Genomic DNA, 72,089 nt, shown 5'->3' on the forward strand with positions numbered 1-72,089 from the left:
TTGCGTAAACATCTGTCACTGATATAGTAAAATAAATGTTTGTCTCTCTCAGTTAAATGATCAGATAGCTGTGTAATTTGTGTGTTAGAGAAATATGGTACCGATGTGTAAAGTTGTATAAGCAAATACCATATTAGCTAGGGTTCCTTGTGGTTGCCACACACATGGTACACAAAGTAGGCATGTACCCCCCTGAGGATAAATGTAATTATGCCCTCAGGTGTTACAAATTACAGCAATGGAATGAAATGTATCACGGAAAACTTTCTTTGTAATTAAAAAAATCTTTAAAAATAAATGTTTCAAGTACAAAATTAATCACTGAAATGTGTGTCCTGCAGCGCTAAATGTGCGTCTTGTTGCAACATAATCTGTGTGGAAGTGTCGTAGTTATCGTCCTCCGAAAGCTAAGTTCTGCAGAAGCCAATGTACTTACCTCATGATAAACAAAAGTGAAATGCTTTGCGTATAGATATCATACTTATTACGCTTATTGCCGTGATGAAGAAAGTACTGTGCTGTAACGTATTGTTGTGCTACAGAAAAGGCTGTCTCCTTGTAGCTATACCATAAAAGTTACTACTAAAACATGTTTTACTTTCCAGAATAATACAGAAAACTGTGCAGATATAAAACAGATACACCGCAAAAGCAACATTGTAAATTGTCACTCATTAGTAGCGTCGTGATAAAAATCGTGTAGCTGTCACATAAACTAACCACTGTGTCGTCTGGTATCTCACAGAAAGTACTTTAAACCCAGAATGTATTTTCAAGTAAACCAAAATGTTGCATTAAAATCTCATTAGCAGTACCAGTATGTGTCCTAAGTATGTAACCCTGATAGTCGTTACGTAATCGTGCAACTAACAAGCAAGAATGTACAAATACAACACTGTGTCGTCTGTTCACTATAACAATGCATTCGTAATTTCTGTTTTAAAAATGTTCCCTAGGTTCTAGACTGGATATTTAACTTCAAACATTGTTGCATGTTAACAGTTTCTAAATCTGACAAAGCATATTAGTAATGTGAAGCGAAAAATTTTATGACAAAGACTAAGTTAAAAAGCAGATTATCTTTCAATAAATGGTTTTACATGTGAAATGTGGTGTAAACCTTTACTCTTCATAGTACTCAGAGTTTGAACTTGAATGCAATTGTCAGGCGGTATACGTCGGTAAAGAATACTGGAGTTTTTCTCAAGGTTAGCGTCTATGTTATTTTTCTCTGAGCCGCCTGCTGTGCGAGTCATTGTCTGTCTCTTTGTTGGCGCGCGTCGTTATTGGGATTAGGAGACCTAACTTCTACAAATTCACCGTGACGAGAGGGCCCTGCTCTGTTTGAATCCCGCCAGTTCTGATGCAATTCAGGTCTGTCGTTACGATCATATCGTCTGTCGTCATGTCGGTAGATTCCATAGTTTCTTTCTTGTCGGTCACATGGTGGAGAATTTCTCCCTGAATCGTAACTGCGCGCTGGACCGTTGCGTCTAAAGTTATTCTGTCTCCCTTGATAATAATTGTTTTGGTTCCCATATTGTCTGTTTCTCTGATTGTCTCTGTGATAGTCATTACCACGGAGAGGTGATCTTTCCCTGTAATTATTACTACTCTGCCAACGGTTGTCATACGGGTGGTGTCTGTTTTGGTCACGATATGTGTTGTGAGAATAGCCTTGTCGTGTCCAGTTATTATTTCTTTCATCGTGGAATTGTGACAGATGTGACCTGTAATTGTTGTGCTCCTGTTTCCGCGTTCCCCGATTGTCAGTGTCAATTTCCAATTCTTGTAACAGACCCTGAAATGCTTCAATGTCATCTTTGCAACGTCCTGCTAAAATAATATGTCGTAAATGTTCAGGCAATTTGAGTAAGCAAATGCGGATGAGTTCTGAGGGGCTGTATGGGTTTGAAAGATATTGATTCTTATGCAACATGTCTTCAAAATATTTGACAAGACTGGAAAATTCAGATTGTTCAAAGTGTTTCATCATCATGATGCTATGTTTTACACGGTCTTGTGTAGCTTGAGACCAATACGCTGAGAGGAAGGCATGGTAAAATTCTCCTTCACTGTGGCAATCGTGAATTACCGATCGCATTCTTACAGCTGGTTCATTCTCCAAGTAGCCACACATAAATTCTAATCTGTGTTCCAATGACCAGTTGGGAGGGAAACAATGAGAGAATTGATGGAGCCACGCTTGTGGATGAATGTCGTTGGCAGAATTCTTAAACGTTTTGAATTTACGTGTAGTAATGAACAGCTTATAGTCAAAATCATCATGTCGGCAAGTCGCATGTCGGTCATTGTAACTTCGTTTCGGCGGTTCCATCTCGAAATTCGGTGCACATTGCCAGTTTCTTTCATAACTTCCGAAATGCCCTGTGTTATTATTTTGCGTCTTTTCCGTATTTCTAAGTCCCTCTTCCCGTGTTGGGGCGCGAGTGTCCTCTGAAATACGTAATTCTTGTATTACCTGTGTCAGCTGATCTTGTACTTCCCGGATTTCTCTTTGGTGTTGCGTATCAATTTGATTCAGATTTTGTTTCAGTTTCCTAATTTGTTCGCTCTGTTCTGTGTCATTAAAGACTACCGGTTTTGCGTCATTCAGATTATCATCTACCTTCGTAGATAAATTATTTAGCTGTTCCGAAAGTTCAACTACTTTCTCTGATAATGAACACATTTCCTCAGTGTGTTTTTCTGAACCAAGCTTCAGAGTGTCCATTTGTGTTGAAATCGAATCTACTGTGTCCTTTAAGTTTTCCTGAGTTTTTGCAAGTTGCGTAACCGAATCGGTAGATGCAACTGAGTCAATTTTAGCCCACAAGGTCTCATGATTTTCATGAACAATGGTTTGCAGTTCTTTTATGGCTGCTTCGTGATTCTGTAATGCATTTTCATGCCGCGAAAAAATAGGTTGAAAATGCTCACAAATTTGTGTTTTTACGTCATTACACACTTTCTGACATTTCGATTCAATGTTATGTAACTCAGCAGTTAAATCTTCACGCGTTTGTTCAAGAGTTTGTTCCAATGAGTCTAACTTTTGAAGCTGTTGCTGTGTTTGTCTCTGATTTTGTTCCAGTGTGTCTAACTTTTGAAGCTTTTGCTGTGTTTGTCTCTGATTTTGTTCCATTTGTTGCATTAATTGCAATAATAATGCATTAGTGTCTGGAATCTGTTTCTCTACGCTTTTCGGCAGTGCATTTGCACCGGCAACATTCACATTTTGACAAGCAGAAAATGTGTCTTGACTTATTTGAGAAAACGGTGATGACCCAAAACCTGAATCTACAGTATTTGCGAAATTGTGTCCTGTCATTTCGGATTCCTGAGGCGAGCTGTTGCCGACCGATCGATCGATAATGCTTCCCTCTTCACTAATTGTTTCACTGTCCATGCCATTGTTTGCCGCCCGCTCCATTTCCCTATTCACAATTACCAAATTACTACTTTGAACATCAGTTAATTCACTACTCGGTGGCGCTAACACACTGCTTTCGTCTTCACTGTCATTTCTCAGTTTACTTTGGAGCCTAGTATTACGTTTTTCACACGCCATTATTGTCACAATATTTCACACGACAACACAGAAAAACACAATTTGAAGATCAAAAATAAGAGAACACATTAACATAGCACTGAAAATAATATCTAGTTAATTGCAGCTGCGAAATACTTGGTGCAAATCTACATGCATGCCACAACTGTTTTACTATACAACAATGAAAAACTACAACTACAAAGGAAATTCTCTCTATAATTACGCGCTAGCAATAAACAAAATCTACACTAAATACACAAACTACAAGAAAAAATCAGAAGATTCCAGTGAGGTATCCTAGGCTAAGGGTCGACATATGAAACGTCCCCTTTCAACAATTTTACAGGACTGTGCTTAACCTGACACACAATATTTTTAGCGCAACGCAATCTGACTTTCAAAATTCCCTACTAAAGAATGGCCCTGACAAACATTAAACTATACCTTTCACAAATCACTTACCTCACAAAAATCTTCGCTGCTCAAGCTACTGCAATACAGCGAACGCCACTACTGCCAGCTAAATAAAAGATTCAAACTACTGAAGGCACTAACTACTGATAGGGGTAGTTAGCAAATGAAAGATATTAATAGAGAGCAAACAATGTATTTACCTTAATATCATCACAAGTCATAATATATATATCAGTTCATGACAAATTACAAAACTCCGCCATCTCTCTCCCCACATCCACCACTGCTGGCGGCTCACCTCCAACTGCGCAACGCTACGCGCTGTTCACAGCCAGCTGCCTAACACTACAATGGCGAGAATTACAACAATGCAAAGCAGCCACAGACTGCACACAGCACAGCCAGTGATTTTCATATTGAGCGCTACGTAACGTTGCCAATAAGAAAACATAAACAGCCTACTTACAACTTTCTGATAATAGAGCTTCAACTGCAAGCCATTCAGAAATTGTCGATTAAAATTTTGATCACTTGTGATGATTTAGGATGATGTTCCTTAGCTGGCAAAGATGATATGGAGTCCAAGCCTAAGCAACTGATAAAGGTACCTTCCTTAATTACCGTGTTTATGTTTATGTGAGACTGTAAGGGGCGATCGAAAAGTTTCCGTTCAAGGACGTTGCTGCAGCGTATATGCAAGGTAGCGTGACTACGATGCGGTTATGTAAGCACCGACATGAGGGCAAGGCATTAGCGTGGCATTCGTGTCATTTCGAGGTGCGTGCGGTAAAGTGCGGAAACGCGAAACGCGGCGACGGCATTACAAAATGCATCCAAACAAGGCCAACATACTGGCATTCTGCTGAAGGACCAACACCGGCAGACATCCATCGGAGAATGCATCAGAGGGTGCAGCTGCCTCATGATAGCGCACGTCCTCACATAGTAAATGTCTTAACACATAAATTACGCCAAATTAAGTCGGTGACACTCCAGCATCCGCCCTATGTTCCTGATCTCTCCCCACGCGATTATCATCCATTCGATCCCCTGAAAAAGGCCTTGAAGGGTCGAAGATTCTTGTTGGACGGGGATGTGCAGCGGGCATTTACGGAATTTTTCACGCAGCAGGACACAGTATTTTACGAAACGTATTTCTTAAACATGATGAGTCGGTGAGTAATTGCCCCAACTCTCACGGCGCTTTTGCCTGATGGACATACCGATTTCACAGCCTTCTAAAGGAAACTTTTCGATCTCCACTTTTATTATGATGTAAAGTCATTGACTTGCCTACAAAAAGAATACACGGTTGCAGCTCTCACAGTACTTATTGCTTTCCAACAATGGTTGTATCTGTGCAGAACCGCTAGTTGTCAGTAATCCTAGCACCACAACGTGTCATTCAGACCAAAGTACTGGGAAGATGGTTTGTTCGCAAATTTGTCTAAAAAATCCCTGTCATGCCTTAGACGTATAAAACTGAAAAATTAATGAACTAAAACAATTAATTTCAAATTAACCAAATAATGAATTTCCTAAAGAAAGCCAGTTGTATTTCCAAGGGTTATACATAACCTAAACAAAAATAATTTACAACACAGTTAATTGTAAAAAGGAAATTTTTCCGTATGTGTAAGGGTTGAACTACGTGCTATCGATGATTAAATTACAGGGGTTGGACAACAACATCGAAACACTGCGAGAAATGCGTCCTTGAACATAAATGCAGCCATACCTGCAGGTTGTGCTGTTGTGTTTGATCACGAACGACACCTGTGCAATGTCCTGAAGACATTGAAAATGTTAGAAGAGTTCAGAACAGAGTTCTGTCTTGTTGTGAGGGCAATATGTCAGAGTTAAGTGGATTCAAACATAGGCAGATTGTTGGTGATCATATAGTGGGTGTTTCTGTAACCAAGTAACCAAGGGCGTTGAACAAGAACGTAACTAGGGTTTTGTCAAAGGGGGGGGGGGGGGGGGGGAGAGTGGAGGAGGGAGTGAGATTTTTAAAGAGGACTGTCTTCATTTATTCTGAAAATTTCCATAAAGACCGATAACCATTACATTCGGCAATGATCTCTGTGTTTTCCCCAAGCAGAGATACAGCGAGGTGGCTAAAGTCATGGGATGGCGATATGTACGTATACAGATGGCAGTGGTATCTCTCACACAAGGCAGTGTAGTGGCCGAGCTGACATTTGTACTCGGGTGACTCACGTGAAAAGATTTCTGACGTGCTTATGGCCGCACGAAGGGAATTAACACTTTGAACACGGAGTGGTTGTTGGAGCTAGACGCTTGTAACATTCCATTTAGAAAATCGTTAGGGAAATCAATATTCCAAGACCAACAGTGTCAAGCGTGTGCGAAAATACCAAAGTTCAAGCATTACTTCTCACTATGGATAACGCAGGGTCCGATGGCTTCATTTAACGACCGGGAGCAGTGGTGTTAACGTACACTTGTCAGTGCTAACAGACAAGCAGCACTGTGCGAACTAACCGCAGAAATCAATGTGGGACGTACAATGAACATGTCCATTAGGACAACGAGGCGAAATTTGACGTTAATGGGATATAGAGCAGCAGACGACCGACGCGAATGCCTTTTGTAACATCGCGACATCACCTGCAGCACCTTTCCTGGGCTCGTGACCGTATCTGTTGGAACGGAAAATCGTGGCCTGGTCAGATGCGTCCTGATTTCAGTTGGTAAGCGCTGATGGTAAGGTTCAAGTGTGGCGCAGACTCCAAGAAGTTGTGGACCCGAGTTGTCAACAATGCGCTTTGGAAGCTGGTGATGGCTCCATGATGGTGTGGGTAGTGTTCACATGGAATGGAGTGGGTTCTCTGTTCCAACTGAACCTATCACTGACTGCAAATGTTTAAGTTCGGCTACTATAGGTCCACTTGCTGTGGTTCGTGGACGTCATGCTCACAAACAACGTTAGAATGTTATGGATGACAATGCTCCATGTTACCGACCCACAGTTCTTCGCTGTCGGTTTTAAGAACATTCTGGACAGTTCGAGCGAATGATTTCGCTACCCGTCAAACATTTATGTTCGTTCTCAAAGTCTTGCAGTGGCGACACTTTCGCAATTAGGGACGGCTATAACGACAGCGTGGCTCAGGATTTTTGCGGGGGCTACCAACGCCTTATTCGTTCTATGCCTGACGAGTTGCTGTACTACGTCGGGCAAAAGGCCCGACAATATATTAGGAGATATCCTTTGACTTTTGTCATCTCAGTCACTTAGGAGTGCTGTATTTTGGGAAACCACTAATAAGCATTCTTGCTCCAATTTTCCTTCACCCTGCAACGTCATTTTTACATTCTTCTTTCAGTCCGTATGTGAGCCGAGGAAGTGATCAGGGACGAGTGCTAACTTTCTGGGGCACCGTGATTATTACCTACATGGGTTTTGAAGTAAGATCTCAGTTCGACAGAGAAGCTAGAATAAGTTTTGGTGGCGAAAATGCAAAGGATGTAATTATTGAACCTTAGACGTTCCCAAATTTCCTCATTTAAATATGCATCTGTTACTCCTTGCAATGTAACAAACATCATGGTCTGCATTGATGAATGTCCAAGTAGACGAAATCTTGAGCCTAGCTCCCGACAATGTATACTTTTATAATTTATTAATCATACGACTTATAACCCTGGGGGTCTCTGAAGAGAAGTTGGGCTCACGTTCGATTTAGTGCTTTTCATTTAAGCAGAGGGGTTGCATCTTTAAGGGAATTGGAACCTGTCGGGAAAGAATAGTATTCGGAAAGATTTGGCTGTGGTCTATAATAAGGTACCAACCCCAGCATTTGCCTAAATTGAAAATGGGAAACCACAGAAAACCATTTTCAAGGTTTCCAGATATGGATTCAAACATCCTCGCCTCCCGAGTTCAGAGATTGCTACCTCGGCAGCTTAACATGCAGAACTACCTGAAATCGGTGGAGAACTTAAAAAAATGCCAGTTGCTGTACACTGTTTTAAAATAAATAAAATGCATCGGAATAAAAGTTGTAAATCTGATATTGCATGTTTCTCCTTTAATTTTAAATGGTTATTCATTTACAGTGCGTGAGTGCATGCCTATTTTAAGATTTAATCGTGTATGGAATTGCTGGCATCAGTTATTACAAAGGCGTAAATAGATTTCGGCCGAAAAGAGGGAGTGAGGGGCGCACGGGGAAGTCGGATGGAACGAGTTCGTGCATCCAGTTGAAAAATTCTCTTAGAAACGAACCAGTTATGGAATGTGCCGTCAGCAAATGCCTCTTCCGCTCCCCACAAACCTCTCCCCATCGTTTCGTTATGTACCGGAATTGGTTTTCATAAACGAGTACCTCCCTGGTGACGAGATAGGGTGACATTTTACCATTTGGGCTACTAAAGATACAATTTTAAACTGCTATAGACTGGTATTTAGGCTTTTGTGGGAGTGCGCGCGTACTTTTATCTTACCGAAACGCCAGTGGACGAATCAGAATCGGTTTTGTTCTTCTTTCTCGTTACAAACCTATCCTTCATTAGGAACTACGCAACAACACACAGCATATATATATATATATATACGGTACACTTACAGTAAGTACAATCTGTCAGAACTGAACCAATTAACGAAAAAACAGTGCTCAAGCAAGACCAACAATTGGTCTTGGTTAAAATAGGTCTGGCCGATAGCTGATAGTTATGCGGATGTATAGATTGTTTAAATCTGATGCTGTCCTTGCTGACTGTAGATAGCGTGTAACCCTTTTCCGTTACTGAAAATTAACCGTCCTCCCTCTAACTACATTCTTTCGCTGAAATGTTTGGTGTTTCAATTGGCGCCATATGAATTACACGAGTGGTATTCAGAAAGTAAGGTCCGATTTGGTGCAAAATGGAAACCACAGTGAAAGTTCAATGGAACTTTGCACAGAAATGGACCGTGTCTCTGGACACGAACAAGTCACCTCTCTTCTCAGCTCTGGGGGCACAGTGTGCACGTAGCGATGAATATAACAATAGTGTCTCCCACCAAGTATGTGCATCTGGTGAGAGATCCCGCCCACATAACATAAATGTCACGCGTTTCTTTCTTCAAGACAATTTTCAGCCGCGTTCTGCAGGGGCAATGAAGACGCTCCTGCAGTGTTTTGGATGGGAAGTGTCTGATCACCCACAATACAGCCCTTAATTGGCTCCCTCCGATGTTCATCTCTGCTCGCATGAACCATTGGCTACGAAGACCACATTTTAGCACAAACAGCGACAGACAAGCACAGGCGGTTGCTCTCAGCGACGAGGGTACTGGAAAGTTTGTACAACGCCTGGACAGATGTCTAAGTCTGAGCGGCGACTAACTAGAGAGGTAGCTAGTAGATGTGGCTAACTGTTGAGAATAAAAAAAAGTTTTTGATTTTCACTGTGATTTCTATTTCGCAATAGACCGGACCTTAGTTTCCAAACAGCCCTCGTATACAGGGTGGTCCATTGATCGTGCCCGGGCCAAATATCTCACGAAATATGCGTTAAACGAAAAAACTACAAAGAATGAAATTTGTCTAGCTAGAAGGGGGAAACCAGATGGCGCTATGGTTGGCCCGCTAGATATAGGTCAAACGGATATCAACTGCGTTTTTTTTTAAATAGAAACCCCCATTTTTATTAGATATTCGTGTAGTACGTAAAGAAATATGAATGTTTTAGTTGGACCACTTTTTTCGCTTTGTGATAGACGGCACTGAAATAGTCACAAACATATGGCTTACAATTTTAAACGAACAGTTGGTAACGGGCAGGTTTTTTAAATTAAAATACAGAACGTAGGTATGGTTGCACATTTTATTTTGGTTGTTCCAACGTGATACATGTACCTTTGTGAACTTATCATTTCTCAGAACGCATGCTGTGATTACCTGTAAATACCATTTTAATGCAATAAATGCTGAAAATGATGTCCGTCAACCTCAATGCATTTGGCAATACGTGTAACGACATTCCTCTCAACAGCGAGTAGTTCGCCTTCCGTAATGTTCGCACATGCATTGACAATGCGCTGACGCATCGTTGGATCACGATAGCAAATATCCTTCAACTTTCCCCACAGAAATAAATCCACGGACGTCAGATCCGGTGAATGTGCGGACCTTGGCATGGTGCTTCGATGACCAATCCACTTGTCATGAAATATGCTATTCAATACCGCTTCAACCGCACGCGAGCTATGTGCCGGACATCCATCATGTTGGAAGCACATCGCCATTCTGTCATGCAGTGAAACATCTTGTAGTAACATCGATAGAACATTACGCACGAAATCAGCATACATTGCACCATTTAGATTGCCATCGATAAAATGGGTACCAATTAACCTTCCTCCCTTAATGCCGCACCATACATTAACCCGCCAAAGTCGCTGATGTTCCACTTGTCGTAGCCACGTGGATTTTCCGTTGCCCAATAGTGCGTATTATGCTGGTTTACGTTATCTCTGTTAGTGAATGTCGCTTCGTCGCTAAATATAACACGTGCAAAAAATCTGTCATCGTCCCGTAATTTCTCTTGTGCCCAGTGGCAGAACTGTACACGACATTCAGAGTCGTCGCCATGAAATTCCTGGTGCATATAAATATGGTACGGGTGCAATCGATGTTGATGTAAGATTCTCAACACTGAAGTTTTTGAGATTCCCGATTCTCGCGCAGTTTGTCTGCTACTGATGTGCAGATTAGCCTCGACATCAGCTAAAACACCTACTTGGGCATCATCATTTGTTGCAGGTAGTGGCTGAAGTTTCACATGTGGCTGAACACACCCTATTTCCTTAAATAACGTAACCATTCGGCGAACGGTCCGAACACTTGGATGATGTCGTCCAGGGTACCGAGCAGCATACATAGCACACGCCCGTTGGGCATTTTGATCACAATAGCCATACATCAACACGATATCGACCTTTTCCGCAATTGGTAAACGGTCCATTTCAACACGGGTAATGTATCACGAAGCAAATATCGTCCACACTGGCGGAATGTTACATGATACCACGTACTTACACGTTTGTGGCTATTACAGCGCCATCTATCACAAAGCGAAAAAAGTGGTGCAACTAAAACATTCATATTTCTTTACGTACTACACGAATATGTAATAAAAAATGGGGGTTCCTATTAAAAAAAAAACGCAGTTGATATCCGTTTGACCCATGGCAGCGCCATCTAGCGGGCCAGCCATAGCGCCATCTGGTTTCCCCCTTCAAGTTAGACGAGTTTCGTTCTTTGTAGTTTTTTCGTTTGATGCTTATTTCGTGAATATTGGGCCCGGTCACTATCAATGGACCACCCTGTATACTGCGAACAGGGAAAGGGGAAAAACATCATCTGCTAAGTAACAATGCGGAGGACAATGTGTGTTCAGTGTTTGTAACGCAAAATAGGAGGACTACAGCTGCAAAAGTCATTGCAGAACTGAAAGTCGCATTTGCGAACGCTGTCAGCATCAAACCAAAATGAAGGGCCCTCCGTAAGCAGGAAATTGCAGGGCGAGCTGGAATTTCGTAACCACTTACAAGTGATATAAGTGCCCGTTAGAAGAAAACGCGGTGCCGAATCCATGAAACTAGGGCTACGGAACAATGGAAGGAAGTCATTTGGTCTGATGAGTCTCGTTTCAGACTTTTTGCAAGTTCTGGCTGTCCCACATCTCAAGAGTGAAACATGGCGGAAGTTAGGTGACGATTTGTGCGTTGCGTATCATGTAGCCGTGGTCTAGGAGTAGAGTCTTTGATTCATAATCAAAACGTCTCCAGTCCCCGGTTCGATCCCCGCCACTGCCTAAATTTTGATAAATAATCAGCATTGGCTGCCGAAGACTTCCGGCATAAGAAGTCAGCCCCATTCTGCCAACGGCCTTGTCAAAGAGGGCGGAGGAGCGGATAGAGGTTCAGGGCACTCTCTTGTCCTAGGGGTGGGAAATTGCCCCTAAAGGCGGAAGAATCAGCAATGAACAACGACATGAGGATGCAGAAGGCAATGGAAACCACTGCATTAAAGACACGTAACGTGTATCCACAGGACATGTGGCCTGTAATTGAAGAAGTGTCATGATGATCTCTCCATTGGCAAAAGATTCCGGAATAGTCCCCCATTCGGATCTCCGGGAGGGGACTCCCAAGGGGGAGGTTACCATGAGAAAAAGATTGAATAATCAACGAAAGGATAACGTTCTACGAGTCGGAGCGTGGAATGTCAGAAGCTTGAACGTGGTAGGGAAACTAGAAAATCTGAAAAGGGAAATGCAAAGGCTCAATCTAGATATAGTAGGGGTCAGTGAAGTGAAGTGGAAGGAAGACAAGGATTTCTGGTCAAATGAGTATCGGATAATATCAACAGCAGCAGAAAACGGTGTAACAGGTGTAGGATTCGTTATGAATAGGAAGGTAGGGCAGAGGGTGTGTTACTGTGAACAGTTCAGTGACCGGGTTGTTATAATCAGAATCGACAGCAGACCAACACCTACAACGATAGTTCAGGCATACATGCCGACGTCGCAAGCTGAAGATGAACTGATAGAGAAAGTGTATGAGGATATTGAAAGGGTAATGCAGTATGTAAAGGGGGACGAAAATCTAATAGTCATGGGCGACTGGAATGCAGTTGTAGGGGAAGGAGTAGAAGAAAAGGTTATAGGACAATATGGGCTTGGTACAAGGAATGAAAGATGAGAAAGACTAATTGAGTTCTGTAACAAGTTTCAGCTAGTAATAGCGAATACCCTGTTCAAGAATCACAAGAGGAGGAGGTAGACTTGGAAAAGGCCGGGAGATACGGGAAGATATCAATTAGATTACATCATGGTCAGACAGAGATTCCGAAATCAGATACTGGATTGTAAGGCGTACCCAGGAGCAGATGTAGACTCAGATCACAATATAGTAGCGATGAAGAGTAGGCTGAAGTTCAAGACATTAATCAGGAAGAATCAATACGCAGAGAAGTGCGATACGGAAGTACTAAGGAATGACGAGATACGTTTGAAGTTCTCTAACGCTATAGATACAGCAATAAGGAATAGCGCAGTAGGCAGTACAGTTGAAGAGGAATGGACATCTCTAAAAAGGGCCATCACAGAAGTTGGGAAGGAAAACATAGGCACAAAGAAGGTAGCAGCGAAGGAACCATGGGTAACAGAAGAAATACTTCAGTTGATTGATGAAAGGAGGAAGTGCATACGTGTTCCGGGAAAATCAGGAATACAGAAATACAAGTCGCTGAGGAATGAAATAAATAGGAAGTGCAGGGAAGCTAAGACGAAATGGCTGCAGGAAAAATGTGAAGACATCGAGAAAGGTATGATTGTCGCAAGGACAAACTCAGCATACAGGAAAGTCAAAACAACCTTTGGTGACATTAAAAGCAACGGTGGTAACATTAAGAGTGCAACGGGAATTCCATTGTTAAATGCAGAGGAGAGAGCAGATAGGTGGAAAGAATACATTGAAAGCCTGTATGAGGGTGAAGATTTGTCTGATGTGATAGAAGAAGAAACAGGAGTCGATTTAGAAGAGATAGGGGATCCAGTATTAGAATCGGAATTTAAAGAAGCTTCGGAGGACTTACGGTCAAATAAGGCAAAAGGGATAGATAACATTCCATCAGAATTTCTAAAATCATTGGGGGAAGTGGCAACAAAACGACTATTCACGTTGGTGTGTAGAATATATGAGTCTGGCGATATACCATCTGACTTTCGGAAAAGCATAATCCGCACAATTCCGAAGACGGCAAGAGCTGACAAGTGCGAGAATTATCGCACAATCAGCTTAACAGCTCATGCATCGAAGCTGCTTACAAGTATAATATACAGATGAATGGAAAAAAAAATTGAGATTGCGCTAGGTGAAGATCAGTTTGGCTTTAGGAAAAGTAAAGAGACGAGAGAGGCAATTCCGACGTTACGGCTAATAATGGAAGCAAGGCTAAAGAAAAATCAAGACACTTTCATAGGATTTGTCGACCTGGAAAAAGCGTTCGACAATATAAAATGGTACAAGCTGTTCGAGATTCTGAAAAAAATAGGGGTAAGCTATAGGGAGAGACGGGTCATATACAATATGTACAACAACCAAGAGGGAATAATAAGAGTGGACGATCAAGAACGAAGTGCTCGTACTAAGAAGGGTGTAAGACAAGGCTGTAGCCTTTCGCCCCTACTCTTCAATCTGTACATCGAGGAAGCAATGATGGAAATAAAAGAAAGGTTCAGGAGTGGAATTAAAATACAAGGTGAAAGGATATCAATGATACGGTTCGCTGATGACATTGCTATCCTGAGTGAAAGTGGAGAAGAATTAAATGATCTGCTGAACGGAATGAACAGTCTAATAAGTACACAGTATGGTTTGAGAGTAAATCGGAGAAAGACTAAGGTAATGAGAAGTAGTAGGAATGAGAACAGCGAGAAACTTAACATCAGGATTGATGGTCACGAAGTCAATGAAGTTAAGGAATTCTGCTACCTAGGCAGTAAAATAACCAATGACGGACGGAGCAAGGAGGACATCAAAAGCAGACTCGCTGTGGCAAAAAAGGCATTTCTGGCCAAGAGTAGTCTACTAATATCAAATACCGGTCTTAATTTGAGGAAGAAATTTCTGAGGATGTACGTCTGGAGTACAGCATTGTATGGTAGTGAAACATGGACTGTGGGATAACCGGAACAGAAGAGAATCGAAGCATTTGAGATGTGGTGCTATAGACGAATGTTGAAAATTAGGTGGACTGATGAGGTAAGGAATGAGGAGGTTCTACGCAGAATCGGAGAGGAAAGGAATATGTGGAAAACACTGATAAGGAGAAGGGACAGGATGATAGGACATCTGCTAAGACATGAGGGAATTACTTCCATGGTACTAGAGGGTGCTGTAGAGGGCAAAAACTGTAGAGGAAGACAGAGATTGGAATACGTCAAGCAAATAATTGAGGACGTAAGTTGCAAGTGCTACTCTGAGGTGAAGAGGTTAGCACAGGAAAGGAATTCGTGGCGGGCCGCATCAAACCAGTCAGTAGACTGATGACAAAAACAAAAAAAAAAGAAATATCATGGCCCCCACCATTGCTCTGTAAGGCCACATTACTGTCCAGGATTATGTGACAGTTTTGGCTGCTGAGGTCCATCCCTGCTTTGGAAAAGAGGGTGCATGATCGCTATCCACCGTCATCATATTTGCCTGAACTTATCACTAGTCATCAGGAAGAATGCTATAAGATTCGGCCTGTATTTATCCATTCGGAGACAGCTTGTAATGGTACTTGAATTACGTAACCACTATGCCACCTCACCTCAACCTCTCGATACCAGCAATATTCTACTGTGTTTCTGTAAAATAGTTAACATATTTCTGTGACAACATTCAGAGTTGATTTCATTAATGCAGAGGTACTTCGATACATCAATATGTATATATTGCAATGATAATATTCTTATGTGTATTTTTTTTTGTCACTATGATTTTTGACGTACTTGTAACTCTGATTTTTGAGCGTGTAAGCGGTTATTAGAGAGAGTCAAGCTTTGGTCGTCATGTTAAAAAAAGGTGCAAATTATAGTCAGTTTATGAAACGTGAACTTTAACAGTGAGGGAGATATTTTCAAGTATGTTTTATATTGTGAAGTGATGTTTTGGAACGAGTTACGTGATATTGCAACAAAAGTAATAAAAAAGAAGTGTAGCTTAAATTCGGACTGCTGATTACTTTTTTACATCACCATTGTCCTAACTTGCAAAAGTTTAATCTTCAAGATTGGTTTATGAAACACATCTATAAAACTTGTGAATATCGCAGAATAACACCTAGGCCTCTTTGCATCCGAGCTTGGAATCATCACTACCTAGATTTTCGACGATTGAGCCATGAGTTCACAACGAGACCAGCGTGGGAAACACGAAAAGATGAGCGCCTAGTTTATCCCTTACTTCAAGAAATGACTTTATTAACTGTGCTCTAATGACACCAGCCACATAATATAACTTTGTTGTTACCCGAAAATGCAATATTTAGCAGTGTGAGCAACACTACGATCATAATTAATTTTTGACCTTTGTTGTGGTAGGGTTGTTAGAAGTTGGAATCGGTTTTGCATGCCAACGGTTTTCCTACATCTTGGCATGGTTATGCCTTGTGTTTTTGACGTTTCCATATTTTTGAACCCATGTATGCTCCGTGAAAAATTGAACCAGACCATCTCCTCTTCCATTCCTTCCCACCAGTCCGTTGTCTCCCACTATTTTACTTCTCTTCCTTCTCTTGCTATAGGATTCCTGTCTCCGCCACAGATAAATTTTCTTCTTTCCTGTCTGAGTAAAAACCATGGTGGCTTAATAAACAAATTTCTTACTTCGTGATGATCGGCTAATCTAAAGTTGTAGTGCATAGTGTTTTCGTTCATCAGCAGCCCTTGGTGGGTCTTAAGCACCTCTTTTTCTCAAATATTTACGAGATACCAGGTACCACCTGCACAAAAGTTACGTTCTACATCTACATCTATGTACATACTCGCCACGCCGCTGTAGGGTAAGCAGAGGAAGGTGCCCTCTACCATTAACAGTAATTTCCTTTCCTGTTCCGCTCATAAAAAGAGCGATAGAGCATATATGCCTCAGTTTGAGCGCAGGTTTCTCGTGTCTTAGATTTTTGAACGGCGTGGTTGTGGAGATAACGCAACGATTAGTATGATTAATCAATTATTCAAAAACAGTCTTAATCGCATTTATTATTATTATATCGCCAACCGGTTTCAACCCGACGTAAGGGTCATCTTTTCTGCGTTTAAACCATTGATCGACTGCTGGTGGTGTCACTCCTGTCTACATAACGGCAGGAAACTATGGATAGTTTGGATAGGATAGGATTGTTCGACTGCTGGTGGTGTCACTCCTCTCTACATAACGGCAGGAAACTATGGATAGTTTGGATAGGATAGGATTGGTCGACTGCTGGTGGTGTCACTCCTCTCTACATAACGGCAGGAAACTATGGATAGTTTGGATAGGATAGGATTGGTCGACTGCTGGTGGTGTCACTCCTGTCTACATAACGGCAGGAAACTATGGATAGTTTCGATAGGATAGGATTGGTCGACTGCTGGTGGTGTCACTCCTGTCTACATAACGGCAGGAAACTATGGATAGTTTGGATAGGATAGGATTGGTCGACTGCTGGTGGTGTCACTCCTGTCTACATAACGGCAGGAAACTATGGATAGTTTGGATACGATAGGATTGGTCGATTGCTGGTGGTGTCACTCCTGTCTACATAACGGCAGGAAACTATGAATAGGTTGGATAGGATAGGATTGGTCGACTGCTGGTGGTGTCACTCCTGTCTACATAACGGCAGGAAACTATGGATAGTTTGGATAGGATAGGATTGGTCGACTGCTGGTGGTGTCACTCCTGTCTACATAACGGCAGGAAACTATGGATAGTTTGGATAGGATAGGATTGGTCGACTGCTGGTGGTGTCACTCCTCTCTATATAACGGCAGGAAACTATGGATAGTTTGGATAGGATAGGATTGGTCGACTGCTGGTGGTGTCACTCCTGTCTACATAACGGCAGATAACTATGGATAGTTTGGATAGGATAGGATTGGTCGACTGCTGGTGGTGTCACTCCTCTCTACATAACGGCAGGAAACTATGGATAGTTTGGATAGGATAGGATTGGTCGACTGCTGGTGGTGTCACTCCTCTCTACATAACGGCAGGAAACTATGGATAGTTTGGATAGGATAGGATTGGTCGACTGCTGGTGGTGTCACTCCTGTCTGCATAACGGCAGGAAACTATGGATAGTTTGGATAGGATAGGATTGGTCGACTGCTGGTGGTGTCACACCTGTCTACATAACGGCAGGAAACTATGGATAGTTTCCTGCCGTTATGTAGACAGGAGTGACACCACTAGCAGTCGACCAATGGTGTAAACACCCAGAAGATTACCCCTACGTCGGGTTGAAACCGGTAGGCGGTATAATAATAATAAATGCGATTAAGACTGTTTTTGAATAATTGATTCTCGTATCTTATCTTCGTGGTCCTTAAGCGCAGTATAAGTTGGCGGCAGCAGAATCGTTCTACAGTCAGCTTCAAATGCGCGGTTCTTTAAATTTTCTTAAGTGTTCTTCGAAAAGTACGTCCCCTTCCGTCCAGGGAGTTACTGAAGCAACTCTGTAATACGTTCGCGTTGTCCGAACGTACCAATAACAAATCTAGCTGCCAGCCTCCGAATTGCTTCCATGTCTTACTTTAATCCGCCCTGGTGCGGATCCCTAAAATTCATGCAGTACACAAGAATAGATCGCACTAGCGTTCTATATGCTGTCTCCTTCACGGATGAACCACGAATTCACATAATTCTCCCAGTGTACAGGAGTTCGCGTTCCCTACCACAAACCTCACATGTTCGTTCCACGTCATAAAACTCTGCAACGTTTCGCACAGATATTTAAACGACGTAACTCTGTGAGGCGGGACACTGCGAATTCTGTATCCCAACATTAAGGGTTTGTTTTTCCTACCCAACAGCATTAAGCTAGATTTTTCTACATTAAGAACTAGATGCAGTTCATCACACCAACTAGGACTCAACGATGACACTCTCCCATTCAATTAAAATTACCAAATAAGCAGCAACCAGTCGCAAAATCATGTATTCTTTATTTAATTTTGCAAATCGATTTCAACTGATTAACGGCCATCATCGGTGCTTCCAACGTATATGTTCCCTGAGTAGTATCACTGTCTTAAGCACAGGTCAAACTTTACAATGTTACTACTCAGGGAACATATATGTTGAAAGCACCGATGATGACCGAAAATCAGTTGAAATCGATTTGCAAAAGTAAGTAAAGAAAACATGATTTGGCGACTGGTTGCTACTTATTTGGTAATTTTATGGTTTACGGTCGCTGCACAACTTGGGAACCATATGGAGCCCACCATTCAGAACTTTCCAGTTCATCACAGCAACATCAGCCAACAATCGCAGTTTGCTGCCCGACATGTCCGCCAGATTAATTACGTATACAGAATCAAGCGGTCCTACCACACTTCCCTGGAGCACTCCTGACGGTATCCTTGTCTCTGATGAACACTAGTCGTTGAGGACAACCTATTGGATTCTAGCCATTTGCTCCGTTAACAGTCAGCAGAGCGGCAACGAGTCAAATACTTTTCGGGAATCTAGAAGTGCGGAATCTACCTTTGCCCTTCATCCATAGTTCGCAGTATATTATATGAGAAAAGAGCAAGCTGTTTCGCACGAGCGATGCTTTCTAAAACCTTACTAATTCGTGGACTGGTCGGTCTCAGGGAAATTTATTATATTCGAAGTGAGAATATGTTTAAGAAATCTGAAGCAAATCACTGTTAAGGATATTGATCTGTGCCTTGTTTCTAATTTATACGAAATTTATATGGCAAAATATATATGATAGACGTGTATGGCAGAGTGCCACTCACGGGAGTGAACGTCGAGGAGTCAGTTGGAGGTGGTCGTAAAAATGCCGTGTGGCTGGGGCCTCCCGTCGGGTAGACCGTTCGCCTGGTGCAGGTGTGTCGGTGGGGAATCTCCGACCCAGCCGGGAATCGAACCCGGGCCGTTATGTATGACATTCCGTCGCGCTGCCCACTCAGCTACCAGGGGCGGACGGATCTTGTCGTGAACATTATGAATGCTTTGAAAGAAGAAGAGCACCAAAGTGCCAGAACGCACAATACACAGCTACGTGAAGTATAGGCAGAGGTAAAAAATATGATTATCGCCTAGCTGTGTAGGAGACTTCCCGCTTACTTAGAATGGTTGTTGCCAGGACCACAGCTATGCTGTACCTTCTACTACTCACGCAGGGGTGTTTAAAATCTTGTAGAGGATATTCAGAAGGAAACGCCTATATTTGTAATCGTCCTTTTAACTGTGAAACATAAAGATTTGTTTACATAATCAAAATTAGTCCTATGTGATAGTGATACAAGGGTGGAAGATGTCCATTCTCCGTCCTGTGGTTACTGCGAATGTTTATGGCGAAGACACAACTGTTGTGTTAGGCTGTGTGTGATTTACGCCATACCTGTTTCCGTAATTAATTGCGCGTTTGTAGTTCTTTCGGAAGCTCAAACTTCGCATATCCCTCTGAGCTGTTATTCCAATTAAGTAACAAAGCATCCCACCCACCCACGTCCCAGCTCAGCCGAGTGGCAGCGGGGGACGTTTGCGCAGACCCCGGCACTCAGTGGACTGGATCCCCGTGTTGGAACCGGAGAGTAATTTTCGGCTACAGCCCGCAGCGGTGCCCTCTTAACCTATTTATAACGGATTTTCGGCGAGCGAGAGAAAATTCGCAGAGCTTCGGTGCGCTTACCATTTAAATCCTGCTGGTCCGGAGGAGGTCGGACTCAGAGGAGAAGGGAGAGGGGAGGGGGTTGGTGGGGAGCGTGGGGGAGGATAAAATCGGCGAGGGCTCGGCTTGGAAGGGAAGAAGAGAAAGGGCGGTTGGCGGTCGCTGCTGCTGCTCGCAGGACGGCAAATCTCTTACGCAGCTAATTCCAGCACATTAGCCGCTAATCCTGCTTCCGTTATTTATACAATTTGGAGACCGAAATTTCCATATTCCTGGCGCCAGCACTGAGGATCACCCCTCCGAGACTATTACTCCGCAAACTCAGCAGCACTGCCCGAGGTCTACCAAAACGCCCCCCCCCCCCCCCCCTCCCCCCGCCCACCCACCATCTAGAGATTCTCGTCACTCCATATTTAAGACCACTGTTCCCTCCAAAGTCGCGGAAAATGAAATATAAGAGAGAAACAGGGACCGGGAAGAAACCAGAAAACTTTATTTTCATGTATAACCATCTTAATGTACATGGACACGTTCCTTATGCTTTTGATAAGTACAGTTACCGTAAATTTCTTCTCGCAACTCTTTGCACACTCTGAATAGTGTAACCACTTAACGATGTCTACAGCCGATGTGTGCATAATCTGCAGGAAAACGATTGAAGTTCTTACTAATATTGACTTCGTAATTTGCATTTTAAATCGTGGATAACCATGTTTAAACAATATTGCAATATCTCCATCCATACACATACTCCTTAAGTCACCGCACGGTGAGTGGCGGAGGGTACCCTGTGCCATTACTATTCATTTCCTTGCCTGTTTCACTTGGAAACAGAGTGAGAGAAAAGCAACTATCTACGTGGCACCGAAACAACCCTAATTTCTCTTATCTTTGTGGTCTTTAGGCGAAATGTATGGGGGCGGTAGTAGAATGCCGCTTCTCTAAATTTTCTCTGTAGTGTTCCTCGGAAAGAATGTGGCTCTCCCTCCAGGGATTCCCATTTGAGATTCCGAACTATCTCCGCAATATTTGCAAGTTGTTCGAACCTACCAGTAACAAATCTAGCAGAGTGCCTCTGAACTGGTTAGATGTCTTCCTTCAATCCGAGAAGGTGTGAATCCTAAACACTTGAGCATTACTAGCGTCCTATACGCGGTCTCCTTTGTAGATGAATCTCCCCAAAAACCGGTTAACCATTCACTTTCCCTACCTTCCCTTACATGCTCCTTTCATTTCATATCGCTTTGCAACATTAACGCTCGGGTATTTAAACGACGTGACTGTGTCAAATGGTTCAATTGGCTCTGAGCACTATGGGATTTAACATCTGAGGTCATCAGTCCCCTAGACTTAGAACTACTTCAACCTAACTAACCTAAGGACATCACACACATCCATTCCCGAAGCAGGATTCGAACCTGCGACAGTAGCGGTGGCGCGATTGCAGACTGAAGGGCCTAGAACCGCTCGGCCACACCGGTCGACGTGACTGTGTCAAACGGGACACTACTAATAGTGTATTTGAACATTAGGGGTTTGTTTTTCCTACACAGCTGCTCTAACTTTCGTTTATATCTTTCTACATTTATTTCTGGCTTCTAGCCACCTGAACAATTAGAAATTTTGTCTGTCATCTCGTATCATCCTACAGTCATTAAACGACGTTACCTTCCCGCATACCACAGCGTCATTAAGGAAGAGCCGCCGAACGCAGCTCGTCCTGTCCGCCACACTGTTGCTAAAGGTGAAGAAGGGTATTCCATTTTAGGTCAGATCAGGAATTGTGCTAGACAGTGTGGCTCTACGAAAGAGATTTGACGTTGTAAGACGTGTATATTTCTATTGTCTATTGCCAAACCACAATTTATGAAATATGTTTGTATTTTATTAATAGGATTAAGTAGGAATAATTAATATTTGTCATGTTGGAAATAATTGTGGTAGCAGGGAATGTCTGCACCAAAGTATTGTTGGCGGGAGAGACCGCACATTGATATAATTTTAAAAAGGGCGGGAGAGACCGCGTATGGATACATTTTATGAAAGGAGCGGGAAAGACCGCGCATTGATACATTTTGTAATGGTAGCAGGGATTGTTTGCACCAGAAAGCATCGCTGGAAGGAGAGACCGCACTTTAGCGTTCGTAGGAACTCAGTAGCAAGCGAGAAGTGAAGCGAGTCGGTAGCAGGTCTGAAGCGAGAGGTTGAGAGGGGCGGTGTGCCTGCCAGCCACCAGCTATGATTTACAAGAGATTATAAACGGATGTACAGAGACATCAGCTAACTATTATCATAAGAGGAACTAATATTATTGAATTATTTTTTTGAGAAACTCAAGACTACTGAAGGTATGTTTGCGCAATGCTAGTTGTAAGATTATTGTAAAAAGTAAGTCCCATTTTAACGTTTGTAAAATCATTCCATTCAGAATATAATTAATTTTTGCGAGCAATTTTGGATTATTGATTATAATCCATCCAAAAAACCATCAACGTAAAACTTCGCAAAATTTTATTGTTGTCAAGAAAAAGTTTAACTATGAATTACGTAACGTCAGTCAAATTAATTAACGAATAACATCAGCTTTGCTATTAAAGAATAACGACAGCTTTGGTTATAAATACAGGCACTTATTATGACAGTCCACCAGCAGCTAATAAAGTATAGTAAAACAGAGTAAGTATATTCATGTCACAGTTCGGTGGCGATCGAGTAACAGTAAAAAAGGTAAGGAACAGTTTTGGGTTATTACAGGTAACGACTGAGGGCCACGACGACGACACATTCTATGTTTCGTCGAAATAATCAGAAAATCACTTTTAATAAGCAGCAGTTAAATTTGTATGCGAAGATTGAGAAAGAGAATAAATTTCAAAGGGAAGATATCATTTGTTATTATTAAGCAAGAGATAGAAATCCTAAGGAAACATTTCATAGGTTATTGTAAAAGGGAAGGTTGCGTAAGAAAAGAGGTATAGAGGAGACGGGAAGGTTGCAACTTTGACAAATAGGAGCATTAGAATTTGGAAAATGATCTTGTAAGTTCAGTTGTCTTGATCGCAGTGGGTGGGTTTACAACAGTTTGCCGCTTTCGACTTTTATCAATTATCATCGTGAAGTACAAAATACGAACTCATTGCTAAATGTAAAAATGAAAAATTGCGAGTAAGACATAAATGAAAACGTACCCAGGATCTTACCACAGCAGTGACATGTAGTACAGCGATCTAACGTCCATATTGATCACTTGACATCAACTGCAAAGCCTGTTCATGTGTTATACTTATGAAATAATAACTGTTATGTTCGTAGAGGGCGAAAGAGCCTGATTGATTTACATGCGTGAAAAGTAAAATTTAAAACTATCTTATCCTGTTTACAGCCAGATCATTATTATTCACGTTTCTCAAATATAATCAACCATAATTTTGATTTTTTTATAGATGCTCGTTGTCACAACTGTGATGCCATCCGCACACAGGACGATTTAGCTAACGTTGACGCGGAGCTGTACAACTTTAGTGATTTCATTTCCTGTTATTTCCCGTTGAGAAATCATTGTCATACGTGAAACACAAAGTAATTTTCGCAATATTTTGGCAACTCGCTACGGGAGGTTGAACCAGTAGGAGGTAAGAACACTTTCTACGTCACAAACAGAATTTGCGAGACACCATACTGTATTTATCGTTTTTTGTTGAAGTTTATTTGGTGAATTTTGTATTTTAATTTACAGCTGTTTCTAAGCACAAGCACACATAGTACCTCTGAAAAGCACTTCGTAATTGGTACGATTTGTTGTAATTAAATGATGGAAAACGCCACATAGGTGGTTAAAGAATTTCCGTATAGAGTTATTTGCAGGTTATAACTCGCATGTTTTGAATGTACACCGTTTTGAGCCAAGGGAACATTGAAAATTCATCAAAAATGTGTCAATCTTGTTAGGATTTGTTATAATCGAATGTCAGTTAATCACACATCGGCGACTAAAGCCTACAGAAGATCCTAACATAAAATGCAAGGTCGTGCAGCGTACAAGGTTGTGGGATTTTCCTGTTAATATAGATAATTTCCGTTACATTCGATGCCATGTAAATATAAGTGCACTCTCAAGACTGAGTTTGCTCGCTTTTATGAAGTTTGATAAACTGATGTCCTTACTTCCAGGAAGCTAGGCCGGCCGGAAGCTAGGTACGGTCGCAGGTTCGAATCCTGCCTCGGGCATGGATGTGTGTGATGTCCTTAGGCTTAAGTAGTTCTAAGTTCTAGGGGACTGATGACCTCAGAAGTTAAGTCCCATAGTGCTCGGAGCCATTTGAATTTTTGAACCCGGAAGCTAAGCTTCCCTTTCCATGTTCTGACATGTTCATGTCTATTGAAGTTTTTATTTGTGTATACTACAGACAGTACAACGTGACTAGCATATGTATAAGGAGGAAACGTTCGTTTTAATAGAGCTAACGTAAGAATGTCACGCGCGACCATTTTCGTAAACAAAATGCGTGGCTCGGGTGCCAGACGCAGCAGACATCTGTCGCTGGACAGCGCTACAGTGGCAAATCACGATAACTAGCACGGCCCATTTCATGCGGGTCGTGTGATCGTGAGACTGAATTTCACTTCTGCGTCCACATTACCGTTAGCTGCCTCGTCCCCTGTCAGGAAGGCTTTCCTTAGTTTGTACACTGAAGAGGAATGAGGGAAGAGAAGGAATGCGCCGAAGTGGGAAGAATTTATCACACACAGACAATTACCTGACATGGTTCGCTGACGTCATAGCTGTAGTCAAAGAAACTCAACAGGTAGCGAGTCTGAGACATCACTACTTCACTGTTGTCTTGGAGCTAACGTAACGTCAGGTGAAGCACCTATAACGGTCGCGACAAAAAGCAACGCACTCTTTTCGCCATGCGATGCGTGAGACAGATGGTTCAAATGGCTCTAAGCACTATGGGACTTAACATCTGAGGTCAGCAGTCCCCTAGACCTAGAACTACTTAAACCAAACTAACCTAAGGACATCACACACATCCATACGCCACGGCAGGATTCGAACCAGCGACCGTAGCAGCCGTGTGGTTCCGGACTGAAGCGCCTAGAGCCGGCCGAAGTGGCCGTGCGGTTAAAGGCGCTGCAGTCTGGAACCGCAAGACCGCTACGGTCGCAGATTCGAATCCTGCCTCGGGCATGGATGTTTGTGATGTCCTTAGGTTAGTTAGGTTTAACTAGTTCTAAGTTCTAGGGGACTAATGAACTCAGCAGTTGAGTCCCATAGTGCTCAGAGCCATTTGAACCATTTTTTTTTTTTTTTTTTTTTGAAGCGCCTGGAACCGCTCTACCACAGCGGCAAGCGCGAGACAAATCACATGACGTATTGCTCCGCGACTTCCTCTGAAAGGCGCGTTGCATAATCTGTATGCTCTGCTACACTATTTTATCACACTAAATAACAGTTCCCACCACTGCTTTGTCCTGCGAGACAGGGCTACAACAGTCACCTGTTCTATTCCACTAATCAGTAAGCTATGGCAACCCAACTACTTTCAAGAGACTCCCGTATCCGACAACTGGATTGGAAATGAGAATCTCCCTCATTCACAAGACAGAATAATAATCTAAATTTATAGAGTTAAAGACGCAAGCAAAAATACCACGAGTTTCCACCAGAACAAATGGAATTCTGTCTCTCCTACAAAAACTTGCAAAGCCCATCTCGTTGTTATCCAACACTACCCATAGAGCGCACGTAGAATAAGTAGAGGCACTGTCGGCAAGTGTCGGGTGAGCGGTAGTGGTGGGGGTTGCAGTCAAGTGTTCAGCTCGCTGTCGGAAAAATGCCGAGCACTGGAGAAGTGACGTTCTAAACTGAAGCCAACACAGAGTATTTGTAAATATTAAGTGGAGCCCCTCCACACCCACACTTGCATGGTATCCATCCAAAAAGCGTGTCACCTCTACATTGGTTAGTATCTGAAAAGAATTCCCCTGAAAACTCAAAGAAAGTATCGATTTATTTTTGTCTGACTTGTCAACCATCTGGAACTTCCAGAGAAAATCTACATTTCTCTTGTTGTCATGTTAAAGTCTGCGTCTTTGCGGAATGCATCTGATTTTACACGCTGGGTTTACACAATGTCACCCAATTAAAAAGTTGTGCAAATGCAATTGTGATATAATTCTGAAACAGTAATTTGTCAAGTCTATAAACTGAGGACAAGTAAGGTTAATAGATTATGAAAGAGCTCATCTTTTGTACAAAAATAAATGTGTAGTAATTTGACTTATTCCAAAACTAACAGAATTTCTCATTTCACCGACCTTCTTTCATCAAAAAAAATCTGTAGTTAGTGAAATAACACATAATAGCCATATGGAACAATACTCTCCTCTTTGTGTGTTGTCATTTGCCAAAATCTTGTTTTATGTAATATGAGGAATATTATGCATATTTCACATTCTGGCTTTATCGCTGGCACACTCGATCACAAATGTGTGTGTTACATAAGATAAATTTTCTAGAGATTAGTGACACTCAAGTGTAAAGAAAAATTCAGTGAGGTAGCTAAATTTCATATGCAGCAACATATTATGTGATATGCACCAAACACAAAATCGTAGCTACCCTATTTCTCATTCCAAACTTTTTCGAACTTCGGCAAGTCTCTTGCTTAAATACAAATATCACAATAACTATGACCATTAACGAAATGATTAAGCTGACATAAATCAATAAGCAACGCAAAAATAATTTTTTGACAGAATGGTTTCTGTAAAATCATTCGAGAAAAACTGCAGGACATGCGTCTCAATCTTGTCACCGCTGTTCATCGCCAACTGTATATAAGTTGGTGAACAACATCTGCGTCCTCTTCTGAACAAGCGAATGAAATTGCCCAGCACTTCGGACAAAAATTGGCCAATGTGCGCTGGTCACCGTATTCTGCACAAACTCTACCCTGCAAATGTCTCCATATTCGAACATGAGACTGCTGTCCATCTAGTAAATGATACCTAATTAAACTGCTCCCTTTCTTGCCATTGCAAGAAAACTATCGATCACTGAGTATCATTCACTCTTGATTTCCTACATGCAACAGTTTTCAAGCCTCAGCACGACCATGTAGGATCCTATCCATGCTCCATGCTCCGTGAAATTATTTTTAACCTGCAGACATTTTGGACAACCAGCCTCCAGAGCAGAATGTAGGCTCTTCAATTGACCATTTCCTACTAACATTCGTAGTACTTCTAATGTTCAGCTTCCTGCCAACCCTACGAGAAGCTTTTTTTCCAAACATTGTTAGGAAATACAGACAATCCTGTTGGCAGTCAGCTGCGTTCGAAAACATCAGGGTTTGGCTAGACCGCCACTATCTGGCTGGATAAGGGAAGGCTCCCTAAGTGTGAGTGCATAAGACATATTCTCCATGATGTGAGGCGCAGAAATGGATAGGCGGAAAGAGACACAGATGGAGAACAGAATCCAACAAACTATAACGGAGCTTTATCGGTTATTATTAAAGTTACCAGATAAAACGCAAATTCTTTAATTCAGTCTCTTCTGCCATAAAAACCCAATCCTGTGCTAGGTCTTGATAAACAATTGGTAATCTTCACTACGGTTACTAAAACTTCTCGGTAACTTCTCTTTAATAAACTTTTAGATTCGAAAAACACAGCTTCCTCAGTATCCTCTCCTTGAGCAGCACAGTCGTCGTCGTCGTCGTCGGCTGATACTCGTATCCGAGTTTTCATTTCTCTCCTGAGATTTCCTTTGTCACGGTGTACAAAGCTGTAGTCATTTCCACTCTGCTATATGGTTGCGAAACCTGGACGTTATATTGCTGTGATCTGAAGAAACTAGAACGCTTCAACCAACACAAGCTAAGATATATAATGAACCTGAAATGGGATGACTTCATATCCAACACGGCTGTTCTTGAGAAAGCAAAAATGTTAGGCATGGAAGCTCTTGAAACTTTCTGGCAGATTAAAACTGTGTACCGGACCGAGACTCGAACTCGGGACCTTTGCCTTTCACGGGAACTCTGCAGGTGAATGAGCTGGAGAAGCATTGTCATCAGCATACTGCAGCTCTGTCACACGAGTGGTACTGGTGAACCTTTTTGAATGGAGTCTGGACCGGTTGAATAATCCTCCATCGAACCTGTACTTCAGTTCTATTCCTGCATTGTTTACTGATGTCTCGTAAAGCATAGCTGCCAGATACAATGCAAATAATGTTGGTACTAGAACGCATCCTTGTTTAATCCCACTTGTTATTGGGATTTCACCAGTTGTTTCATTCTGGCAGAGGACCTGTTCAGTCACATAATCGTGGAGAGCTTCAATCAAGTCAACAAAATGTTCAGGGCAGCCGAAGCGTTTTAAGACCATCCACATGGCTTCTCTGGGAACTGTATCAAAGGCCTTTTCTAGATCGTAGAAAACAAGTACTAAAGGATTATGCTGTTCTCTGCACTTCTCATGTAGTTGTCGTGCACAGAAAATCATATCAATTGTCTCTCTTGAAGGTCGAAACCCACATTGAGACTCAGGTAGTAGAGTCTCTGAAAGTGTCTGGAGGCGATTTAAAAGGATTATTGCAAAAATTTTGCCAGTGACAGACAGTAGAGATATTCCCCGGTAGTTACCACAGACGCCTCTGTCGCCCTTCTTGAAGATGGAGACAATTGTGGAGTTCTTCAAGTCAGCTGGTACCGTGCGGGCTTCCCACATTAATAGAATGAGTGAGAAGAGTCTAGTTTTTAGAGGAAAGCCGCCACCCGCAATAAGCTCCATCGGGATGCTGTCAGGTCCAGCAGCCTTCCCAGGTTTCACACTCTTGAGTGTCTTGCAAAATTCTTGAAAAGTTGGAGGATCAGCCATCCAGGGTTGTGGAGGGTGCTGTGGGACATTTTTGAGAAAATCTCCAGCGGCAGTAGAAGGGCGGTTTAACAGTAAGCTGAAGTGCTCTTTCCAACGATTTAAGATGTCCTGACTTTCAGTAAGAATGGTGGAGTTGTCAACAGCTTTCATTGTTCCTGATGAGGAGCGGATAGGTCCATACAGCTCTTTAATACCAGCGTAGAAGCCACGCAGGTTCCTTGCATCGGAAAGATTTTGGAGTTCTGCGGCTTTCTGTTGCCACCATTTGTTCTTGATTGCTCGTATTTCACTTTGACATTTCTGCTTGAGTTCTTGAAGGTGTGCTTTCTTTTCTGCGCAGGACGGATCTCGAGCAAGGGATGGGTAAGCATCCCGCTTTGCATTGATGATGGCTTGGATTTCTCCATGGTTATCATCAAACCAGTCACTTCTTTTCCGTGCACTAAAACCAACTACATTCTCAGCAGTTTCTTTGATGATGTTCTTTAATGTGGTTCATTCTTGTTTGACATCATCTGTGGTTGCTGGAGCTTTGTTAAGTTGTTCAGACAGTATATCTTGGAAGTGTGAGCGAACGTTTTTGTTGTTCAGGCTGCTTATGTTGAATTTTCTGCGTGGTGGGTTTGAAAAGTGGGATCGTGGCTTGCGATATTTTGGTACTCTCAAACGGCTGACTAAAAGTCTATGGTCAGTCCAGCACTCATCGATGTTTAGTGCTGCTTTTGTGATGAGAATGTCTTTCTTGTCACGCTGTCGAGTAATAACGCAGTCTATAAGATGCCAATGTTTGGAGCGTGGGTGCATCCATGTGGTCTTATAGCGGTTAGGCAAGCGGAATTGGGCACTGGAGATGAAACGCTCGTGCTTAGCACATAGACCAAGAAGTAACAACCCATTTGCATTGCAGTTTCCGACCCCTTGTTTACTCATGACGTCTCTCGAAAAACGGTTGTCCCATCCCACTCTGGCATTGAAATCACCAAGTAAAATTAATTTATCTTTAATGGGTATCTTAGGGAGAGTACTGTTCAGTTGGTGGTAGAACTGATTCTTTGTGTCTTCATCACTGTCTAAAGTAGGAGCATATGCGGAGACGAAGGTGATGAAACTGTCTGAACCAATGGGTACTCTAAGAGTCATCAGTCTTTCATTAATTGAGACAGGTGTAAGCCGAAGATCTTTCACCATTTTCGTTTTCACGGCAAATCCTGCACCATGGATGCGTGGTTCTTCTGCATCCTTTCCCATCCAGAAGATGGTGTACCCTGAACGTAGCTCACTAATGTGAACCTCACCTGAGAGTCTTGTCTCACTCAAGGCAGCTATGTCTATATCTAGCCGGGCTAGTTCTTGGGTGATAAGAGCGGTTCTTCTCTCTGGCCTGTAATTGTTCACGTCCAGGAGGGTCCTGACATTCCGTGTCCCTATTGTCATAATCATTCCATTCTTCTTTTGTTTACGTCCGCAGTATAAGGAGTGACCTACTGGGTGCGGATTCCCAGCCCGGTTCAAGTGTGACTTCCGATGTTTAGCCCACATTTTCTAGGGCCTTTCCCTTTCAGGGTGGGCAGCGGTCATCCTAAATAGGCCTGCCCAGTCGCAGATGCAGGACCGGATTCCCGAGTTGTCACACGGGTTCTCAGGAAGACGACCATCACACACCCGCCGCCAATGTGCAGGTCCAGACTAGTAGCTTCCAGACTCACTCGGAGCCTGCTACCATCCTCCTTATCCCATCGCCATTGGTCTTTAGAGAAAATGACAGGAGAAATTGCCATTTGCGTGAATTTGTTTAAGTTGGATTACAGCTTGCGAGGAAGTGATCCACACACTATGATTCCGGAACAATTCATCACGGCACATATGTATGTGACATGTGACTTCAGGTACCAGAACTGCAACGAACTGCCGCGAGCTCAATGATGGCTGAGCGGCGCCTTTACAGCCAGTTCGTCTGGCATGACCTCTTCCGCCTCCACGATCGTTGAGAACCTGGGATATAAGATTCTTCTTCCGCTCGCTTCGTCGTTGGGTTGAAGGGTAGGTAATAGATACTAGAGAGGAAAGTGAAAGACACCCTTGGGCCTCGGAAACCTAATATCGTTGTGGTCGAAGAAACCAAGAGTTGGCCAAGGGAGGCCGGATAGGAAAGGAAACAAGAGAAGCCTGACACAAGTAAGTGGAAGTAATGCCAGGCTTCGCTAAGGGCCCGTGTGGTTGCCACCCACATACTCCTAAGACGGGAGCCCACTGCGGTATGAGCAAAAAAAAAAGTATTGTGGGCAATAACACATTTATTCTATGAGCAGCATAGAATAAATGTTTTATTGCCCACAATAGTTTTTTTGCTTTCTAAAATCGGGACTCTTATATCTGCAACGTTCTCTTCGATTGTAATGTGGTCGAATTCGATTAGTTGAGCCAAGCCCTTTGAGCTCTCTCTGTGGCACCACGGTAGCATGTTTACATCTTTGAGAGTTTCCAGTTGCAGAAACTAGCTATGAACGGACGCAGGTCGAATAAGCCATGCGGTTGTCTGGTGTTTTCTGAAGTCAACGTGAGCTGTTTCGGTGTGCTGAAATGCTGGAGATTCTGTTTGAGATATTTATAATTGCTTTCGTTGGTGGTTAAAAGGTGATGTGTAGTTCATATAAATTGTGCATTTTAAAAATTCGCACATTCATTTTGCAATTACTCCGCAATCAGAACTAGTAGTGAATTACGTTGTACAATGGCTTCTTTGCGTGTGGTGAGAAAAATGCTCACAGACTGCTCGCGTTTCATGAATGGGAGCTGACTAATACGATTGAGTAATTTCCTTCTGCATTAGAAATGGTTTATCGTCTTGCCGGAAGACATATCCCGGGAACATTTAATTTCGTGACCTTGTTCTAAAATATCAGTTCATGTTACAATACACTCGCAACTCATATAGTGTCTGCGATTGTTTTGAGCACAATATAGAAGTTAGTTCTAACATTTCTCTGAATCATTCCTCTCAACTTAGGTCATTCATTTACAACCGAAGTGAAATGTGTCCTTGCTGATGTCTTGTAGAGGCCTGTTGGTACAGTATTCGTCACATCAATGATCGTAGTACTAAGATTTAAACTCCGTCCTTTCCATGACTCAAATTGCAGGTGCCTAAAGGTGGTCATTAGATGCCATTCGGAAATGCTGATGACTGTAGAAGAACATGCATTTCGCATTTCTATAATAATGATACACTTCCTGGAAATTGTTATAGTGATGGACTGCCTACTTTCAGCAGTACGTGAAAATTTTGGACAGGTTTTTAGTGCAATACCTATTGCTGAGTGTTCAAACACATAGCTGTTGAGTATTCATATTCAGATAAAAAATTATTTATAACACATCAAAACTTTAGAACTGAGCTTTCATTACTACTCATGCCAGTAACTCATTGTCGCACCTGAGCATTTATTACTACTCATGCCAGTAACTCATTGTCGCAACACGCTACACTGCTTCCGCAATGATTTATCATGTACACACCAGCAATCATAGGACAATATTAGCTGCAATTGTAATCCCTTCGAACATGAACAAATATGTATTTGTATAGCGTACTAATCGATTTTCGACTGCGAGAAAACCGCAAACGCTCGGAGAACTCCGTCACAGTTCCATTCTGTAATCTTAACTGTCCTCTTTCGTTTTACAATGTACATTGCTTTTATCCTACTATAGTCCTCTCTGCTGCTGTAGTCTTCAGTCTGAAGACTGGTTTGGTGCAGCTGTCGCTGATGTACAAGCGTCTTTATCTCCGAATAGTTGCTGCAACCTACATCCTTTTGAATCTGTTTGCTGTATTCATCTGTTGGTCTCCCTCTCCAGTTTTAACCCTCTAAGCTTCCCTCCAATATTTGTGATCCGTTGATGTCTCAGAAACTATCATATCCACCAATTCCTTCTTTCTATCAAATCATGCCACAAATTTCTTTTTTCTCCAATTCTATTCAAGTTCCTCATTAGGTGCATGGTCTGCCCATCTAATCTTCAGGATTCTCTGCAGCACCACATTTAAAAAGCTTTTATTCTGTTCTTGTCTGAAATGTTTATGTCCATGTTTCACTTCTATACAAGCCTGCATTCCAAATAAATACCTTCATAAAATATTTCCTGACAAATATGCATTCGAAATTAACAAATTTCTCTTCTTCAGAAACGCTTTACTTGCCATTACCATTTACATTTTATGTTCTCTCTAGTTCGGCCATCATCAGTTACTTTGCTGCTCAACTAACAAAACTCATCTACTTTTAATGTATCTTTCCTAATTCAATTCCGCCAGCCTCACCTGATTTGACTAAATTCCGTTACCCTCGTTTTGTTTTCGTTAATATTCATCTTATATATTTCTTTCAAGACACTGTCCATTCCGTTCAATTGCTCTTCCAAGTTCTTTGCTGCCTCTGACAGAATTACAATGTCATCAGCAAAGCTGAATTTTTTTATTTCTTGTCCCTGAACTGTCAACGCTTCTCCAAATTTTTGTTTGGTTTCCTTGACTGCTTGCACAGATTAAATAATATCAGGGATGGCCTACATCCCACACTCCCTTCTAAGCCCCTGCTTCTCTTTCTTGTCAACTGCTGTCTGGTTTCTGTACAAGCTGTATATAACCTATCGCTCCCTGTGCTACTTCAGCTACGTTCAGAATTTCAAAAAGTGTATTCCAGTTGATGTTGTCAAAAGCCTTCTACAAATCTTCAAAAGCTATAAACTTATGTTTTCCTTTCTTTAACCTATCTTCTCTAGAAGTTCTAATGTCAGTATTGTCTCCCATGTTCCTATATTTCTCCGGTTGTCTTTGAATAGTTTTCCATAATAATTCCTGTTAGTATTTTGCAAGCGTGACTTATTAAACTGATAGTTGGGAAACATTCACATGTGATTTGTTTGGAACTGGAATTACTACAGTCTTCTTTAAGTCTGAGGGTATTTTGCCTGTGTCATACATCTTGCGCGCCAGGTGGAATACTTTTGTTATGGCTGGCTCTCCCAAGAATAACAGTAGTTATCAGGGAACGTGGTTCACTACAGAGGCCTCGTTTTGACTCTTTCAGTACTCTGTCAAATTCTTGTTGCAGTATCGTATATATTGTCTCATCTTCACCTACGTCCTCTTTCCTTCCAATAACAGTGCTTTCAAATTCATTTAACTAGTACAGCCCCTCTACATACTCCTTCTGTAAGTCAGTTTCCCCTTCTTTGCTTAGTACCGGTTTTCCATTTGACCTCTTGATATTCATACAGCTGCATTTGTTTTTTCTTTATTTTCCCTAGTGGCTGCATCTATGTTTTCTCTAGTTATGTATGTTTCTACAGCTTTGCATTTGTTCTCTATTCATTTCTGCTTAATCTTTATGCACTTACTGTCAGTCTCATTCTTTAGACGTCTCTGTTCCCTTACGGCGGCTTTGTTTGCTGAATTTTTATATTAACTCCTATTCTCAATGAAATTCAATATCTCCTGAGTTAATCAAGATTATCTACTGGGGAGGGGATGCCTTTTTTCCTATGTGAATATCTGCTGCCTTCACTATTTCATCTCTCAAAGCTACCCCTTTGTTATTCCTTTCCCCTGTTTCAGTCAAAAGATGCCTAACGCATCGTCTAAACTCTCAACAACCATCGTTTGCTGCAAGTTATCCAGGTCCATCTCCTTAATTTCCTATCTTTCCGCAATTTATTCAGTTTGCCTTCAGTTCGCAACCAATAAATTATGGTCAGAGTCCACATCTGACCCTTCAAATAAAGTTAGAAATCTGGTTTCTAAAACTCTGTCGTACCACCAATTAATCAGAATTCTTCCATTGTCCCCATGCATCTCTCACGTACGCAGCCTTCTTACATGATTCTTAAACCTAGCATTGGCGATGGTTACATTATGTTGAGCTTAAATTCTATCAGTTGGCCTCCTCTTTCATTCCTTTTCTGCAGTCCACATTCACCTGCTATTTTTCGTTCTCTTCCTGTACCTACTGTAGGTACGAGTTTTGTAAATTTTCTAACCTACCTTCCCCATTAATTGATCTAAGTTCGACGCTACGATTCGTAGATTGCCTGTTTTGCCTCCCTTGTTGACAACATCCTCCTAAGTAGTTTTTCATCGGGCTCACGAATGTTTTGTCTCCCTTGTTGACAACATCCTCCTAAGTAGGTTTTCATCAGGCTTACGAATGGGGCACTATTTTACTTCCGAAATATTCTACACTATTATCATTTCAATTTGCAGTAGAGCTGCATGTCCTCAGGATAAATAATGGCTGTAATTTCGCCGTAGCTTTAGCCTTTCGCAGTTCCAGTACAGCAAGGCCATGTTGGCAAATGTTGCAAAGCCAGATCACTGTCATCCAAGCAAAGGGTTCCTCTGATGGAACACTTTGAGAATCTTGGTACTTTGATGGAGCCCCTTGTTCATTTTGAGACTTAATAAAATTTTTAAAAAATGGGAAAAACTTGTCTTATTTAGTGACTACTCCAGTTTTAAATAATAACTAACACGTAAATCATAACATTTTTTATCAAATTAAAAAGAATTCCAATAGTTTTTCGAATAGTTTTTCACGGAGGACTTATTCACTTCCCGCTGAACACCAGACTATTTGCCCTGCAACTACTGAAAAACTGTAGCTTTTAATACATTCATTCACAATAAAGTAATACATCATACAGTTTTCATAGTAAAACAGTTTACAGAAAAAGCTTTACCTAATGAAATACATTCATAAATAAATTACACTGATATCAACAGACGTCAATAAAGTATTAAAAAAAGTTTATTCCTGAAACAAGAAAATAAATTAATAAGTGAATATCAACTAATTAGCACAGATATTCGGTGCTAAACCAAAAATCTCCTCACAGTCTTAGAGCTAATGACAGAAACACCAACAGATTATATCACATGAGTCATAACTGCAAAATGCGTTAAATTACAACAAAATACGTGGATGAAAGTTACATACAGAGGAACCAAACGACTGACAGGAAGCCGACCTTTCAGGAAGATCAATTTAGTTTCCAGGAAAATGTAAATGCATAAAAATACTGACAGTGTTCAGGTTGAAGAAAGGGAAATCCACAATTATAGCATAACTTTTTTGACAATGTTGACTAGATTAGACTCTTTGAATTGCTGATTATAGATAGAAAGCAGGGAACAAAATACTTGGGGACTTTGAAGCCATTTTGACTATTTTTCGACCGTGACTGTCTCAGAAAATATGTAAAGGTTTTTAACTACCGCTACCGGTCACAAAATTTGTTAACTAATGTATTATCTATTGACTGTGCGACATGTTTCGAAGATATACCTCATCATCAGACTATATGGCATTACAAAAACAATTTCACAATAGGATCATGGAGATGTTTAAGAGACACAGTCATTAATAAATCTTCCACACATCCCAACTCACATAAACAAGCTGCATTCAGATCCTTCTTAAACAGAGAACAGAAATTCCCACTTAATGCTGCCGACTACGAGACAGAAATGAACACTATCAAATATATTGCTCATAATAACGGCTATCACTAACGTGAAATAGACACACTTTCACAATGTACAACTAAAAATGATACAAAACAGTTTGAGACAGCTTCCTCACACAACCATCCGAAAACCCAAGTATATGAAGTTACCATATTTAGCTGTCATATCAGACAAAACAGCCAAGCTGTTTAAAAAAGCAGATATCAGGATCACCTTTGCCACCAATAAAACTAAAAAAAAACGATATATGACAGACATCTCACATTCTACAGAGAAACTGAACAAATCAGGAATCTATAAAATTATATACAGTTATTGCAATAAATATTATATTGGCAAAACGAGAATAAATTTTAAACCTGCTTTAAAGAACACATTGACTGTTTCAGACTTGGCAAATCAAATAAATCAGCTATAGTGAAATATATAAATGAAACAGGTCACTTGTTACAAGAGACAACGATCTCAGAGTACTACATAATTTAGAAAAGAGCTGGGAAATGGACATCTTGGAAGAAATGGAAATATACACCCATGGCCACACGGGGAATAACGAGGTACTGAATGAAATGACAGACTTTAAAAATTCGCATTTCTTTTCCAATTTCACTACAGTACGCTTAGAATAAGAAGTACATAAAATCAAAGTCATTTGACTCTCCCTCAGCAATAGCTTAAAAACGTGTAAAATAAATAGTTTTTATATCATCATTTGCACAATAATATTGTAATAATTGCTCAGTTTTTAATGTATTTCGTCAACCTACATGTGTAACACGATAACAAGACGTGCAGAAGACATTGTAAACATCTGACACCACATAGATCGACAGATCGATAGTCAAATCGAAACCAGCTGTATTTTGACTGCCATCTTGCCCACTGCACTACAGATTTGTTTTTGTGATGGTGTTTCCAAGTTACTGGAACCTTTGTGAAAATTTGTGAACAGTGATCAAGAAAACCAAGAGAACCACGGAAATGGAAACACCTCATCTCATCACAACGAGACTGCCACGCCATAAGAACAAAGCAAGTAATTGTTACAAAACGTTTTCATGCAAACATCAGTCCAGCTTACACAGTGACATCGCCTCTGAACAGGTTTTCTCTTCTTCCGCAGGCTAACCACAGCATTTATGAAAAGGCTGTTTAACATCTCAATGATCCTGTTGTGAAATTTTTCTTTGTAATGCCATGTATCCTGATAACGAAGTATACCCTCGAAAGATGTCGAACAATAAATAAATAATACATTAGTTAACAAATTTTGTGACTGGTAGCGGTTGTTAAAAACCTTTACATAGTTGTGGAATTGCCCATCTTCAACCTAGATACGTCATGTGGTCAGTATTTCTACAAGCGATCATTTGTTTTTCTGGAAACTAAATTGAACTTACTCAAAGGCCGGTTTCTTGTCAGTCGTTAGGTCGTCCTGTTGTAACTTACTATGTATTGTATATGTAACTGTCATCCGCACAATTTTTTATCCACAAGAGCTATGGAATGAGGTAGCCGCTGGTGAAGTATCAGTGCAGCAGCAGTGCAGTAGCGAGTCGCATATTTAGCTTTCATATTGGTTTTGTAGTTTGATTCTTAATTTCTTTCCAAGTGTTTGTGCGCTTGCATATTTAATTACATAAAATCCTTGCGTATTCTCGTAGTTGAGAGGAGTAATATTGCTTATTGATAGCCGTAGAGTATAAATTCCCGGAGTCGTTAGCTATTAGCAGTAGCATGGATAGGGTGTGTGCGTGCTGTGTGCGGGCGCAGGAGGAGCTGACCGCGGTCCGCGAGCAGCTGAGCGTGCTGTTGGCCACGGTCAGCTACCATCAGGCTGCTGCCTCGAGGTGCAGCGAGGCGGACGGTCCGGCGCGTCGCCTGAGACACCCCAGGTGTCGCTCGCTGCGTCCGCTGACTCAGCCGCCGAGGCACCTTCTAGTGTACCCGGTGCGTTGGGGCCGCCCTCACCTCAGGATGAGTGGCGGACTGCAACGCGTTCCCGTCACTAGAGGCGGAGGGTCAATGTGGAGGCTGTCCGGCTGGCCTCGCCCGTTCATCCTGTCAGTGGGCAGGTGGCCGCTCCTTCAGCAGGGCCCGAGCAGGTACACAGGAGCAATGGCTTTCTGGTTATTGGGAGCTCCAACGTTAGGCGGGTGATGGAGCCCCTTAGGGAAATAGCGTACAGGGCTGGAAAGAAATCCAACGTGTACTGGGTTTGTCTGCCGGGGTGCCCTCATCCAAGATGTGGAGGCGGCCTTGCCTGCGGCTATCGAGCGTACGGGGTGCAGTCGTCTGCAAGTAGTTGCTCACGCTGGCACCAATGATCCCTGTCGCTTGGGTTCTAAGGCGATCCTCAGTTCGTACAGGCGGCTGGCGGATTTGGTGAAGACCGCTGGCCTAGCACGCGGGGTGCAAGCAGAGCTCTCTATTTGCAGCATCGTTCCCAGAGTGGATCGGGGTCCTTTGGTTTGGAGCCGAGTGGAGGGTCTCAACCAGAGGCTTCGTCGACTCTGTGACGGTCTTGGCTGCAGATTTCTAGACTTGCGCTATTGGGTGGGGAATTGTAGGACGCCCCTAGATAGGTCAGGGGTGCACTACACAAAGGAAGCGGCTACTCGGGTAGCAGAGTACTTGTGGCGTGCACATGGGGTTTTTTAGGCTAGGCAGTAGTGCGAGGTGTCCTGATGAACACTCACCAGTCGACGTGCAGGCAGGGAAATCAGGACGCGCTCAGTGTAAAGACACTTCAGCTATCGAGATATTAGCAGTAAATTTTCAGAGTGTTCGGAATAAAGTTCCTGAATTTACTGCCCTCCAGGAAGCGTGAGACGCGCAAATTATTCTCGGGACTGAGACTTGGCTGAATCATGAGATAGGAAGTTCTGAGATATTTAGTGAGGGTTGGAACGTATATCGGAAAGACAGATTAGACACCGTAGGAGGTGGTGTCTTCATTGCAGTTGACAAAAATATTGTGTCTACTGAGGTCGAAGTAGAGTGTGATTGTGAAGTTATCTGGACACGTTTAACGGGGGTAGGGGAAATAAAGTTAATTGTGGGATGTTATTACCGGCCACCAGGTTCCACAGTGACAGTTCTAGAATCATTCAAAGGGAGTCTACATTCTGTATCGCAGAAGTACACGGATCATGCTATATTAGTCGGAGCGACTTCAACCTACCTAGTATAGACTGTGATTTCTATGGATTCATTACAGGTGGTACAGACAAGCCGTCGTGTCAGTTACTTTTGAACACATTATCCGAAAACTGTCTTGAGCAGCTAAATCGACAGCCACGCGTAATGGAAATATTTTAGACTTGTTAGCCACGAACAGACCAGACCTCATCGACGATGTCAGTGTTGAGACAGGGATTAGTGATCATGATGTTGTCATTACGACTATCATTACGAAAGTTAAAAAGTCGGTCAAGAGGGCTAGGAGAGTATTCTTACTAGAAAGAGCAGATAAGCAGTTGTTAGCATCCCACTTAGTAAATGAATCGACTTCATTTACTTCCGGTAAGATGGACGTGGAAGAATTATGGGGAAATTTCAAACACATTGTAAATCACGCATTGGACAAGTATGTGCCGAAAAAGTGGGTTACGGACGGAGAATGCTCAGGAAGCAAAGGCAGTTGCACTCGCGGTACAAGAAAGATCGGGAGAATAAGGACAGGCAAAAGTTCGTAGAGAGTCGTGCTGCTGTAAAAAGAGCGATGCGCGAAGCATTCAATCACTACCACCGTCATACCTTAGCAAAAGCTGAAACCCCAAGGAAATTCTGGTCTTACATAAAATCGGTAAGCGGGTCGAAGGCTTCCATCCAGTCACTCACTGGTCAGTCTGGTCTGGTAACGGAAGACAGCAAAACGAAAGCTGAAATTTTAAATTTAGCATTTGAGCAATCTTTCACGTAGGAGGATCGTACAAACATACCGCCGTTTGAGTCTCGTACAGATTCTCGTATGGAGGACATAGTGACGGACATCGCTGGGGTTGTGAAGCAGCTGAATGGGTTGAAAATAAATAAATCGCCAGGTCCTGTTGGGATTACAATTCGGTTTTACAGAGAGTACTCTACTGCATTGGCTCCTTATTTAGCTAGCATTTATCGTGAATCTCTTGCCTAACGTAAAATCCCCAGAGACTGGAAAAAAGCGCAGGTGACGCCTGTATATAAGAAGGGTGGAAGGGCGGATCCTCAAAATTACAGACCAATATCCTTAACATCGGTTTGTTGCAGGATTCTCGAATATATTCTCAGTTCGAATATAATGAATTTCCTTGAGATAGAGAAGATGCTGTCCATGCATCAGCACGGCTTTAGAAAGCATCGCTCCTGCGAAACGCAACTTGCCCTTTTTTCACATGATATCTCTCGAACCATGGATGAAGGGTATCAGACGGATGCCATATTCCTTGACTTCCGGAAAGTGTTTGACTCGGTGCTCCACTGCAGACTCCTAACTGAGGTTCGAGCATATGGGATTGTTTCCCAAGTATGTGAGTGGCTCGAAGACTTCTTAAGTAATAGAACCCAGTACGTTGTCCTCGATGGTGAGTGTTCATCGGAGGTGAGAGTATTATCTGGAGTGCCCCAGGGAAGTGTGGTAGGTCCACTGTTGCTTTCTATATACATAAATGATCTTCTGGATAAGGTGGATAGCAATGTGCGGCTGTTTGCTGATGATGCTGTGGTGTATGGGAAGGTGTCGTCGTTGAGTGACTGTAGGCGGATACAAGATGACTTGGACAGGATTTGTGATTGGTGTAAAGAATGGCAGCTAACTCCAAATATAGATAAATGTAACTTAAAGCAGATGAATAGGAAAAAGAATCCTGTAATGTTTGAATACTCCATTAGTAGTGTAGCGCTTGACACAGTCACGTCGATTAAATATTTGGGCGTAACATTGCAGAGCGATATGAAGTGGGACAAGCATGTAATGGCGGTTGTGTGGAAGGCGGATAGTCGTCTTCGGTTCATTGGTAGAATTTTGGGAAGATGTGGTTCATCTGTGAAGGAGACCGCTTATAAAACACTAATACGATCTATTCTTGAGTACTGCTCGAGCGTTTGGGACCCCTATCAGGTCGGATTGAGGGAGGACATAGAAGCAATTCAGAGGCGGGCTGCTAGATTTGTTACTGGTAGGTTTGATCATCACGCGAGTGTTACGGAAATGCTTCAGGAACTCGGGTGGGAGTCTCTAGAGGAAAGGAGGCGTTCTTTTCGTGAATCGCTACTGAGGAAATTTAGAGAACCAGCATTTGAGGCTGACTGCAGTACAATTTTACTGCCGCCAACTTACATTTCGCGGAAAGACCACAAAGATAAGATAAGAGAGATTAGGGCTCGTACAGAGGCATATAGGCAGTCATTTTTCCCTCGTTCTGTTTGGGAGTGGAACAGGGAGAGAAGATGCTAGTTGTGGGAAGAGATACCCTCCGCCACGCACCGTATGGTGGATTGCGGAGTATGTATGTAGATGTAGAATTAAAACATATACTGATGTTAGGAATTGAGATACTGAAAGTAGTAGACGAATTTTGCTATTTGCGCAGCAAAATGTCTGTGAATAAACGAAGCAGTGGGATATAAAAAGTAGACTAGCAATAGCAAGAAAAGCGTTTCTGAAAGATGGAAAATTGTTAGTGCCGAGTGTAAATTTAGATATTAGAAAGTCTTTTCTAAAAGAATTTGTCTGAAGTGTTCATTGGCATTAGTCAGGACGGATATCAAGAAAATAGTTTTTGAGCAGTGGTGGTACAAAAGAATTCAGAAAGTTAGACTGCTAGATCGAATAAGGAAGAGATACTGCAACAAATTGGGGAGCAAAGTCCTTTATTATGCAATCTGTCTGAAAGAAAGGGTATATTGATTTAAGACGTACTGAGGCATCAAGAAGTAATTGACTTAAGTTATGGTGTAAGGTAAAAATTGTTCGAGAGCGAGGGTCAACTACACTAATCAGTTTCATTAAATTTTGAATATGCAGCCGTTCATCTACAGAGTGAGCTGAACGGCTGACACTCCATCAGTCGCTTCGTCTTTTTAAACTCGCAGATTGCGCCACCTCTCATGCAACCACGTACACAACCATCCTGAAGATGGCTGAATGATATACAACTGAAAAATTAGAAAAAACGAAAATTATACAGCCGCTCATTCGAAATTTAGTGGAGCAATCTTTGAGCCGCGCAGATATGAAGTTGTAAACTAAGTTCGTTCAAATAGATGTAACTTGTGGTAGTTATGAACCGATGAATAGGCTTGTGCAGGGTAGATTAACGTGGAGAGATGCAAAAAATAAGGCTTCGGACTGGAGACCACATCAGCTGCTAGGTGCAGGCTCACAAGTAATACAGGGCGACCCACTCATTGTTTATGGGTACATACGTGTGTAAGAGATTCTGGGTTTTGTGTCATAGCACATTAGCACCCAACATGTCCACCGATCGTTGAATATCTGGTTTAATTGTTCCCACCCTATGAGGGTGTCGTCCTGTTGATGGATGTTTGCGTTCAGTATCCCATCTTCCTGTACTTGACCACATACTGCTCGATCGTTTCAAGGTAACTGACGGTACGGAAAGTATCTTCGGCAAGAAAAGAATGGGTCGAATGCTTTCTCTTGGGTCATTCCACACAACCCATTCGCTTTACGGCTGGCTCTTTCGAGCTCCCGTGAGACATGTGAATTATCGGTTCCGTAAATGAGGCAGTTATGCGTGTTGACCACTCACATGAAATGTGGCCTCGTCCTTGAAAATCCATCGATTTTACCACTGATCATCCACTTCCTGCCGTTCACGCATCTTCATAACAAATTGGAGTCAAGCTTCGCAATTCGTGTGGGTCATTGCTTGTGGGCGCTGTATACCCGATGGATACATCTTAAGATACCGTTTAACAATCTTCTGACGTGTTGTGATTGCTCTGCTGATAGGCAGCGAGTGACTTTCGTGGACTGAGTCATGGCTTGTAGCATATCTTCCTCCTCCTTTCTATGATGCTGCCTTTCACCTGTGTATGGCATCTACAAACCATTTTCCAAGGACATGTACCATTTAACCATGTCGCAATGTGATGGGACGTACCTTACGTTGTACCGACGTGTGAAAGTTCGCTGGTCTCTACGACACTCCAAAGCATAGTATACAATACGACACATTGAGAGGATTTGGACCTGCGTCTGGTCTGTGTCTTTTAGCCATTCTCCTTGTTCGCTGTTCGTCTTAGTCCCTTCCCTGCATGTGTTCCTGTTTTTATGCGTTTGGGCGCTGATGACCACGCTGTTTAGCGCCCGTAAACCTCAAACACACACACACACACACACACACACACACACACACACACATTGAGCGGGTTGTTGTGGCGTAACGACCATTTCTACTCAACAATCGAGTCACGCTGAGCGCGCTAACTTGTCACCTCCGTAAAATGGGCTTCTGACATCTGATATTTGCGCTGTGAACTACGCGCTGCTGGCTTGCCTCCGGGAGCATTGTTACCCATTGTTAGCTCCCATCATTTTCACGTACATTACAAAAAATTTCACAGAGATACATACGAGGTGTGTTTAAAAATCGATTAACATTCCTAAATTCGCGCCAATGTTGTGTTGGAGCGAAATGCGACTGGCATTCCTCGACACACCTGTGTTTTTAATATGTAAGTTCCAGAAGTTTCATTGATGTGTGACTGTTAGTTATTATTAGGTGCTTTATTGAATAGAATTTTGTGGCGCACAGTTTGCGTATTTCGAGATAGCAGAGTTGGAGGAGCAACGCGTATGCTTTAAATTTTGCTTGAAACTCAAGAAAACCCTTACAGAGACAGACCAAATGATTCAGGAAGCCTACATCGATGAGTGCTGAAACCGTGATCTGTGTTGTGAATGGTTCACACGGTTTACAAATGAACGGACGGAAGTCAAAGATGACCCTCGTTCAGGACGCCCTTTGATGTCTACCGACGACGCTCATGTCAGGAACGTCAACAAAACTGTGTGTGCCAATCAAAGACTGACTGTCCGAGAGACTGCAGAAGAATGTAACATTTCAGTTAGACCATGTCGTGAAATCGTGACACAGCATCTTGGAATGCATCGTGTTGCCACCAAGTTCGTCCCACGGCTCGTGACTCAAGACCAGAAAGACTTTTGCCTGGTGATCTGTGTAGAGCTTTTGGATATCGCAAATGGAACCAGATGTTCCTTAAGAGGATCATAAATGGTAATGAAACTGGGTCTGTGGTTATTTTGTTGAGACTACGGTTCAGTCTTCACGGCGGTTCAATCCCGCGTCCGGCCGTCCTGATTTAGGTTTTCCGTGACTTCCCTAGATCACTCCAGGCAAATGCCGGGATGGTTCCTTTGAATGGTCACTGCCGATTTCCTTCCACATCCTTCCCTAATCCGAGCTTGTGCTCCGTTTCTAATGACCTCGTTGTCGACGGGACGTTAAACACCAATCATCTCCTCCTCAGTCTTCACGATGCGTCAGGAAAGGTTCTCCAAGGCCAAAAAGAGCTCGTCAGGTCAGGTCAAATGTCAAAGCCATGCTGATAGTTTTCTTTGACTTTGAAGGATTAGTTCATCATGAATTCGTGCCACAGGGACAAACTGTTAATCGATGGTACTATCGCCGGCCAGAGTGGCCGAACGGTTCTAGGCGCTACAGTCTGGAACCGCGTGACCGCTATGGTCGCAGGTTCGAGTCCTGCCTCGGGCATGGATGTGTGTGATGTCCTTAGGTTAGTTAGGTTTAAGTAGTTCTAAGTTGTAGGGGACTGATGACCTCAGAAGTTAAGTCACACAGTGCTCAGAGCCATTTGAACCATATTTGATGGTACTATCGGGACGTGTTGCGAAGCCTCAGAGAAATGTGAGAAGGAAACGGCCTGAAATGTGGCGAGACAAATCATGGCTCTTGCATCACGATACCGCACCCGCACATTCATCCCTGTTGGTGTGTGACTATTGCACAAAAAACGAAATCACTGTGCTGCATCATCCTCCGTTCTGTCCAGACCTCGCCCTGCAGACTTTTTTTTGTTTCCGAAATTCTCAGACGGCCTTTCGCGTGATCCAGTAAGAGGCGTAAGAAGACTACTTCCGGAAATGGAAACGGCGTAGGGAGCGATGTATCAATGATTGTGGAGGAGAGTATTTCGAAGCTGATCATGCACAATAAGTAAAAGGTAAGCGTAGAATTGTGTGGTCAAAGTTCCGGAATTTTTTGAACAGACGTCGTACATTGACTTAATAAAAATAACGTTTTACTTTTCTGACATATCAAACGGATCAACTTGCAGATCAGGCGACCGGGGAATGCCGAGTCGTTATAATTAAAACACTACTATCGTGAAGTAAAGTAGTTTTAAAATTTAAGAAGTAAGGTGACAGCTGTAAAGAGAAATCCATTCACTACGTAGACGTCTACTACACTGCTGCCCATTGAAATTGGAACACCATCAAGGCGGCATGCAACAAAAAGTAAAATTCTTATGGAGGGTATCCACAAGCTTGGATACGCAAATGATTAGCATTTTAGTGAAACTACAGAAAACGGGTGCGACTAACACCATTTGTATTCTGTATGTGAGGAATGATTACGAAGCGAATTTAACATTCACAAATCGCATTTCAACGTTGTTTGTTTGTGAAAAAATCATTTCCTGCTTCAATTAAGAAGGGGAAATTGCTACCAAGCCCCGGAATTCTACAGCGGCATGACCTCGGCCTTCCGACACTGCTGTTTACTCTTCCGCGATAACGCTTAATGGCCTGTGACAGAATGATCCACGCATCGTTTGTGACAGGTAAAAAAATCAAATAATACCCGACATCTGTCTGTGCTCCGTAGATTAATTGCAACAGTCACTGGATCCCCTGCAGGCGATGCCTTCCTTTGCTAATAGGGAAATGATCAGACTTACCATATTGAAACCTGCTCTGATTTTTTACCACTCGTATTTAAACTCAGTTAAAATTCACACGCTAAATTTCAGCTGCCGAAATAAACTGGAACAAAAGATAATGAAATTTAATGTTACGTTAACTGATCTTCCGTCGGTTCTTGGTAGAACGACTTTACAACAAATGAACAGCGCTAGACTGCTTTTGTTCTACAGTATCACTTTTATTGTGTTAACTGATTTTCAGCTTACAAGGCCATCTTCAGATGTGTACTGAGTATTGTCACCAAAGAAGTTACAATGTGTGTAAACAACACTGGGAGAGAAGTTACACACCTAGATTGAAACAGAAACGTGCAGTAAATAACATCTTTGTCAGTGTGGTGGTAATGCAGTGTAAAAGTAAAAAAGCCGAACAGTAAACAGATAAAAACGAAGCAATCAGGAAAAAACTTTAACACAAAACAGGAACAGTAAGCCTACTAATAAACAAAACCAATAAAATACAATAAAATCAGTACTTGAAAGGCTGACTCAGGAGGTATAAAACACAAACCAATTAACTAGGGAATATGTAAGGAACTTATGCAATATCAGTAATATAAACAGAAATGAATAAACGCAAGAAAATGGAGGAGTGTGAGGGAACATACAGTGAATGCAATCTTCGAGAGTGTGGTGGTACTACACTTTAAAAGATAAAGAAGGCTGGACAATACGCAAAAAAAAACGAGCAAACAGGAAAAACACTAACACTATACTCTAAACAATGCCTATGTAACGGTTTGCGTTAAATAAGTGAACCAAGTAAAATAAAAACAATACTTCATGAGACAACTACAAGAGGTATTTCCTGCATTTGTTCATTTCTGTTTGTCTTATTGACATTGCTTAAGTTCCTTATACATTGCCGGCCGTGGTGGTCTCGCGGTTCTAGGCGCGCAGTCCGGAACCGCGCGACTGCTACGGTCGCAGGTTCGAATCCTGCCTCGGGCATGGATGTGTGTGATGTCCTTAGGTTAGTTAGGTTTAAGTAGTTCTAAGTTTTAGGGGACTGATGACCACAGCTGTTAAGTCCCATAGTGCTCAGAGCCATTTGAACCTTATACATTCTGTAGTTACATTGATAATTCTTTCTTCTTTTAATTGGTTTGTCTATCACTCTCCATGTTTTATACCTCTTGAGGGAGCCTTGTGAAGTACGAGGGTCACTCCAAAAGATATGCACACTATTTTTTTTAAATCCATCTTCTATTGAAAATGTTTGAAAGTTTTACAACGTGTAGATGCATTCTTTAGGAATAATATTTTCATTTCTCCACATAATTTCCATCCCTTTCAACTGCCTTACGCCATCTTGGAACCAGCGCCTGTATTCCCGCACGGTAACATTCTGGATCAATCTATTGGAGCCACTGTCTGACAGCGTGCACAAAGGAGTCATTATCTTTAAACCTTGTTCCACGAAGAGAGTCTTTCAGTTTCCAAAAGAGATGATAGTCACATGGAGCCAGGTCAGGACTGTAAGACGGGTCTTTGAGTGTTGTCCATCCAAGTTTTGTGATCGCTTCCACGGTTTTTTGACTGACATGTGGCCGTGCATTGTCGTGCAACAGCAAAACATCCTGCTTTTGCCGATGTGGTCGAACACGACTCAGTCGAGCTTGAAGCTTTTTTCAGTGTCGTCACATAAGCGTCTGTCAGCAGTCACCAATTCGGTAACTGCACATTGTGTGGGGTGTGTGCTGTACGAGGCTGGCCGCTGTGAGGACAATCCTCAATATTGCCGTGCCCGCTTTCATCATGTAACCTGCTTGCCTACCGACTAACTGTACTGCGATCGACAGCAGCATCTCCATACACCTTTTGCAACCTCTTGTGGATGTTTCTCACTCTCTCGTTTTCACAGCACTGGAATTCTACACTCCTGGAAATTGAAATAAGAACACCGTGAATTCATTGTCCCAGGAAGGGGAAACTTTATTGACACATTCCTGGGGTCAGATACATCACATGATCACACTGACAGAACCACAGGCACATAGACACAGGCAACAGAGCATGCACAATGTCGGCACTAGTACAGTGTATATCCACCTTTCGCAGCAATGCAGGCTGCTATTCTCCCATGGAGACGATCGTAGAGATGCTGGATGTAGTCCTGTGGAACGGCTTGCCATGCCATTTCCACCTGGCGCCTCAGTTGGACCAGCGTTCGTGCTGGACGTGCAGACCGCGTGAGACGACGCTTCATCCAGTCCCAAACATGCTCAATGGGGGACAGATCCGGAGATCTTGCTGGCCAGGGTAGTTGACTTACACCTTCTAGAGCACGTTGGGTGGCATGGGATACATGCGGACGTGCACTGTCCTGTTGGAACAGCAAGTTCCCTTGCCGGTCTAGGAATGGTAGAACGATGGGTTAGATGGCGGTTTGGATGTACCGTGCACTATTCAGTGTCCCCTCGACGATCACCAGTGGTGTACGGCCAGTGTAGGAGATCGCTCCCCACACCATGATGCCGGGTGTTGGCCCTGTGTGCCTCGGTCGTATGCAGTCCTGATTGTGGCGCTCACCTGCACGGCGCCAAACACGCATACGACCATCAGTGGCACCAAGGCAGAAGCGACTCTCATCGCTGAAGACGACACGTCTCCATTCGTCCCTCCATTCACGCCTGTCGCGACACCACTGGAGGCGGGCTGCACGATGTTGGGGCGTGAGCGGAAGACGGCCTAACGGTGTGCGGGACCGTAGCCCAGCTTCATGGAGACGGTTGCGAATGGTCCTCGCCGATACCCCAGGAGCAACAGTGTCCCTAATTTGCTGGGAAGTGGCGGTGCGGTCCCCTACGGCACTGCGTAGGATCCTACGGTCTTGGCGTGCATCCGTGCGTCGCTGCGGTCCGGTCCCAGGTCGACGGGCACGTGCACCTTCCGCCGACCACTGGCGACAACATCGATGTACTGTGGAGACCTCACGCCCCACGTGTTGAGCAATTCGGCGGTACGTCCACCCGGCCTCCCCCATGCCCACTATACGCCCTCGCTCAAAGTCCGTCAACTGCACATACGGTTCACGTCCACGCTGTCGCGGCATGCTACCAGTGTTAAAGACTGCGATGGAGCTCCGTATGCCACGGCAAACTGGCTGACACTGACGGCGGCGGTGCACAAATGCTGCACAGCTAGCGCAATTCGACGGCCAACACCGCGGTTCCTGGTGTGTCCGCTGTGCCGTGCGTGTGATCATTGCTTGTACAGCCCTCTCGCAGTGTCCGGAGCAAGTATGGTGGGTCTGACACACCGGTGTCAATGTGTTCTTTTTTCCATTTCTAGGAGTGTATGACAGCAAGTGTAGCGGTGACGGCGCCACTCACGGGAACAGGTTGAACTAAGTCTGAAAACAAGCGGGAAGGATGTATCCACACGCTGTAAAACTTTCACACATGCAGAATGAAAACTGTATTTTTACAAAAATGGTGTGCATTTCTCTTGGAGTGACCCTCGTACTAATTTTATTTTATTTTATTGGTTTTGTTTATTAATATAAACTGTTTCTGTTTTGTGTTAAAGTTTTTTCCTGTTCACCTGGTTTTTATCTATTTACTGTTCAACTCTTTACTTTTTACATTGCATTATAGCCACACTGTCAGAGTTGTTATTTACTTTACCTTTCTGCTTCAACTTTTTACACTGCATTATCACCACACTGTCAAAGATGTTATTTACTTTACCTTTCTGCTTCAATCTAGATGTTGAACTTCTATTCCAGTGATTTTTACAAACATTGTAACTTCTTTGGTGACAATAGTCAATAAATGTCTGAAGATGGCCTTGAAAACCGAAAAACGAATAACGCAATAAAAGTAATACTGTTAGCATAGTCTCCGCAACTGGAACTGTCTGGTTTACAGCTCTGATTTCTATAGCTGCGCGGCTCGACGTAGTGATCTCTTACTAGAGTTTCTGTTGGTTTCCGAGTTGAGTCTGAATGCCCGACTGAAAGCAGTCGTAATACAATTAAATGTCTATAGAGAAATACAATAATATTATCCATAAAGGGCATTCAAAATTGGTATGGAGTACACACAAATAAATTCAACATTTTCTGCACGCCAGAAGTTCCTTTTAACTGTTGCAAAATTGTGAAACATTGGTAATATGTCCCAAAATTATATTTTTAGTGCACCATAAACAAGTGATTAAGAAGGAAATCGGACAGCTATGCGAGCCGCAGACAGTCTGCACCGTGGCGCTTGGGCCGTGACATCCTCCTCCCTCGGTGTCAACGGGATCACGTGACTCGGATATGTGGCAAGGCAAACTGACTTTGGACATTGGGAAGTTTGTGTGTACACAACGACTTTCTTAGGGTGAGCTCACTGACATGTTCCAAAACTGGTTAATTTGCCGTCTGTTAATCTATTGCGCTTGGTAGCTGATTAGTGACCTCGGAATTAAGCTTCCTAGTTGCTTGTCCGCCTAGTGTGAATTTTGGTTCCTAGGAACTCGCTTCTATGAAAGGGTAAATCGAACGTTTTACAAGCAGCGTGATTGTTCTGGCCATCTAAGACCCTCACTGACCCACCTGTCTCGTTCCCGTTGCATTTGTAAATCGGACAGGAACCGAATTGAGTTGCAAATTTTTGGCTGTTTAGGTTTCTTAATTCACGATCGGCAGTGCTTCCGGAATTATTGTTCTATACTACCATTTTTCGTGATACCCACAGTGCTAAGCAGAGTAGCTGTGTCAAAAAAATGGTTCAAATGGCTCTGAGCACTATGGGACTCAACTGCTGAGGTCATTAGTCCCCTAGAACTTATAACTAGTTAAACCTAACTAACCTAAGGACAGCACACACATCCATGCCCGAGGCAGGATTCGAACCTGCGACCGTAGCGGTCTCGCGGTTCCAGACTGCAGCGCCAGAACCGCGCAGCCACTTCGGCCGGCAGTAGCTGTGTCAGTGTTGAGCTTGCAGTACTGGCACGGGCTTGGACGTTCCTTTAGTCTGTTCCAGCGTCATGGAGAATGTGGTACACAGCCTTATGGGACTCTGGGACCGTAGTGCCTTCGCAGCTGTTCTTCTACGGGCCACGCCGGCTTGCACTATTTTTGCCGAGTATGTCGCCACTCGCCAGGTTATGTAATTGTCACCTGTTAACTGTTTCCTCATTCTACAGGCCTAAGCGGTCAGTGGAGGCTGCCACTCGCTGACATTCGTAATTGTAATCTAGTAGGGCTTTCATGTTACTGCTGTTTTACTCATTCTAAGGGCCTAAACGGCCAATTCTTCTATGCCAATTTGGTACCCCTTCCCCAAATACTCTTTTAATTACTATGGGAAGCTACCCCTGTTATAAACTGCTCATTTATTTGGTTTAGTGGTTAATTAATGAGGCAGCAACCCCCTCCCCCCCTTTCTTCTTTTAATATCGGGGGCTGTAACGGCGCTGGCTTAAGGGAACTTGTGCTTCGTTTGGCCACAGTTGACTGTGTTTCGTAGATACCATGCCTAGATGGAAACAGATTGTTTTTAGTTATTCCTTGTTTTATCAGGTCATCGCCCTGCTGGATTCTATTTATTGTGTTTGGTACTACTAGTCAATCTCGTGGGAGGGAAAGTGTATAATCTACATCGCTCGGCTTGTACCTCCTGCTTAAGGCATTTATCTATGCCGAAGACATTGGCCGCTCGTTGTTAACTCTGACCGATATTGTACGGGGTAGAATTCCTTGATACTAAACGTTTATTCTTTTTTATGAAACAGAGGGAAAGAAAAGCTCACAGTGCCAAATATAAAATTTGTTTCTTCACTCGCGGAATTATAATGTTACCTACGGTTCCGGGAATTTTTTCTCGCTGTAGATATAGAGGCAGCGTCTAGTCTTGACATTTCATATTTATTATTTTTTATGATTCTAAAAATCAGGCCGTTGCGCTTTAGCTTCACAGTTGTTAAATGTTGCGTCAGCCAAATGGGGCAAACTTGTAACGTTCTTGTCAAAAGTAATGGAACGTTGTATTTAACTTACTTGCGCCAGTTACTGTTTTCTCAAACTGCGCCATTTGTTACAATACGTACAGTCGATAGTTTAAATGATCATAACATGTGGTCGTGATTTGACACTAAAAATTTCCAGTTTATAAACTTGCCTGTAAAAAGGTATAATTTAATAAAAGGCCCTGTTTCATTTTAAAACTATTGTTTGTATCCAAACACTTGTCCCCTTTTTCTTTGCTGTTTAAAGTGAATGTAGCTGATCTCTCATATTGTTTCTCTTAGTGTAAGTAATTACAGTGCTTTTTAATGTTAATAAATTTCGTCAAATGGTGATTGATATGTACTTAAAAACCTAACTCAGTTCTTTCGCGTGTTTGATTTTGTTTAATCCGCAGTCTGAAAGGTGGCATTTCAACATAGTCTGCGCACATGTTTGCTGCTGATACTATCACGCGCTTCGGTCCAGAACCGCACTGCTGCTACGGTCGCAGGTTCGAATCCTGCCTCGGGCTATGATGTGTGCGATGTTCTTAGGTTAGTAAGGTTTAAGCAGTTCTAAATCTAGAGGACTGATGACCTCAGATGTTAAGTCCCATAGTGCTTAGAGCCATTTGAACCATTTGATAGTACCAGTTGGGTAAACATTCACAGGGACCCCAGACACCAGCGAGGTGAGATCGAATATACAGAATATCTTTTAGAGCTCTAACTAGTGCCAGAAAGTGGTGTTTCCAAATTAAAGTAAGCAACTCAGTGAACGCTGCAGCGATAACAAACCATCCACACTTCCAACGACTATGTGTACAACGCTCGTCGTAAGAACAACTAGCGGGGTACAGGGGGATCCATCTCTTAATTGCTAGCACCAGCCGGCCGAAGTGGCCGTGCGGCTAAAGGCACTGCCGCCTGGAACCGCAAGACCGCTACGGTCGCAGGTTCGAATCCTGCCTCGGGCATGGATGTTTGTGATGTCCTTAGGTTAGTTAGGTTTAACTAGTTCTAAGTTCTAGGGGACTAATGACCTCAGCAGTTGAGTCCCATAGTGCTCAGAGCCTTTTGAACCATTTTGCTAGCACCAATTAAGTAAATGCCCGTTTTCAAGATTTTTTTGGCTAACTTCGAGTCCATATCGGTAGCTGAAATTTATTATTTTGGTTTTAATTGGCGTTAACTACATTATCGAAAAAACAGAGCTAATTTCGAGTTGGAGAGTCGGAAAAGTTCCCTTGTAAGATTATACTAGTCATTTCACATTGAAAGCAAAGCCGTGTTTTCTTATCATAGATAGACACAGCTAATCTGAAAACTGGAATGTTGAAAACTCGACGTTCATACGCATATTCATTTCAGTTACAGTTATTCACCACACAAAATTTTCAGAGGAATGTTATTGAAGTAATAGACGAGAACAGCTCAAAAAGATGTCTCAGCGCAATGCACCCATGACAAATGATATTATGTGTCCCCGGAGTCTTTCGCGACGACAGACATGAATAAAACGTTCTCGATTTTCCAGCCGCGTCAGTTCGAATAAAATGCTCAAGCTTTCGACGGCCATCTCCGCCATCGTCGTCAGAAGATGGCCATCGAAAGCTCGAGCATTTTTTCGAATTGATTCGGCTGGAAAACCGAGAACGTTTTATTCAAATGATATTATGTTTATTACTTTCTTCAGCCCGCAGCTCATGGTCTACTGTCGCTGCCTCTAGATCACGGGGTTCCGGGTTTGCTTTCCAGGTGACACGGAGAATTGCTTCGCTCAGAGACTGGGTATTAGTGCTACATTATTCATTTCACATCATATTCTCCACAAAGAAGCGGACGTCCCATAAGTGGCGTCAAATAGAAACACTAGGACCAGGTAGTCGAACAACAACAGATGGGATCTCCCTGCCAATCTATACTACTGCATAAAGACAAGTCGTTTTAACCTCGAAGAGTTCTTGACCGCTTTACCTCAAGTTTTTCAATGATTCTCTAATGAACACTCAGACGGAATTGGCTATATTATTTCACTATGAGGAAAAGTTATTACCAAAAGTCAGGAAAATTCGTGTCTGATTTACTTCACATTCTTACACGATACTGTAACAAATATTCAAATGTATATTGGATACATATTTCTCAAACAACAGTGTACAGCTTTTCTGCTAAAACTGGCGGCGAGAAAGAAACTGCAGTGATGTGCTCTGTTGCGAAAACGTGCTGTTTTGTTTTCTGTCTCGCAGTCGGGTTTTATAGACAACAGGAAAGTTTTATGTTGGGTTACTAGATTGTGATAAGGATGCTATCACAGAAACTGAATTCGCAATGACAATAAACAACGCTCAAGGACATAGAGCGGGGGGAGGGGACAGGAGGTGGATAGAAAGGAGGGGAGGAATTGGACAAGGGAGGGGGAAGAAGGGGATGGATAGAGAGAGAGGGAGAAAGGTATTGGGGGGTGGGGGTGGAGGCATGGGTAAAGGGAGGGGGAAGGAGGAGATGAAGAGAGATGGAGGACAAATAGATTATGACATATATCCAACTCCTATGTAAATTTTGCAATCGCAGGGCATTGCCGGGTTTGCTGGTTATGCCGTAACATCATTTCATTTCACTTATTTCAGAAAATGTAATTACAGCCATTGATCACATATGAAGTTGGCTGTTTATTGTGGTGAAGAATAGGTATGAGCTGATATGTAATCGAGCAACGGACGACAGAGTAATGAAGTAGGTGATAACATTTTTTAGCATTAATGTAGAATAGTTTCTATAGTTTGTACTCAGAATCGATTGTAATTCCCTCATCCAATTACAGGCTAACACCTTATAATTTTACAGCATAAAAAGCCAGAAATAATCATGCACAACGCCTCTTGCCTTCCCTCATGTCTACACCGGCAGTTCCGGAACACCACTAATTTTATACATTTAGTGTGTGTGTGTGTGTGAAGCTATATTGCTTTCTAGAAGCGCATTGTTACTGACATTCTCGTGAAAACTTTCATGTCTCCATCCATATTAATGGAATCCGACCTACTGGCAATGTCGTGTTAAACTTTCATCCGTCGACGGAAATAATTGCAGAAGTTCCTTCGTTGGCTTTTAGTTGAACCCTGCGACAACTTTGACGGGATTTATATCCCTAAGCAAGAGGACTTCCATCTTCTTCACGTTTTCAGACTCTGGCAATTTGTTGCTGGCTTCATTAATAGTTTCGGTAAAACTTCGCCCTTTACAGTCCAAGTTTATGCGGCTGCAAGATGGAGCTTTTGTGGAATTCCCTTGTTAAAAATGTATGCTCATGAAAGCGAACATGCAATATTCTGCCCCCGTTGCTATGCTCGAAAGGAACGCGATCTCATTTATCAACTGCCTTCAAACCACCACTTGGCGTAATCTTGGCACTGCAAAACGTAATATCTTTCTCTTCTGACCACTATTCTCGCTCTTTCTTTCGACTCACTACCGAACCGAGAAGAAAGGTGCTTGTGAATTCACACGTCACAGTCACATGCAACGAGTGCGATGGCTCTTCGTGCGCAACACGAGCTTAAACGGAACCCCAGATTCAGCAGTTCTGTATATTCACTGCACCATGCAGTGCAAAATGTGGCTTGTCACTTAATAGAATATTGCCCTGCCACATGTAATCAATTTCGATCTGTTCCAGGATCCGAGGAGCAAATTCAGGACGATACTGCGGATCATGAGGTTTCAGTTGCTGTGCAGTCTGTATTTTCGGGGACTTCGCGTTTGTGTTGTTCTCATCAATTCATCATCATCATTATTCGTTACAGTGGCTAGATTGGATTGTGTAAAAATTGGACTGTGTACAAATTGGGGCTTTGTATGGATGCCGATGACAGTACAGTTGACAGCCCCACAAGTCAAACATCGTCATTATCTTGTACTTGTATCTGTGTAATATAGACTGCAACACTTTTCGTGATGTTGACACTAGACGAGCATCACCACGACCCCGGGAACGTGCTGTATGGTCAGTTACACGAACAACTAATTCGTCAATAGCTTCCACTTCTTCTTCCCGGTGCCACACCAAGCTCACCTGTGCTTTCCAGTTTCATTATGTTCTGTAATCCATTTAGAAACATCGGGCCTTTTGCTTTCATTTGCCGACACTCTTTGTATGGATGCCGATGACAGTACAGTTGACAGCCCCACAAGTCAAACATCGTCATTATCTTGTACTTGTATCTGTGTAATATAGACTGCAACACTTTTCGTGATGTTGACACTACACGAGCATCACCACGACCCCGGGAACGTGCTGTATGGTCAGTTACACGAACAACTAATTCGTCAATAGCTTCCACTTCTTCTTCCCGGTGCCACGCCAAGCTCACCTGTGCTTTCCAGTTTCATTATGTTCTGTAATCCATTTAGAAACATCGGGCCTTTTGCTTTCATTTGCCGACACTCTCTCAGAGATGCACTGTAATTAATGCCGCTCACAATTTCACTACCAGCGCATGATCTCTCTTCTCGATAGCCGTACTGTTCACTCACTCTATGGTTTGTCAAATGGTAGCGTGGATGTCAAACCGTCGTACAAACAGTGCACAGAGCCAGATTTTTTTAGCTGGTGACCAAAAGTGGAACTAATTTTTTCCAGCGCAAATCGGTTCTTCATTAATGCATTAGCATATCAACCAAGTTTCGCTGCCATACGTTAATTACAGCCGACAATGGGCCAACGTGCGTAGCTCCACTTCAATTATAAGCACCCAATACTAACAGAGACAGTAAACAACGCATAATAACTCATAAGGAACCGTTTGTCATAAGCTTGGGACAGCAAAACTTAGTATCTTTGTCTTGCCCCTCCACACACACATAAATATTGCTCATCTAGTCTTTCATGAGATGCCCAGTGTGGACTTCAGCAGGTACAGCACTGCTCTGGCTCACGCTGAGTGCTACCGCCATGCAGCAGCACTACTCAATCGCTGCTGGAGTACTAGTTAATCTTCGTGTTTTACCTGCCCTGTTAACACATATGGATGAAAATATCAGATTTCATTAATTTTTGACCGTCGCTTCGAATGTGTATGAAAAATTCCGCTCTAAAGGTATTTTCTTTTAACAGGAAACAAATCGACGCTTTCTTTCGGAAATGGGGATGGTCAGTATTTGTTTGTGCTAATTCCACTATGAGCCCACTTATCGGTATGACGTTGCTCCCCATCTAGTGTGGTTGCATACACTTACTCATTGGTAAGAGTGTCACAAAGCCGCCGTATCCTTTACTGAGGTACACCGTTCCACAAATTTTGTACCTGGTCCTTGTTGTTCTGGTACTGGCAGTGAGAGGGAGTTGATGTCCAAGCCTGTTTCACACCTGTTCTACTGGGGACAAGTCTGGGGATCATGCTGTCCGCAGGAGTACATAAACATCACGCATGCAGTTGTATGAGAGTTAACCCATCAGTACTTGGGATATCCTTTGTACACCGGTGTGTTATCAGAGTTCCCTCAATGAGTACTAACGGCGATATGAGGTCACATCCGATGGTTTCCAACACCTTGGTACCAGAAATAGTACCGCCGTCTCTCCCTGGAAGAATAGGACCTCTCCCCTGGTCGCCACCATTCTCACCGACGATGATCATTATGGTCATCTACGGCAGTGCAGAGCCACTATTCATCGTTGAACACATTGCGACACCATTCATGAGCAGACCACGCTTCCAGATCATGGCACTAGCACAGACGGACTCGTTTGTCTTATAGTGTTAAGGGTAGCCTATGATGACGGTAATCCCAGCGGCTATTTGCTGTTGATGTCCTACCAGTATTGTGGGATGATAGAATGTTGCAGGGACTCCACTACCTCTCGGATGGCAGGAGCATATCTACATCTACATGGATACTCTGCAAATCAAATTCAAGTGCCTGGCAGAGGTTTCATCGAACCACCTTCACAATTCTCTATTATTCCAATCTCGTATAGCGCGCGGAAAGAACGAACACCTATATCTTTCCGTACGAGCTCTGATTTCCTCTATTTTATGGTGGTGATCGTTTCTCCCTATGTAGGTCAATGTAAAAAAAATATTTTCCCATTCGGAGGATAAAGTTTGTGATTGGAATATCGTGAGAAGATTCCGTCGCAATCGTGAGAAGATTCCGTCGCAACGAGAAACGCCTTTGTTTTATTAATATACATCCCAAATCCTGTATCATTTCAGTGACACACTCTCATCTATTTTGCGATAATACAAAACGCGCTTCCCTTCTTTTAACTTTTTCGGTGTACTCCGTCAGTTCTGTCTGGTAAGGATCCCACTCCGCGCAGCAGAATTCAAAAAGAGGACGTAGAAGCGTAGTGTTGGCAGTCTCCTTAGTAGATCTGTTACATTTTCTAAGTGTTCTGCCATTAAAACGCAGTCTTTGGCTAGCCTTCCCCACAACATTTTCTGTGTGTTCCTTTCAATTTAAGATCGCCAATCTTGGGGATTTTGCTTCTGTTTAAATTTGGCATGTTGTTTCTGCGACAGTGTTCTAGCCCGTTTTGTGTACCAAGGAAGATCAGCTCCGTCGTTTGTTAATTTATTTGGTATAAATCTCTCAATTGCCGCCTATACTATTTCTTTGAATTCAAGCCACATCTGATCTACACTTATTAATTTGGAATGAGTGGAGATTGTCTCTCAGGAAGGCATCAAGGGAATTTTTATCTGCTTTTTGAATAGGTATAATTTTCGCTTATTTTTGGAGGATTTGGGGATTACAACATTCAACCTCGCTACGACAACCCGGTGTTCACTAATCCCTGTATCGGTTTTGATGCTCGTTATTGACTCAGGATAATTTGTTGCTAAACCCTATGTGAGGGTTTACGATGTGCTTGGTGCCCAATACGACTATCCTCCCTTATCGGGTCACATCTACATTTATACTTTGCAAGCCACCCAACGGTGTGTGGCTGAGGGCACTTTACGTGCCACTGTCATTACCTCCCTTTCCTGTTCCAGTCGCGTATGGTTCGCGGGATGAACTACTGTCGGAAAGCCTCCGTGCGCGCTCGAATCTCTCTGATTTTACATTCGTAATCTCCTAGGGAGGTATAAGTAGGGGGAAGCAATATATTCGATACCTCATCCAGAAACGCACCATCCCGAAACTTGGACAGCAAACTACATCACGATGGAGAGCGCCTCTCTTACTGAGTCTGCCACTTGACTTTGCTAAACATCTCCGTAACGCTATCACGCTTACCAAATAACCCCGTGACGAAACGCGCCGCTCTTCTTTAGATCTTCTATCTCCTCTGTCAACCCGACCTGGTACGGATCCCACACTGATGAGCAATACTCAAGTATAGGCCGACCCACCTCCTTTGTTGATGGGCTACATTTTCTAAGGACTCCCAATGAATCTCAACCTGGCACCCGCCTTACCAACAATTAATTTTATATGATCATTCCACTTCAAATCGTTCCGTACGCGTACTCCCAGATATTTTACAGAAGTAACTGCTACCAGTGTTTGTTCCGCTATCATGTAATCATACAATAAAGGATCCTTCTTTCTATGTATTCGCGATACATTACATCGGACTTTGTTCACCCTCCGTCTTCCTTTATATGCGCTACAAGCCTAGAAAACAACATTCTGCACAAATAACATTAATTCACTTCGTGGAAAACAATTGCAACTCTAATTATTTACATCTCGCCGATTGTGTCTACGTGCACCAAGTTATACTGACTTCCGACCACCTCTTGTCGATATTACACTTCTTTTTTGAAGCAGTGTAGATATTCACACACCAGAAGTAGCGATTTCTCTGTAAATCTTACATCTGGACTGGAAAATTGTCAAGCTTGTTTTTCTAAGAAAATGTCACTATTGGCTACTCGTATAGGGTACAACACCACGATCGTGCAGAATGCAGCATTTCTGTTGCTCAAACACACGAATACATGGTGGTCAGAAACAGGCTGTGACGGTGTCGCAGACTAGGTTGGGCTGAGGACTGTTAAAAAAATCGACAGGTTGTGACGTTTCCGACATAACTAGCATTGAAGTTAGCTAATCAGCCCGTTCCGCGAGCAAATTCAAGCGGCCTGCGAGAGTGGGTGTCGCCAAACCCGATCTTCGTTTGGTTTGCTAAAACCGAAAAAGAGAGCGATACGTAAATGGGATGGTAATAAGGATCGAAAGCGAGCCAAAGACCGAGCAGTCTCCCGCGCTTTGGGAAGAACTGACACTAATTGTATCTTGTTGGCAGCTTAAATGTGCGCACACGATGGCTACATTGGCTACCTTAAATGATAATTAACTAGGAAATGGCGCAACGTACAGAATTTTTTGTAGACAATTATTTCTCAGTACAGCCGACCCTGCACAACCCTTACATGCCTTTCATATTGTTTCTGACCATGCTGTATACGAGGAGGGCCATAAAAGTAAGAAGAACTCCAATTATGTGACTAGGTGCTTTGCGGAAGAACAATGACATATCCTTCTGTTCCATTTGCTTACAGAAAAAGAGAACGTATTTGGAGAAATTATATTCAGACGTATTCATCCAATATTGCGACAGAAGAGAGTTATTCACACAGGTCGTTCAGATAACGAGGGGCCCGTATGTGTAACAAGTTACGAGCAGTTCGTTCTCATATGTGTCACAGTGCGGCGACAACTAGGTAACTACCTGACCTGGATGTGGACGTGCGCTGCACGAGCGACACTGGTCACGCGGCAACGTTGGCAGCCCTGCTGCGGCTGTCGGCCAGCCGTCAAGGGTAATGGCGCGTGAATCGTGGACCCCCGGGCCGCGAAGTAAAGCCGGGATTATCACAGGCAATTGGGCGAGCGCGCTACGATCTGCGGGGGCGCGTCTCGTTCCATCAGCGCTGAGCAGTCCCCCGGAACTTTGTCGTTTGCGGGACAGACGCTTCCTGGCCAGAGCCCGTGGGGCAACTTCACTACTGTCCTGCGGAAGCTGCTACCGGTTAACGAGCTGCTTTCTGTAGGCAGGTACTGAGCAGGAGATTTATTTGCATTACAGTAATTGGTACACAACGCATAGTTTGCAGTTATCACCTGGTGAATTCAGATGTGTGTCTCACTGACAAAACAAATCGGAAGCGCAAGGATAAGATCTTCAGTCGTTTACAGGATTTTTGTTTTGTTTTTTACCGTTCCTTTACATCTGGCAATGACTTGTTTTTAATGTCAAATTAAAACTTGTTAAAGGAAGAAAAATTTATGTTTCTACATGTATTATGTCTTGTTGATACATGAAGAAGCCTCAGAAGGTCTTTACCAGAAGATGTCACAGCTCCTTCTTCTTCTTGTAGAGGCTATGGCCTGTCGGTGCATGCACTCTTCTGTATTCTGTGCTATCACCGTTCATTCTTTACTATTTTGGAATCTTGTTAGTTCAATTATTTTCTTTATTGCTCTCTACTTGGTTTTCATTCCCAAAATTTTTCCTTCCAATGTATCACTTAGTGTTTCTAAACAAACACCCAAATACATGTTTTCGCCACCCCTGTGTGACCGTGCGGTTTAGGCGCTTCAGTCTGGAACCGCGTGACCGCTACGGTCGCAGGTTCGAATCCTGCCTTGGGCATGAATGTGTGTGATGTCCTTAGGTTAGTTAGGTTTAAGTAGTTCCAAGTTCTAGGGCACTGATGACCACAGATAATAAGTCCCATAGTGCTCAGAGCCATTTTTTTTAAACATGTTTCCACTTTTTTAATAGTTGCTATGCGTCATATGTGCTTACTGATCTCTTATATAATCTTCTATAATATTCATTGGTTGTCCTTTGAGTCGAGTAGTCCTCATAATTCTTCTCCAAAGCTACTTTTGCATCTGCTCTAAGAGTTCTGTATCCTTGTTCGATAAGCTTTCAGAGCCATATAGTAGCATACTCCCGACGAATGTCTTCGCTCATGGAGAGCAAGTATAGCTGCTACAATTCTTTCCTTATTTGCGTGCTGCATGTGTTGTCTTTGATAATTATGTCGCCTAAATGAGATATATAGACGTATAAAACGCATGTTTGACCATCAGGTGTTTTCATTTTAAACAAAAATATCAACCGGTTTCAGTCATGGACCATATTCACGGGTAAGGGTTAAAATGGTTTAAGCCACCGCATTACATTTGTCATTACTTAAATAATGTGTGTAGCATGTCACGAATATCAATATACGACACAGGACTTTTAGAAGCAAACGAACTAAATCTAAACAGTGCAATACTGAAGAGAAGATCAGGACTATAGGTATTACATTGTACAAAATATTGGGGAGTTGCTCAAAAAAGCTACACATTATTTAAGTAATGACAAATGTAATGTGGTGGCTAAGACTATTTAAACCCATATCCGTTAAGATGGTCCATGACTAAGATCGGCTGATATTTGGGTTTAAAATAAAAGCAGCTAATGGTCAGACAAGTACTTTATAGAATACAAGATGGCGGTTGATTGTCACCTTACAAAAATGTTTAAAATCTATCAACATTTTCTATTGGTATTTCTTTCAAGTTTCATGCTAGACTTGCTTTCATTTTTGATCTGCTTATTATCATTTATTTTTTCACTATCAGTTATTAAGGGAATATTATATACAAATCTTAGATAAGTAATGAGAATTACATTCGTTTCATCTCCAAATTTTTTTTCCTTTGAAGATCCTCTTAGCTTTTCCGGTGAAAAAAATTAAAGAAATAGGAAAGTAATGAGTATACTTGTCTTGCTTATTTTGGAATTTAGCTTTTCGTGGTTCTCCATCTGGGTGAGTTTTTGGTTTTCGTATATTTCTTTAATGTTATTCAGTATTTCAAGAGATTTTCAAATATTTCTTTGTCAAATGACTTGAAAATCCCCCCAGTTTAACTCCAACCTTATCTGTAGGTATCTCTTGCGTGGTATGGTCACTTCTCTGGCCTATATTTTTTATCTAAAACTAAACTGATTCTCTTCATGACCGATCTCTTTATTATACTTTACTGTTTGTTCTGCTAACGATAGCAGCATTTTCTTTTCTCGAACCAAATTAGGCTCATCGTCCTGTACTCATTCTGTTGGGATTCTTTTATATCAACGAATGTTGTCTTACATTCTATTGATCATCTGGAAAAGACACATAATCGTAACACAAGTTTATAATTCTGAAACCAGACCCGAATTTGGATTGATTTCTGGATCCTTATATCTGGATAAACAGCCATTTGTTTTTGAAATCGGTAGCACATAAAACTGACATCAGGATAGTCAAGTGAGTGGTTGAGGAGACAGGAAATGAGAGACATAAAATTATGTATTTTCTTTCACGAATTCCTTAGCAACTGATGCCGCAACCACCTTACATCAACGTTCAGGCCATAAAAATATTCGGAGCCCAATTTCAGCTGAGTGTCTTCCTAGAACCGCTTGTGGAAGTTAATTCAAAGGTAGGAAGCAGTACATCCCTGTAGCTAAACCAGCTCTAGTAAAAAGGTGTGGTGTTCCATCCAACCTTCAGGCGGATGTGAACCATGGACTGTGGGTAAACCAGCAAAGAAAAGAAACGAAACATTGTCATAGAAAATTAAGAAAATTAAGTGAATTAATTAGATAGTACAAGAGGATATTGCCAAAGAATCGGCATGGAAATGAATGCATGAAAAACAATAGTAGACTAGATGAAGATGCGTTGTATGACACAAGGGAATAACTCACTTCGTGCTAGCGGAATCTGTAAAGGGCAATAATTATAGGAAATCACAGACTGGAATGTTAAGACCAATAACTGAGGACGTTGAGTGTAGGTGGTACCTTGAGAGGAAAAGGTTGGCTCAGAGCAGGACTTTATAACTTGCAGTATCAACCAATTCAGAAGATTAGAAGATTGGTTAACCACTTGTACAGCACACTCCACCCCACTATCTCTCTCTTTCTCTCTCTCTTTTTCTCTCTCTCTCTCTCTTTTTCTCTCTCTCTCTTTTTCTCTCTCTCTCTTTTTCTCTCTCTCTCTTTTTCTCTCTCTCTCTCTTTCTCTTTCTCTCTCTCTCTCTTGTTCTCTCTCTCTCTCTCTCTCTCGCTCTTTCTCTTTCTCTCTCTCTCTCTCTCTCTCTCTCTCTCTCTCTCTCTTTCTTTCTCTCTCTCTTTCTTTCATTCTCTCTCTCTCTCTCGAAAAGAAAATTCTTCCTTTCAACGTCATACGAGGGCCATTAAATAAGTAACGCAACACATTTTTTTCTAAAAAAAAAGATTGGCTTCATTCAGGATACCAAAACACCATATTATTTCCACTCTTTTAACTACAAAACTCTTTTTTTCAACATAACCTCCGTTCAATGAGACGGCCTTACGCCACCTTCCTGGGAGGGCCTATATGCCCGCATGGCCCCAGTCTAATTGTCGACTTCGAAGCCAACGTCTTGCTGCATCAAATTACATGGGCATCATCCACGAACTGCGCCCCACAGAGTGCATTCTTCGTTGGGCGAAACTGATAGAAGTCGAAGGTGAGAGATAGGGAGTAGTTTCTTCAGTTTCCTGCTTAGCTCTGTTAAGCATCAGAGTTGATCATTGTAACATGTGGGAGGGCATCAAACAGAATAAGCGCTTGAGAGTCCCAGAAGACCGTCACCCTGAGTTTACCGGCGATTTGAACTTTTTATTCGGAGGAGAGGTGGTGTAGCGCCACTCCATGGACTGCCGTTTTGCTTCCGGTTGAAAGCGATGAATCCATATTTCATCGTCTGTGATAATTTTCGACAAAAGAACTCACGATCAACCTCGTAACGCGCAAGTATTTCCGCACAGGTGGTCGTTTGTTGCTCTTTATGGTGTACTGTTATTCTCCGAGGAACCCAGCGAGCATACAGCTTTGAGTACCACAACAGGTGGGCGAGTGTGTCAGCACCACCTACAGAGACAGACGTTCAGTTGAGCAGGGAGATGTTGTTTTATGATCCGTCGATCACCTCGAATCAATGTGTCCCCACGTTCCGACACTGTAAGAATGACAGTTGTGTGTGGCCGGCCAGAACGTTGGAGGTCAGACAGGTTTTCGCGACCTCGTTGCGAAAATGACTGACCCGTCGCCCAACCACTCACTGCCAGGTTTTCGTAGACACTCTGCAATCACCTGTTAATAACTGCTATAGTCTGGTTTTCTGCTACAGGAAGCTCAATGACTGCTCTCTTCTTGGAACGCACCTCCGTTACAGAAGCCGCTTTGAAAGCTACGTATAGGGCGGGAACCCATCAGAACTTCATAAAACAAAGGGAGTTAATGTCGGAATATTCCACGATGCCTCACAAAATATGTTGCATTTATTCAGTCAAAACAGGGCGAGAAAAAAATGTTGGATTACTTATTGAACGGTCCCCGTATTTCTGTCCAGTTTGTCCAGAGGTGACAGTCCACTCTTCATGACGCATTCGCCCGAAGGCAGAGTCTCGTGCTACAGATCGATTCTTCAACATTCACGATTACCTCGTGATGTTTGGAGTCGACATTAATGGCTGCTGTCTGTTGTGTACTCGGTACGACATTTCTCGCTGCCACAAAACGCTGTATTTCTTCTAAGCGTATTACTACCCAGCGTATGAAAGACGCAAGGCTAAGGTGGTTTTGCACAACTGCCATAAGGACCACATTCGGCAGTCTCTTATACCTCTTACATCCGGCTCTTTTTCCGTTGTATTTTCTCGATGCTCTGGCACCACTTGATGGATTCCTCAGTTGAAGAAATGGTTCAAATGGCTCTATGGAACATAACATCTGAGGTCATCAGTCCCCTAGAACTTAGAACTACATAAACCTAACTAACCTAAGGACATCACAGACATCCATGTCCGAGGCAGGATTCGAACCTGCGACCGTAGCAGTCGCGAGGTTCCGGACTGAAGCGCCTAGAACAGCTCAGCCATCGCGGCCGGCTTACCAGAAGAGCTTGGTATATATTTTCTGTGACTTCTTTCATCAAATGTAGGGTTTTACCAGTTTAAATCATATACGGATAAATAATGATAAACGATCTTTGACATAGACTGCTTCACAAAAATAGAAGCGTAGTGACATAATGCCCTTTGTAGGAGTTACTCGCGAGTGACTCCTGACTCATACGGTGCAGCTCATCCAAATTTCTTTCTTCGTGCCAGTGTCTGGGATCGTATTGTTACACTGTGTATACAGTCTAGTAGTTAATGAACTTGGTTGATTTAAGGGGTGTGATTGCCTGTTAGCTGTTGTTTTCGTCGTATTATTTGTTCTTAGCCCTATAAATCTGAGTACGGTTGGTTTATTTCAGTTCTCTGTTGCCCAGCACTAACTAAAAAGGCAGATAGTAGAAACAAATCATCACGTAATTCATATTCAATGTGCGCCTACAAGTGCTACCACCACACAGTTTTCCGTAAGCATTTTTCATCGTCTAATCTTTCTAGCAGATTCTCATTTCGTAGTTCATTTAATTCTTATTATCTCCACCCGACGGAAAGTTCAAAATAATCTGTTCTGATAATTGCAATATTAATACTATAAGAAAAATTATCAATGCTAAATTCAGCATGTAGAGGTCTACCTTAATTGGCGTTGGAAGAGGGTCTTTGATAATAAACGTATTGGTGGACGCTCCCTTGCAATTTATGCAACAAATAAGAGACTTAACTAATTACTGAAGTTAAATTCCGTAGCCAGGCGTTGTACAGTGAGTAATACGCAACAAATTTTAAAGATAAACACTTTATATTCTTTACATACTGATTTAGAACTTATAAGACTGAGGACATGTAACCGATTGTACTATTTCTCACCTTTCCCTATATATAAGGTAAGAATTACAGTTAAAGATTAGTGTGGCTCTTTCTTGTTGGTCAGCACAATTATGTGTCTTGACTTGGAATGGCAAAACAACCACCGCTTGCATTTTGACACCGAATAGAAAAGCGGCGCTGCAGTGATGTCGAACATAAAATTCTAGAACGAAATAAGCTTTATGAAAACCTGTCGCTGTCTTCACTGATCTCCAACTGCTGTGCTGGCTAAGAACTGCAGCAACGAAGCAAAACTTTTATTTCTCTATGTGACCGCCTAATGTGTGTGCGGCAACCTAAGAGAAGAATGTATTGGCACTTAATGCACAGACATAAAAAACGCTTCGAAAGAGCCAAGACCGTACAAGGAGCGGATGTCGTTTGATATGGGAACGAAACTGAAGCGTGACTATCGGAAAGTAAAAATAGCGTGCAATTATAATATAGCAGAAGGAAAGAAACAGATTTCATTTCCAACCTATGAATACGTTACGCTTATATAGAGGAATGTGTGGATGTGAAGAAGAAATGGACGAAAGAGGTGATATTGAAAACTATGAGAGAATGTTAGGAAAATAGAGCGCAGTAGAACTAGGAAGGATTAGATCAGATGAAAGATAGTAGAAATTTATGATAGGAAAATGTGGAAGAATGACGGTACAGGTATTGTTAGAAAACAGTACATTGACGTGAAGAAAAATGTGACTGGCAGGGAGTGGGTGGCTTCCAGGTCCCACAGTAGACCCGAGTTAGAGTTCGAGTGTGGATCCACCGAGCGTTTATCTGGAGCGATGTTGGGATGCGGAGCCACAATATGCCACGTCCGGAATAGGATTTGAAAGTGTATCCGCCGCGTGTTTTATCCTGAGGGATGTTGGGACGCGGATCCACAACACATCACGTCTGGGATAGGGCTCCAAAGTGGACCAATCACGTGTTACGTCCGGAGATGTGTTCTATGTTCAAACTTGGATCCACCAGCAGGAAGAGCATGTCATGGGAGCCTTCTGCGACACGTGCACGGAAAACAGAGCAAACGTGCTGCAACTATAGAGTATACGGTTGGAGGTGACTGATGCATTCGAGTACAGTGCAATACTATGCCACCCGACCAGAAAAATAGTGCATTTGCGCTAGGTGTTGGCAGCTGTACTACAATTACAAGCAATTTCAGAACACGGAATCCATGATCGCATGGATAGAAGTGACATAAAATCGATAAAATTATCGAAAATACGTATAAATTGAAGGAAAAAATAAGCCGAAATGCGGGGAAATTGAGGGAGTACTTGCATGTCTTCTGATTGGTGAAGAGCAATTCTTGTACATGGGAACGAGTATACGGCAGCAAGAGGAATATAGGAAAACGTCGAGATGGAAGCACCGGGAAACGGGGAAACAGTCTTTTATTTTTCGTCGAGGCAACGTTCAACTGTATGTCTATTGAGGTAATAGTGATACACGCGAGTTGACTGCTGTCTTTGATGCTTTCCTGGAAAGAAGAGGACCGTCTGCCTCTAAACTTACTGGCATCTGCGTTAAAGGATGACAGAGAGTAGATGGAGTGATTGGTTGAGATGGAGTTTTAATGAGGTAGGATTTAATGGTAGACTGATGATGCATTCCAGAGAGAGATGTTGTCGCAATTCATTTGACAATTTTTTTTCCGTCTTTCTGTCGGGATGCATCAGTTGTGTGACATAACCTGTGTTTGACTCGCATACATTAGCGTGTTCTGTGTGTGACTTAGAGCACTGCCTACTTGCGATCATTAACAGCAAACCTCTTGGTCATCAGAGGACTTCCATCCTGTTTCGACACATTTCTATAGCCGAATGAAGATTTAGGCGACGTACCCACTCCCCTGCCGCATCTTGGGCATAAAATTGAGTCTTCGGTTTCATAACTGCGGTGATGCTAAGTTATCGACAGGTGTTTTTGAAGTACTACAATCCCCGTGTATACATCTGCTTGACAGATGTCCTTGTTTATGGAGTTAGTGATTGCATGACGTGTAATTTCACATGTCAAACACCGCTGCTACGCGTTTGTCTCTTTCTCTGTAACAGGCATTCGCCGTTACTAACGATCATTTTATATAGGACTGATGCAAGCACAGTATAATTTCTGAACCGTGATCGGATGTGAATAGTGGGCACCGTACAGCTCTGGAAAGCTATAGTGTACATGTATCATAAGGAATCCATGTTTTAAGGAAGTAGTTTTTCATTTTACAGTTTACCACCATAGTTTATCGTAGACAAACCTGCAAGTAGAATGCTTGTCAAGCGCTAGAAATATATTTCTTGCATTGAGATGTTAACATTGTTGCATTCCATATGACCAATAGGTCAGAAGCCTTAACGATCAAACATTATAGCATGTTTCAAGTGCAGTACCATTGCGGCGTCGGCGTCTCCTTAGAGTTGACACGACTCGGCGGTGATGGTTGCCCCAGTCGGTATGACGTGGAACGGCGTCCGTGGCTCACGACAACGCCACCCTGCAACTAGTAGAAAAAACACAAACTCGTCTCGTGGTTTGGTCATATTTCAGATACCGTCTTTCGTGATTAATGTCAATATTTCGATAGAACAGCGCTTCAGAATGTGTAGCCGCTCTTGCTTCTTCACAGATAAATGCGACAATTGCACCCCTCGATGACGCGATGGCTGGCGTGACATGAAATTGTGTAAAAAATCTATCGGATGGAGTTAGCGGAGCATTTATAGTCCATACGTTTTCTCTGTTGGATGGTACAGAATAACGATGATAGAATGTTTGGATGATAGAATGTTTGGATGATAGAATGTTTGGATGATAGAATGTTTGGATGATAGAATGTTTGGATGATAGACTGTTTGGTTGATAGACGAGAATGGATCCTGAGGGATTCGGATCTGCTTCGGACTTCAGTACCAGTATGATGTTGAGTTTTCCTAATTTTCCCAATAAGTAACAACACCGTAACTGTTCGTACTGTCTTTTATACTATGTTGTGTTGCAGGAACAGACTTCGTTTGGCACTTACCTTACACATCTTACACGGGTGGTGAAGCTACGAGACAACATATTCCCATTTCCACCAAGTAGTCAAAACACGGTCCTATAGCATTAACTCAGCTCACTCTGTTTCTACACGGGTTGCAGAATGTGGTAGATACAGCTCTCTCTGATGTCTGGGTAAAATTGAATAGCTATCAACTGTAGTGTGTATTACAGTACATCGTTCCATATCAACAGTGCCTTTACCATCCATAGGGGACGCTAATGATTACCAACACCACTCAGTTGAGATCTAGGGAGCATTGGCAAAACACACAATCTGCTACTTGCCACTGTGGAGCATGGGATTAAATGTAGACATCATCACATCTGTACAGTTGTTTGGTAGCGTTTCTCAGTGCTACAGACTGGTCCTATCTCCATGTGCCCAATAAAGTGACAGTACCACTTTTTATTTGTACTCCCCCATGCATGTTGTGGACAGTACATTCCGACGATGTCAACACCGAACCGGTAATCATGTAGATGACTACAAAATGAAGGAACAATGCTTTTCGAAATGGAAAACCGAGACATCGATGTCGATGGGGAAGCTGAGATTAACTGTACAGGTCATTACCTTCGAATAGCTGTTGGAAACGCTCTACAATGCCGCAAACTCAGCAGTTTCCACATGTTGCGATGTTTTACATATTTTTGTCAATGAGAAACATCGCTCCTGTGTTTTATTTCTACCAGCCAGTGTTGCGATAGCCGTACAGTTTATGCCATGCGATGTTCAGCTTTCTGTGAGAGCCAGAGGATCGAAACGTGTTAATGTCAGTTTAGCAGCAGCTGACAGGGATCTCTACGGTTTGGTAGTAGAAACAGTGTATGGCTGTGTACCCTGATTAGGTGTGTTACAACCGAAAAAACAATGTATTAAACTGCTTATGAAGGAACAACAGGGGAACCCTCTCATGTGATTCATAATCTGTTGGATATGTTCATCCAACAGTACAGGTGATGAAACTTTACACCGGTCTGTGGAAGCGACTTCGATCATGACTAAGATGAAGGGGGACTGTCTAAAAAACAGCACTGGAGTTTTTGCTGTATGCGTTCCTCAGCAGATAGGTTCGAAAAAGGCGACTCGTTTCGAGATATGAGAGTGGCACGAATATGATTCAGCAGTGACTGTATTCAATAAAAGACGTCTCTACAGAATCCAGTGCAAGTATATGGTAGAATGGATCGACTTGATTCCAAATTGCAGACAGCATTTCTACCCGAAAGCGTTACACTATCAGCAACTCGTGTGTGTGCCTGTAGGCTCAAGACGCCTTTTTATGCAGGGTGACGGAAACATAGTCGCTACAATCGTGCTTTTAGTAGCGCAGTCCTTACGCGTAATGTATGGTGTGGGCTGTAAAATCCCTCTGCGATCAGTTTCAAATGTCGGTTTTCAATAGTGTTCCTCGAAATGGTCTTTCCTCCACGGATTCCTATTTGATCTACCTGGCGAATGTAATCCGACAACTGGAAAAAAAAAATTACTCGCCATGCAAACTGACTCTTATGGACAATTTAATTACTTAGCCTATCAAA

At 42.6% G+C, this 72,089-nt stretch overlaps 1 protein-coding gene across 1 annotated transcript; it reads right to left on the reverse strand.

Moving 5' to 3' along the window:
- Positions 1 to 29,748: 29,748 nt before the first annotated feature.
- LOC124613712 (craniofacial development protein 2-like) lies at positions 29,749 to 30,687 on the reverse strand. The gene has a single exon (XM_047142432.1). The coding sequence runs from the start codon at positions 30,685 to 30,687 to the stop codon at positions 29,749 to 29,751; it is 939 nt and encodes a 312-aa protein (XP_046998388.1).
- Between the last annotated feature and the right edge of the window lie 41,402 nt (positions 30,688 to 72,089).

This window comes from Schistocerca americana, chromosome 4 (genome assembly GCF_021461395.2).
Source record: "Schistocerca americana isolate TAMUIC-IGC-003095 chromosome 4, iqSchAmer2.1, whole genome shotgun sequence".
NCBI classification, from domain to species: domain Eukaryota; kingdom Metazoa; phylum Arthropoda; class Insecta; order Orthoptera; family Acrididae; genus Schistocerca; species Schistocerca americana.

Excerpts from the sequence above, each read along its gene's own strand:
- LOC124613712 (XM_047142432.1), bottom strand. The coding sequence starts at position 30,687 with ATGACAATAGGGACACGGAATGTCAGGACCCTCCTGGACGTGAACAAT.